Source organism: Limanda limanda, chromosome 9, assembly GCF_963576545.1.
Source record: "Limanda limanda chromosome 9, fLimLim1.1, whole genome shotgun sequence".
In the NCBI taxonomy this organism is placed as follows: domain Eukaryota; kingdom Metazoa; phylum Chordata; class Actinopteri; order Pleuronectiformes; family Pleuronectidae; genus Limanda; species Limanda limanda.
The window spans coordinates 25,051,629-25,112,576 of record NC_083644.1 but is presented as its reverse complement, the minus strand read 5'-3'; the positions used below and the strand labels follow the sequence as shown (position 1 = coordinate 25,112,576).

At 40.6% G+C, this 60,948-nt stretch overlaps 3 protein-coding genes across 3 annotated transcripts; 1 reads left to right on the top strand and 2 right to left on the bottom strand.

The window, feature by feature from the left end:
* Positions 1-15,140: 15,140 nt before the first annotated feature.
* hs2st1b (heparan sulfate 2-O-sulfotransferase 1b) lies at positions 15,141-31,304 on the bottom strand. The gene is made up of 7 exons (XM_061077830.1): positions 30,748-31,304; positions 28,334-28,572; positions 19,622-19,707; positions 19,107-19,245; positions 18,207-18,304; positions 16,559-16,716; positions 15,141-16,454 (listed from the first exon to the last, which is right to left on the bottom strand). The coding sequence occupies exons 1-7, from the start codon at positions 30,869-30,871 to the stop codon at positions 16,228-16,230; spliced, it is 1,071 nt and encodes a 356-aa protein (XP_060933813.1). The 5' UTR covers positions 30,872-31,304; the 3' UTR covers positions 15,141-16,227.
* A 7,568-nt stretch (positions 31,305-38,872) lies between these two features.
* LOC133011039 (gastrula zinc finger protein XlCGF8.2DB-like) lies at positions 38,873-40,028 on the top strand. Its single transcript, XM_061078720.1, has one exon. It carries the CDS (start codon positions 38,919-38,921, stop codon positions 39,993-39,995), a length of 1,077 nt encoding a protein of 358 aa, XP_060934703.1. The 5' UTR covers positions 38,873-38,918; the 3' UTR covers positions 39,996-40,028.
* A 4,959-nt stretch (positions 40,029-44,987) lies between these two features.
* LOC133011043 (claudin-18-like) lies at positions 44,988-48,435 on the bottom strand. Its single transcript, XM_061078723.1, has 5 exons — positions 48,216-48,435; positions 46,105-46,269; positions 45,870-46,005; positions 45,670-45,783; positions 44,988-45,129 (listed from the first exon to the last, which is right to left on the bottom strand). Exons 1-5 carry the CDS (start codon positions 48,433-48,435, stop codon positions 44,988-44,990), a joined length of 777 nt encoding a protein of 258 aa, XP_060934706.1.
* Between the last annotated feature and the right edge of the window lie 12,513 nt (positions 48,436-60,948).

Below are 60,948 nucleotides of genomic sequence, written 5' to 3'. Positions count from 1 at the left end.
AGCTTTCTACTACAGAACAGGCAGTATGTGCAGAAGGAGCCAACGTGATTGACTATGCTTGTAAAATCCATCAGGCAAATTGTTACTCTTAAGGCTATTTTTGTTAAGTAATAACTGCTCAAACCCAGGTTGCACTGAGTCAGTCATATTGTGTGCAGTAATAGCACAGTGGCCACTTTCACACCTTCCATTAAATGTGAAATTCTGTTTTCCAGATTGCACAGGTAGGGACCTTTAATGTCAGAATGATTTCTCACTCCATCTATGGAGATGTCACATGTTGAGTTTGCACTGATTGTTGTTCTGCTTTGTCTTCTTTGCACCTTGGGTGAAAGAAAAATTACAATTTCACCTGGACAAGCTCAATTCTGAACTGCAGCATCCTTTAGTCATGTAAGGACAGGTTAGCACTAGATCTGTGTAAGTGCATGACTTTATGTGTTGAGTCCTTCCTAAGATCTTAATTATTTTACTGAGCTAAAAAAGAGAGCAATCAATCATTTAATTTGGTCTTACAGTTATATTTAAAAAATATATATTACAAAAAAAAATACGTAAGAAATGTTTTGATAAGTAAAAACAAGTAATGCATGCCCTGGAAAAGCAACTAAACAGAAAGTCATTGCAGCATCTATATAACTGACAAAAACTCATATGCTAAGGCAGCCAAGCTATATATTAAACTGAAAAGCTGGTACAGACAAACCATACATTACAAAATGTGCACATAGGTATAGAAGTCCGACTCATTTGGTGGTATTTACATTATAAGTGTTGAATGAATCCAAATGCAATTATTCTTACATCATCCAACAGCTGTATGCAGTACTCTTTGCCTTGCTATTGCTTTCTACCTCTCTGTCACCCTGTCACACACACACACACTCACACGCATTGACCACCTGTCACTCTAGTCAGGCTTACTATCTGCAACACTAGGATAAATCCTGCTCAAGTTGGAGGTCTGTTAAAACATCCGTAATGTGTTTTGCTGTCTTCTGTAGGCAGGCAGGATTTAGCAGTAACGTGTTGGATAAAGCTGTCATTGTGACTAGTTATGTGATAAGCATAAAGTTCTCATCAGACGGACCTTGGCTTAACAGCGGCCCTGTTCTATGAGAGCGTAGGGTTAGGTGTGGTGTCCCTCCTGTTAGGTCAGAATACAGGAAACATACAGAAAGATACTGCTATGTGTGCTAAACTAAGCTATCTAGCTACTAGCTGTAGTTTAAAGAAAGCAAATAACCATGGGAATCTTCTATGATAAGTATGCTTGGCTATAAATCATTTTATTTGTGCCTCTAATTTCAGCACATGTTATAGGGTAGGCCTACATCATGCATTACAGATTTTACACCTCTAATGTAAGTATCAATGCAGTACCTTACTGCAGTACTTTATTGAAATAATTGTATTTTGTCTCAAACTTTATTCTGTCCCACTTGTAATGATATATTTCTGGGTAATCCAAGAGACTGACCTCTTCAGACTCTTCAGTCCTTCCAGCAGATTTTCTTGGCTCAGAAATAATTAGGGAAGATGTTGTGAGGATGACAAAAGACAACAGTAAAATTAAATAGGCGCTCTCACTGGCCCTTGGGTTCTTTGCAGAAATTCTAATTAAGTCCATCCAGAAACAGAGAAGCTGGATTGGGGCAGTTTCTCATCAGGGTCCCTCCATGAGCCTCTTTTGTCATGAACACACAGCCAATTACAAAGCTCAACAATAGAGTGGGTTGGTCTCATACCCTCCACAAAGACAGGAGACTATGGGGAGCATGGAGTGACTTTGCGAAAAACACTCTCACCTTCCTAGGAAGTAAAATAAAATATGCATTTTTGTGTGTGTGTGTGTGGGGGGGGGGGGGGTATAAGTCTCCCAGGTATACATGAGACTTACAGGTAAAACTCCATGTGATACACACTCCAAAGTCGTTTTTATGTTTCAGGCTTTACACTGCAGATCCAGTAACTGAGGGTTTTTCCAAATATGTGTGTCTCACTTATTAAAATGAAATAAATTCAGCTGTAAAATAAATCTGAACGACTCTCTCTTTATATCAAGACAAGCCATATATAACTCACTTGTTTGTCATCATTGCATATTGGTGTTGGCAAATAAAATGACTGGCTTTTTAATCTCTGAGTTTTCCCGAACATAGATTATTAGCTGTCTCTCAATTTATTCATTGTGCACAGAGGGTAATTACCCAGAGATAAGTGTTCCTCTATCAGGGTCCAGTCACAGCGATCCAAAAGCAATCTCCTCAGACACGGGTCTTGTCCCCGGCTATTTGGGCGACACATAGTGGGAAGTGGGTGCTGAAGGATGCGGGCTGAGTTTTGTGGTTACCTGCGTTTGGATGAGGCCTTTTGACAGTCACGGCCAGGTGGGCCAATCTTTCAGTCAGACACCCTATTTACCATCGCAAAGCTCTACTGCCCTGCCTCATTTATAGTCGCTTAGGTTGCTTGTGATGAAAAGCAGATAACAGTGTACATTCACCCTTCCACCTCTCTCCTCGGAGACGGGGGCATTCCTCCTGGGGTGCTTGGACTATTATTTTTTGTGTAAAATTAAAAGTGAATGCTCTGTCAAATTTGCGGCAAAAGCAGACGGCGTGTCAGAAAGTGCAATTAGTCATTGAGTGAGTATCTTGTTTTCTGTGTGATTTCTGATGGGAATAAGTCAGGTAGATTGATGCGTCTAAGGAAAATCAATGAGTGGGAGAAAAACATTGTCTTTTGTGCTGTGAATGTGCACCCGAGACGTTTGAGCTGGACGCCCGCACAGAGAAACAGATGTAAATCAGTGAAAGCATAACCCTTCCTCCACATAGCCGAATGGACAGACCTGCATAGATTGAAAAAACTCAAGTTAATGCTTGATTTTAAAGAAACAGCACATTCATTTGGATAAGGATTGCTCAACATAGCTGCCCCCCTAAAAAACAATATTTGTGTCGTGGTCTCTGAGGCATTTCTGAGTTATGTCTGAGCATGAAGCATTTATGTTAGATTTAAAGGCTCAATCAATAATATCTGGGACTTAGTAAATTCCAAGTAATTAAATCAATGATGAAAAAAAAGCATGTTTTGTTTGTTCTTGTAGTTATGCAGTTAATTTAAAAGTATGAAGTCACAGAAAATGTTAGAGAAAACACAAGTCAAGTACATGAAAGTTCGGTTAGATTATAACCTTGGTTCTCTGAGTGAAGAGACTATCCCTTCAACTCTGCACATGTACGGAATATGCAACGGATATGATAAAGAACGCTCGGTGACATTGTGACTTTGGTTTCTGAAGATAATTTCAGCCTCACTATGAATTCAGATTAATCTAAAACATAGTCCTGTGTGTTCATTGAGTCTAAAGCATGGCTAATTAATTCTCCATGAGCTGAGTTATCTCCTCTGGAGGTGTTGAATGGACATGAGGAGACCTTATGTGGGCCACGTCACAGTCACAACGGGAATTATATCATGATCTCTTCATGACTGTTTTTAATTATAGAAAATAAACATCTTGCCTCCAGGCATCAATTGGAGTCTCGCCACAGATCAGCCCTCCCTCATATTTGTCCCTTAAAATAAAAATAAAAAATTCTCGTGGCCATCATCTAGTGTCATGCAAACACCTGGTTTGATATGTTGCTCACTGACTGAAAATAATTTCAATCTGTGGTTGAAATTGGTGCACAGTTGCCACATAGTGCCCTTGGCTACCTGACCTACTCAAGGTTCCTGAAGCTACCAACGTTATAGCTAGCAGCCATAACTTCCTGATATAAGTATGAGAAGTATTTTGGCTAATGTGGGAAATTCTGCAAACATTGTTAATTCAAGTGTGTATTTTCACAGACCAAATTCCTGGTTTAACTTTGATCCTTCCTCTTCTTCTGTTGTAATTTTAGTGGTATGTCTCTGAGATGTGACACACAAATGACGTCATCAGTCTTAAGTGTAGAATCTTTACATATCACAGAGTATATATGATTTTATCTATCTTCTATCAAAACACACTGACCCAAACTGGAACAGAAGCTGTTGAACTTGATCACATTAGTTCTCACATCCAGGTGCAATGTGTATTCCTGTTGAAAGTCCAGGTTATCATAAGTGACAAACCAAATTGAATGGTGACCTACTTAGTACTGTCAGAGGACACAACAGTGACTTAGCCTGTATATGCTCTTAAAGTTAGGGTTGGTAATCCAGGAAAAGTTAGCAAGAGCAGGCTACACTTGAAGCCTATACAATTGGTCATGTTTATTATTTATTTTCACCAAAGCTATTTATTGATGGCTATCAGAACATTAACTGAGTTTCAACAAATAGGTTAAAAGTGTTTCTGAAAAAAATCAATAACCTTCCCTTTACTCACTCACACTTGGATGTTTTCTTTGAATTACATGTAGGAAGGGCCATTGGGAAGTTTTAGCCCCTAACAGCTCACACTGGTATATGTGGTAATTTATGTATACAGTAATAATAACCCAAAACCTATATTTTTACATTACAATAATAACAGTTTAGATGTTTCCACCAAGTTGCTGTGTGATGTTTAACAGTTTGGTAAATCGATTCGATCAATGCAATCATCTTATAAACTGACACATACAGTATTGCATAAATGTATGAATATATAAAGTTTGATAGTCAGGTGCCAAAGATAGTTTTTATAGCAGCATCAACACATAGCCAGTCGACGATGTAAACATTCCGTCCATACTCCGGTCTTTCTACTTCCTTCGTACGTCTGCAGGCCCCAAACAATCCCAGTGAAAGTTATTGTCACTCAGACACACAGGGAAAGCAGAGGCGACTGGTGTCCCTGTGGCTGTGGATTTTTGTAACTTTATTTATCATGGGAAAGATTTTGCTGAGCATGCAATTTCTTGTTTTTCTCTTTCTCTTTTTCGCCCTTGCAACGGCAGACGTCTGCTTCTGGCCTTTGAGCAGCATTAGCAGAACAAATGAGAGCAAAGTGGTTGTTCTTGGAGGCAAAAGTGATATTCATTCCTTTGCAGCACCAAGGTTTTCCCAGCTGGGGTGGAGAATTCAGCAGATACAAACCTAACAGCCTCCTCTGTAAAACTTTGCTTTACTCGTCCAGAAAAAAAAAAACATAAGTAAGATAATACCATTATTATTATCGACATTGCATCTTTAGTGAATTCTCCAAACATGTTGCTTTCCTTTCCCTGCTGATCCCATGCTGTCTAACTAGATTTCTGAATAGCATCATCACTCATCCCCCTTGCCAAAAAAAGTACACTCCTTCTCCCAGACAAGAGAGTAACAGCACCAAACCATTTCCTGGTGTCACATGTTTCAACTCTGCGAAGCTGAAACAACTCTTTCTTTCATTATAATGAAACATGAGAGGCCAGATAATCTCATAAATATGTGTTGTATTTCTTCTTCGGCACTCACGCCGGCCGGGAGAGAGAGGCAGACCTTTGTTTTGGGGGCTTCCTGGCTCACAGGAAGTGATTGCACAGGGACAGTGAGGGACACTCATCTCTTGGAAAGGGGGAATTGTGGAAGACGTATCCCTTTTTGATCAAGGCTTGCTGACGGATCGGCCGGAGAAAGGCAAATGGGGATCATACCAGGGCTTGATGACAAGAGGCCAATTTTGATGTCCCTTTTCTCTCATTGCGGTGCTTCTCTTTCAAGCCAGAATCTGTTTGAGCAGCCTGGGAAAATGGCCTTTTACCCACCTTTCTCGTCACAGAGCTGACAGCACAAATGAGAGCTGAATGGAATTGAGATTAACGTCCAGACTAAATAAACTTGTGTCTTAACTCTGCTCGCTTGTGAATAGGATCCTGATTGCTTCATAGATATATTTCTCATCTGGTTGTACCGGATAAAACCTTCATCAGGGGTCCTTTGCTGCTCCCTTTCTTTCATCTTTATCACTGGATTTGATTAAAGTTCTTTTCATCCACAAATGGTCACAAAAAGCAAAAGCAAAATTGTCCTGAAATCGCAGCAGAAGTGGACCGAAATAAAACCTTTTCAGCGAGGAAAAGCCAGGGCGCCGCTCTGTTTCATCCCAGATTGTTTAATTCAAAAATGTTGACCCATGTGAGAAACATTATATCCGAGCAACATCGGGCTTCATATTCAGTGTAACTATAACCTCAAAGGCCACATGCTCTCACAGTGTTTATAATGCATTAGTGGAACAAACTCGACACTGTACTCTCTTTACAAATCCCACCTGGCCATGTATTACTTGCAGATGTGGCTCTCTAATTCATAATGAACTAATAATGGTTTTGTTAGTGCAAGATTGTTTTCCTTTCCTCCCTCGCACACACATCGATGGAGTTAATCTGCACTGGAGGTGTGGCGGCGCAGGAGGAGATATTGCACCCTGTATGAAACATAGACTTTGGAATGTGTTGTTGCAAGATAGCAGCCTTTGAATCGCCTTAATATGACTCACTCATCATGAATGGATCTGTATGATTAAATAACAGCTTTTTTTTTTCCTCCAGGGAGCCACCTCTTTACATGTATCAAGATTGTAAAGACTTATTATCTGGAAAAAGACAAAAATCCAAGTATGGGCCCTGCAACACACCACAGAGAAACTGCATAAGTTCAGCACTTTGTTTTACTGACAGTCTGTGCCTGTATTTGCAGCAGCAAATGAAACCACATGACACGCATCTGCAAATTAATGACTCCGTATTTTGATGGTGCGCTGATATAAAGGAGAGCTCAAGGACTAGACATATGAGATAAAGTAGAACAAAAGGCGGAGATCTAAAGGCATCAATTAACAGCCTGATCCAGCTTTTATGTCAAAGAGACTGCAGCGTGAAACAAAAAACTTCTCGGAGGCATTTTGCAGATGCATTAACACAGTCTGACTGTCTACATTAATGCATCTATTGATAGGACGCACTAATTAAAACCACAGAGGTTATGATTCTTATAACAATCATGCTGTTGATAAACTGGAGATAGAGACGGAATTTGAGGATGGGAGCTAACTGACGTGTTAGGCATACGTATTCAGATGACAGGTTCGTATTGGAGGACAGTAAAAGTACTGTAAAGTGTAGATTTCCAGGCTAGAGTCCTGCACGGTTACATTTTTGCAAACTCGCACCGGCAAAGCACCGTACCAGGCCCAACCGGTTTCCTGCTATTACCCCCTTCGACCTGTCAACATACGATCCGTGGCCCGACCTGTGACCCATGATTAAACACACATGGTAGACACACACAGTTACTCAATGACATCAAATAGGTTATGGCCTCCTTGTTCTCCTATTAAGGTGATTGAATTGTGTTCTTGGAAAAGTATTTGAATTGTTTCAGCACCGATACTCTTCTGCAGCTGTGTCTCTTCAGCAGCAAACAGCTTGTGGCTATAAAAAGCTAATATTCTCAGGCACTGAAAACGTTTTCACCACTGGCCATTTTGCTGTACTAGCTACTTCTGTGTTGGCAGTGACAGTTATCTGAGCGGAAGTGGTCAAATGTGGTGTAATGGGAAGAAGAAGAAGAAGCAGAAGAAGAAGAAGCTTAAACAAAAGTACAAAATATATAGCCTTATATAGCGAATACTTCCCAAAAACAACATACATCTGTGTTAATCAATGGTTTACCCGTGGCCATACCAGTGAATTTATGTAAATATGTATCTGTACATTTTAAATGCTGGTAATCCTCCTGCTATATTACCATACTCACCAACTGGACATGTGGAGAAACCCAAAACCTGTCTTACTTATAGCTCTGGTTCCTAAGCTATCTAGTGAATGGTCACCTGATGCCAGTTTCAGGCTGAGCTATCAACATGGAAATCCCTTCTACTGTCCATGCCAAAACTTAAGATCGGCCTATAACTAAAAAATCTGCTTATGATTTGAAAATACCACAGACGATGCCAAACACATAAAGTATTATGTATCGAGCAGCTTATTTTTATGATTTATCTGGATTGGATTTGGCCAATCGCCTCTGCTCAAATCAAGCTCTAAAGGAAAATGGAGGAAAGGGAGAAAGAAAAAAAACTGTTTTAAATGTATATGTTGCGTGTTGACACAGAATGAGCTCTTGTGTAATAGAGCCTTGTGCTCAGGAATAGAGCCCACATCTACTGTGGAGGCAATTCTTGGCTCTGTGTACCTTAGAAACCTCTCGAATTATTTTCTCTGTTGACTGGTCCTGAAAGCACACAAACGCACACAGAATACATACATTTTACACAGACAGACCATGTTGCATTGAGGACAATGTCATCCTGCCTCAGTTTATCAAAGGTGCAAAGCTTTTTGATGACGTGCAAAGAGCAAAGCCATAACACGTGCAGGCGTGAAGCATTAAATTAAAACGTCTTCCTGTTATTCCACTCGTGGATCTCACCTCGGCACTTTGAAGTCTGACCTGTGCCGAGGAAGTGAAGGAACCTGCATGCTCTGTGTTATTGCAGCGTGTCTGCAAAGTAGAGTCTCATTAGGGAATTTTAGCCCGGCGAAAGATTTCGCAATAGGGAAAACAAGGATGATAAAGAAAATGAAAGGAGGAGATAAAGCAGGAGGAAATCCAGGGGAAAGACGGACTGGAGATATTGTAATTAGTTGCACCTGTTTCCTTTAACCCAGCTCCAGTTTCCCTCTACAAACGCATGCAGATTACCCATCAAAGCCCGGCGTCGCTGCCTCTGCTCAATGGCTCCTTTGTTGCCAGTTGTCAGGGAGGCGGCCCACAAAAGTATGTAACACAAGCAGGCCACATTGCTGTGGAACTTACAGTACATGCAAGCCTCCACCAGCCGCAGCGAGGATAATAGGGAGTGCTTGTAGACATGGAGTCTGCATCACAGACACTGGTGGCACTTCTTTTTTTCAGGATGTGACCACAACAGTTCCATCATCTGCCAACACACACTATTAGCTGTTGTACGGAAGAGGAGCAAGTGCTGCCACACAGGCCTGAGAGCAACGGGGGAATTTGCTTGTTTGACGGTACACAAACATGCATATACGCAAAATATATTATAGGGACAGATGTGTACTACTACTTGTTCTGCTCCTACTACTATAGGGCTTCTACTAATCTTAATTATAATACATGCATACATACCATATTCTCCAACAGTTGCATGATTTTCCACAACTCTTAAGTTACTTTTTGTAACTAGAGTGCCCATTGGGAAAGGGGGTCTCAGACTGTGAATAGTGTTTGCATTTTTCTACTGTCAACACATCAAAAGCCCAAAACCAACAGCTCATTAATCCTGGTACCAGTGTGCGTGTATATCAAAGCCTGATGTATCATGTGTCTCTTTGCCCTTGGCTCTCACTGTCGTCCAAAAACTAAAAACACGTCCATGAGCCACACTGTTGCACTGAATGATGCTTTTCTTTCATTGCCATGAATGTGGCCGCTGCAGTTTATTCAGAGTCAACCCCACATGCAGTACATTCCATCCTGCTGCCATAAATGTTCTTGAGCTCACTAAATATATATAAATCCGCAGCTGAAAATAGTCCCCAACAAGTGCAGTATTAACCTGTTTGTATGTTCAAATTCTAAAATTGACATAGCTGTTTTGGGAAGGATGCTTATTCTTTATTCAAAAATGAAAGTATATATTTGTGAAGGTAAGGTAAGTATTATGATTAGGCATTGTTGATTTTGACCTTTTTGTCTGTTGTGTCTTTCTTTCAAGGCGAATACGACCCAAACAACATTCAATATAACAATTCAAAAAGCTGTTATATGTTTGTTTAAATATTTCTCTCTGTGCAAACATCACGTAGCTGTAGCTGCCTGACCCGCTTTGTACCCAACTTATACATCTTATGTGAGACAGTCAGGCAGCATTGAATAAGATGATTTTTCCAACCTTGAAGGTATTTGGAAATAAAAGAGTAAAACCAGTACAGAGCCCAGAAACTTACAAAAGGGAGAAGGTTTTCAGATTAGTCAAAATCTATGAAACTTCCATTCATCCGTGCTCATGATATGAAGTAATTGTGTGTCTCACCTTCACAGTATGTCGGTTTTCTGCCAACTTCTTGCCGCTATGAGGCTTTAATTCTCCTTTCTGAGATTGCTAAAGTTTATCTTATCTTCAGGAACCATCAGTGAACTCGTGGTAAAGACGCTGACAGGCGCTGCCGCAGCACGAGTGCGGTGCATCACATTCAGATCTCAGTCAGCGTATATTGACCCCGGTCCATGGCCTACATAATCAGTATCATATATGGATTGCCCATGTTTCAATTTGCAGATGAACTGGATCCAGCAGTTTTCTTATTTCCTCCGAACAGTCAGCCTGTAATTGAAAACACTTAGAGGGGGTGACATGTCGGTCACACTGCTACAGACTCCAGATCAGCCAGTCCTCTGCACAGCTGCTGCAGTCTAATAACATCCATTTGGAGGAACTGTCCTTGATTAGGTTATTATTAAGATCATTAAATGTTTCAATGAGAGAAGTACGGGGAGGAGTGACGCGACGTGGTGGTAGAGTGGTATTCTCTGTCGCTGAATTGGACGCTGATAGGTTCACATGCTCACCTCATGGAATGTATCTGACAATGAACGCCGCGGCAGAGACAGGGGGTAAAGGGGGAGAGACCATTCTGCATTCAAGCGCTAATTAGAAAAATTAGATCTATGAAAGGCAGCGAGTGATCTAGGCCTTCAACCTACGTCTGTGTACCGCTGTAGCAGCACAAAGAGGAGGCAACAATGAGCATTGAGGAGGAGGGAGGGGGGATAAATAATTTAATCCATTATCTACTCTGCAAAGCTCATCAGCACTGCTACACAATGGCCACGATTGAATTGCTGATTGCATTTCTCTCCTACCCTCCAGGAGAAAATGCCCATGCTCCACTATATGCTCTCAGCCTGCCAGCGCAACTAAGAGCAAGAGAAAGACGGAGAGTGAGGGAGGGAGAGACCGAGCAGTGTAGAGTGTCTTCCACCAAGGTCAAACTACAATGCAGCAATCTAATTAAGAGTATCAGAGAGTTTCCTGTATGGGGTCAACCTCCCTGTTGTGCTCACTGGCTCATATTGTCCATTTTGTGATACATCATGTACTCCTACATGTAAATGATGGATGTGATGCTGATTAAATCTTTTTAATTTCATCCCTCCTTCCATACTCTTTTTAATTGATGAGAATATTTTAATAGAGTTGTAGCACTGTTGTTTTACTTTGATAGTTTGACCAGCAACATACATGAATGGACAAAGGTAAGATGTTGTCTCCCATGATGGTGGCAGGATTAAAACGGTCATGTCTGTAGTTTAGGGATTAACTGCTGATTCTTTTTTCAGACTTTGATGAATCATTCTTTACCTTTCATCAAATTTCCCCTGCTCACATGTTTTATCCAATGACATCAACGTATTAACATCTATGGAATGGATTGGCATGGTCTCCAGAGGATGAACCCTTCTGACTTTCATCTGCTTCCCCTGCCTTTTCATCAGCTGTCACCTGCTCACATGTTTGCCTTTTCCAGAGATAACATCACAACATCAATGTAATGGATTTGCAGAGAATGTTGAACATTCACGGTCTCCAGAGGTTGAACTCTACTAAAGTTGACAATCCTCTGACTTTTTCTCTGATGTAGTTAGCATGTTACAATGCTAATACGCTTGAATTGAGAAAATAAACACAAAAATACAGATTGGATTTGTATCAGCACAGCGATAAATCAGTTGGGCTCTAATTAGAAGAACATTTGAGTTACAGCCACAGCTTCCCTTTTCTCTAAAAGATAAACGCATACTGTCGTAGTTAAGATATTTCTAGGCTCCTCAAAGACTATGTGGATGTACGCTACACAATAAAAAAGATTTTTCACCAGCTTCCCAAGTTCCAAGTCTTTGTCCTTTTCACATTACCCACTGGCTACTGTCTATGTTTGGCTTGTTTTCTTGTTTCTTATTGTGCAATGGTAAGAATATTTTTTTTTCAGCCAGATGGTTACGAGATTGTTTGAGGAGTCTGAAAATGGCTTTCACAGCAACATTGAGTGCTGTTAAATGACTGTCTGGGGTTTTCAAACACTATTTATCTTGTAGAGAAACAGATGCTTCTTTGAGTGTAAGTGTAAAGCTTTGTAAATTAATGGCCGGCTCTGGGGTTAGACTGGACCTATAGCCTCAGAGAGATGCTCCCATGGCTGCAGACACTTAGTCCTGTGTCACTGTCCTCTTCACAGCAAATGTCAGTGTGTAACAGGCTAAAAGGCAAGAAACCATTAATGGATGAATCTGGCAATGCTTTATGGCTTCCCCCCCATCAACTGCAATCTATCATCTGCACTAGGCTCCAGTAATATCAGGAACACTTGAGGTTTTCTTGGCCCAGTGCCTCTGACATGCTGGCTTAATTTTATTTTCCATTTCACATTTACATAAAACACAGCGAAATGTAGTACACATAATAGTCCCCTTTGGCCAAGCGCTTTAAGGTCCTGTCCACAGTCCCAGTGAGGGGCAGTCAAGCTGCCTCTGCTCTGCTCTGTTTGTTTTATAGAGCAGTAGTTAGAACACTTTGAGGTCAGCTAGTTGCACAAAACCTGTGCTGGGTCTCCCATGGTCTGCTGAGAAAAGGGTCCAAAACCAGTCCAGAGAGCCATTTCTAGAAGCCCAGTCAACTTTCATTGACAAAAAGAGGTCATCAGTCTGTGCACAGCCTCAGCAATAACAGGAGTAAACGCTCTCGATGGGTCGTAATGGAGACATTTGACTTATGTTAGAGCTGCTGCCCCTGCGGATCAATTCCTCTTGCAAAGCTGCTGCTGCAAGAAGAGGAGCTTCATTTGAAAAAAACAACCAAAATGTCCCCCTTTCAAAACACGCAGCCACATGGGTACTCCATTCGCACACCCAGAATTAATTTGAGAGCTGTCATTATGCAAGTACAGCACAAATTGCCCAAGACCAAGTGAATCTATTTATAGCGATCACAAGGCCTGCGAGCCAAGTGTGCCTAATGGTGTAATTTGTATTGTTAATGGTAATGCACTATTAGTTTGTTCCATTTGGCTTTGCACAGGTGCATTTATGGGCTCTGGTGAACCGTTGCAGTCAGTCCAAGCCCACATGCTGCTCCTCCTGCTCTTTCAGCAGGACCACGGCGCCCTCTAGTGGCGGAGAGCACAATGACAAGTTAAGGGAAACAAAGCCGATGATTCAAACACAGGCTGGAGCCAAGGTTGGGAGAGAAGGAGGATTTTTTGGGTCTTTCTCTTTTTTTTTGCTGAAACAAAAGCTGAATCCTTTGTTCAACTCCAAAAGTCAATAAGTTGTATTGTGACAGGCAGACCTGCAGAGTCCTTAAAGTGCACAGAAGCTCAAAGTCATTAAAAAACAGCAGCTCCCACAACTGTCTGACAACAACAACAAAGCAGGATAGACTTTTGAAATATTGTGTTCCTAATTAACCTTCAAGCTCATCAGCCACAATCAATATAGACCGCAGCCTTTTTTTTTTCTCTAATTGAGATGAAGTAATTATCACACTGTATTCATCTCGTTAATGAAACAATGTTCCAATATGCCTGCAGCAAAACTGTTAATTGAGTTCTATTTTCTGAGACGAGCAGCCTCTCCTTGTGTCCATGGCCACAAAGCGTCAAATATGGGTTGGGGCCTTTGTGCTTGTCTCTGTGTCGACACAAGAACAGGCTGTGGACTGGTGGAGCATGCTGCCGCTCTCTCTCCCCGCAGACACTCGCCCTCCCTCCTGTCTCCTCTCCCATCAGAGAGGAGGCAAGAGTTGGTAATACCGCTGACTTCAGCAGATCATCCCATCCCAGTCTGTTATTTCACGGTTGCAGTGGTTAAGTACTCCCTGTTGAGTAAGATATAGCGAGGCAATTATTCTGTAATTATGGAGCCAAAAGACGAGAAATGGAGTCAAGAGTTACTGAGCTCATGCAAATCACTGTAAGAGAGTGAAAAAAACAGGCCACACACACGAGAGTATGTTTCAGCTCCTCATTTTCTGCTTGTGATACAAACAAAAGGCTGAGAAACATGTGAGCCAATGGTGGTGAACCAAATAAATCAATTTCATCAATCACCTATTCAGCAATAATGACAAATCTTCATAGATATAATGATTATTAGCCTTTTATTTTAAATCTTTAGGTTTTAGACTATTGGTATCCTCAGCCCCTGATTTTAATTGACATCGTGACCGGCCACCACCACCTTCGCATTTGTGGTTTGAGTGAAATGTTTGAGCAACTGCTGGATGAATTGCCATAAAATATTCAGCGCACATATTGTAATGACTTCTGTCTCCTGTCTTTTCCTCCCGTGCCATCATCTAATTCTGTCAAACACATTGTGTTTACAACCAAACACCTGCAACACTAATCTCATCCCATCAGCTCCAGCTACACTTTGAGTTTTGTCCTAATTAGGCAAGGTTAGGATGCTAACGAGTCATGTTTTTTTGTTAACATATTTAATATTATATCTGCTAATACCTAGCATGGTAGTGACTGGAACACGTTTGCACGCTGACTTTAGCAATTACCTCAAAGCTTTGCTTCAGTGCAAACTTGGAGCTGCTATCGTAGCATCAATTATTCAGTATAACAATTACGATTAAACCAGCTATTATTTATACATTAATGAAATCCTACTTTACATACATGGTCAGTTTCAAATAATTTTTTAAGTGTGCTATTCCTCAGAAGTATTGAAAAAGGAGCATAGGATGATATATTCAATGTCAAACTCTTGTTGTCAGAATTGTCAGTTTAAACGGATTTTGTCTACTGTGCAACAACAATCTGTGAGTTTCAGCCTTAACTTCATGATGTTCAACATGTCAAACAAACATGTCACCATCAAAGCAATCTAACAAACAATGCCATTAATATATGCACTGAATAATTGAGGAACCAGGTATTTTAGACCTTGGGACAAAGTCAGGTGGGTCAATGCTGCTACAATTTCAGCAAGTTTGTGTCTGATTGTGTCTGATTAAAAAAAAGATGCTTGTTCAAGATCGAGTAGTGCCTTTAAGAGTGCAGTGATAACTAAAGTGTCCTTCTGCTCATCAGTGCCAAAAAGCATTTCACAAACACACACATTAGACACAATAAAAAACAAAAATAGAAAGACCGGAGATATGAAAGTTTGTATTTAAGCTGTTAATGTAGTAAGTGCAAAACAGAGCAAAAACAGGAAATGAACTGAAGAATTAACTAAATACACAAATTAAGAGGAAACATGATTGTGAGATCACTGGAAAATGAAAAACAATAAAAGTGTGTTATACATTGCATTAAAGGCACTATCGCTTCCACCTCTCCCCTTGTTGCACACTGCAGGAAATAACCCTGTGAGCAGGACAAATATCCATTTAACCCTGTACAATCTTTTCACTGTTGATTAGTAACTTCCTCCAGCTCAATGTGCTCTTTCCACAGGTTAAAAAACAGCAGCAATCAGTTATATCAAAGATGCACGTCATCATATCTGTGACAAAATACTGACACCATGTGTAAAATGTCTCAGTGGGATAAAAAATGTACTATTCACACACCACAGGATGCAATGGTTCAATCTATGTTCTGTTGCTATCATTTGGTCCAAAAGCACAACACTGTGTTAATGCAGTGTGTATGACCGCAGCTTGTTCTTTATGTCACGTTTGTTACAGCTACATCTTTTGTCATTTGTAAACCGGTGCAACAAAGCTGAAAAAAAAAAACATACTAAAACAAATGAGTTTGTTTCAACTTGCGATGGAAAAAAACAACACATTTAAAGGTAATTTTAAACTTTAAACTCTGAACTAGTCGAGGTTTGAGTTGTTTTAATCGATCCAACCAAGAAACCAAGAAACCAAAACACATGACTTAACAATCATCCTGTGTTTGGCTCTTGTGATGCAGCACATTCAGCGTATGAGCAGTGATTCTGTCTCACAGCTCAGACTGACACTTTATCCATGTGAGGTTTCCTCGACAGCTGCACCGCAATAAGAGAAACTCAACACATTCCTCATAGAAATTCCACAGTACAGTACGTTTCTGTACTTTAATAGGGTCAAAATAAAAAAAACTGAAAAAGCTGAAGTACAGGAACTATAATTCCAGCATTAATGTGTCCCTTTTTGTCCCTTTGTGTCCCAGTGTATATGACTTGTAATAGTGTTTTTGTCCGCACAGCCCTTGTCACTATATTCTGGCTCCATATTCAGTTCACTTTGGGGTAGATCTTTTCATAGAAGAAGCTCTGACCCAGGACATTAAGTTCTCCATCCTTTTCCCTGACAGCGTGTGCACGAACAAACTGAAACTGCTCCAGTGCAAACTCGTAAAACTCATTTTCCATTTTCCAGATGTTGGACTGCTGCAGCTTGGCTTTGGTCTCTCTGGTGGGAGGCTTCTTCTCAGTAGTCTTTCGCAGGTGGGACTTCTTCCCTGGGGTAATGTAAGACAGTTTAATGAGTCTGCCGGTCAGGGCAACACTAATACTAATACTGAGTGGGAATGTGAGGTGGGACAATGTGCAGGGAGTTTGGTACCTGTCCTGTAGAGCTCGGTGGCGCCCTTGAAGAAGCGTGGCAGGGTTACTTCCAGGATCATGATGAAGTCCTCCAGCTCCTCAGTTACTCCAACCAGCAGATACTCATTCACCAGGTTGTATTTGGCCTGTTCCAGGGCCCATCTACTGCCTGCATTCCTGCACACAACATGTTGGACATAAATCACTGCAAGTAGACCTGAGATCAATCCAGTTGGTGTTTCCACTGTGTTTACCCTGATGTAAGTGCCGAACAAATTCAGTGATTGGCTCTGTTTGCCACATTTCTCTCTTTAGTTTGCTCTGCACTGTAGAGCTGTCATATGCATGATAATAATGCCAAAGTGCTGGTAACTGAAATCCCACAATGTTGTTGTGGTCAGTGTTGTGCAACTTCAGTTCACATTAATAGTTGAATTTTTTAAAGTTTGAACTAAGCTCAGTCCCAATAATGAATGCTCATATCTTCAATTGTTTTAACTTTTTTAAAGCCACAGTGTCACAGTAGGAAATTACAGACACAGATAAGGTAACATATGCAAAAATAGGTTTTGTCTAAATGGACATAATATGTCTCATTATAACAAAAATCTTACATGTCCACAAAGCCGGTATCGACAAACATGCTACTTGATGCTAACAATACAAGGTCACATCAAAGAGCACTATTGATCAGTTACGTCTTACCTCTGATGTTTCGTCAGATTATTTTGTTTTAATTCATAACTCTGATAAAGCCTCTAATCCAATGTCTCTGTGTTGCTTTGAAACAATTCCAAGGTGCATGGCGCCACCTACTGTTCTTTTTCTTCCCTCGGTTTACTGGCGGTCCCGACTAAAACCTCTAACTTATCGCTGCTTCTCTTTATTATAATAAAATGAGGCACAAATAGCATTCAGATTTTTTTGCTATGGATGACTAGAGGTTTTGGGGCAAATGATTTCACACGGGATTCTCCCTCTTTGTGATTGGTCAAAATTAAATCATTAATTTTACTGTACTGTATAACAAGTGTCACTCCCGAGAGAGTAAACAACACTTACATTGTGCTCTAGGAATGTATTGTTTTCTAGTTACTGCGTTCACAGAAAATCTGAACAAGATTGCTTAAAAGGTTAAAGGGATAGTTCACTCATTATCTACTCACCCCTATGCCTGTGTGGGGGTGGGGGGGGGGGTGTTTGGGTCCACAAAACACTTTAGGAGTCTCAGGGGTCAACGGTGTTGCAGTCAAATCCATTACGTCTGGAGAAGAGGTCGCGATAGACTTCAATTGTATTAGATTTGGCTGCAACACGGTGTAGTGGAAAAATAAGCATCTTTCCATACTAAGCTTCTGAGGCTTGGGTCTGAAGTTTATTAAGTTATTATTTTTGGTTAAGGAGGTAGGGAGGGTCGTCCACTAACCAGTGGGTCTGTGGTTCGATCCCTGGCTTCTCCATACTGGCTGAAGTCCTAGGGAAAGATACTGAGCCCCCAAACTGATGGATGTGCCAGCAGTGTGTTAGTGACGCATGCTGCACGAAGATGCACTGTATAAATGGGTGTGAATGGGTGAATAGTAAATGTACTGTAAAGCACTTTGAGTGTAATGTATATTAACTGTAAGTGTGTTGTGCTTGTGATGAGGAGAGTGCAGCCCACTCACCAACACTCTGAATGGTGGCCACAGAAGAAGGGGATCTGGAGCCAGAGCTTCTCAGGAGCACAGTCAGACCCCCCCGATGACACACACTCATCAAAGGTCTAAAAGACAAACACATAAAAACGAGCGCTCATAAATGAATGTGCAGACAAACTAGACTTACCGCACTGTAGTTGTATGCCTCTGCCAATCAGTGCAGTTTCTGTGTATATATTTCAAAATGCTTTTGTACCAGATTCATATAAATGTCACTGTAACCATTACCTTGAACAATTGAAACTGAATCACTTTATCTTTGATTCCAAATGACAACTGATATAAAAGGAGAAGAAATTCCCTCGAGCAATCTTGAGACGTTACATTTAAAAGGCCGCCATGGCCTTGACCTTTGACACTGAAATCTAATCAATTTATCAGTGAGTCCAAGTAAATTGTGTCAGATGAAATCAAATTCTCTGTGGTCAGTCCTAATATGTCACATTCACAGTGACATGAGGCCACTGTGAACTTGATCTCTGACCTCCAGGAACCAAATCGAATCAGTTCATATTTGAGCCCAAATGAAGGTTTGTAAAAAAAAATGACATTCGCTTCAGCTGATCTTAAGATTTCATGTTCAAGAAAAACATACACATACTTTGTGACCTTGACCTTTAACCACCAAAATCTGATCAGTTCATCCTTTAGTCCGAGGGAATATTTATAACAAATTTAAGGAAATTCCCTCGAGGCATTCTTCAGATATCGCGTCGAGGGGAATGGGACGAGCGGACGGACAGGCAGATGGACAAACCGAAAACATAATGCCTCCGGCCACTAGCTGTCACAGGCGCGGAGGCATATTAAAAGGCCTGAGGGGGCCGTCAAACAACAAATCCCTGAGTAAGAACTGTAAATAAAAACCTTTTTGTCTCCTTGTTTTCTTCGGCGAAGGCCAGGTCTGTAGTCGTCTCCAAATCGCAGGAAGTAGTAATAGGACACCAGGCGCTCGATAGGGTCTCGCAGCACGTTTATGTACAGGGGCTTCCGCCTCACGCCATATCTACACAAAAAGACAAGGGTTGACAAATTGAGAGACCAAAAGACACATGACCCAGGCGGCCGTCACATTTCTACACCAAGTTTACAGTTTATTCCACTTGAGAATCAGTGTCCCCATCAGTGAAAGAGTATCAGCATCAGGGAGGACTGAGGCAGCGACTTAACAGGATCCCTCTCACTGAAAAACACTTAGACCATTAGGGTAATTACCTGTGATGACTAAGTGATAGTGTTGGAGGAGATAAGCACAACAATGTGATTAATCAACGCTGAAGCGCACGTTGAGCAGTCAATACATGACCTCCCTTTATCTGCTCTGCTAACTGTTTGTAACTAATGTGGAAATGAATGGTAGTACAGGAAATGAAGGGCCTTACTTTGAGAAGTCCAGATAAGCTACATGGCCGTGGAAGAAGCCCGGGTTCATCTCTCTCCACGAGGTGACATTCCTGACAAAGCGCACCTGTAACCAAAGATAACGGGAACGTTTAATGGAGAGGAGGGGAAACTGCGGGAGAAAGGAAAAAGGCCACAACAAAATACAGGGATACAAGATCGAGTGGCGGATTTGGTTGAAGATGGACCCTTTTTTTTTAAAAGCTTTTAAGTCTTTGCTCTTATTTTCAAGCATGTTAAAAGGCTGAGCTCAGGTTTGTGGACACAGAGTTTTGAGAGAGTCTATTGCATTTAAATCAAATTGGTTTAAGAAAACCTTGCTGCATCTCATAAGTTCATCAGCTGACTGAGTGGCTCACAGACTTCCGTTGACAATATTAGAGTCGAAGGAAGTTAATGAAGTTAGAAAACCTGCAACTAAAAAAATGGAATTAAAATTGTGAATACTAAGTCTGTCACATTCGCATATGTACATGATATAAGAATAGGACGAATAATGATCAGTGGAAAAATCCACTGATCAGCCGTTTTCAGAATTGGAGAATTGGGTCCTGACCTTCTCCGGAGTTTGGCTCTCACACATGAACAGCGCAGCAGGAGATTCTCTGCTAAGACGTCACTACCGCACAAATCTCTGGGCTGCTCAGGTGAGGGGGGGGTGCAGTAGGCAGAGACAGGACGGTTTGTATTATTGAGACCTGCAGAGATCTTGTGATCTTTCAACCCAGAAGTCTTATCACCAAACCATCTTTGTCAGTGGGTTCTATTTTATGGCTCCACTACTTTTTTATGTAGTGAGTGATAGTTTGGGGGTTTTAGTTTTTCTCCCATTTTAGCATTGCATGTTTGAAACGCCTGGCTTGTGGTGAATCCTGCAGAGGATCTCCAGTTGTGTTCTTATATTGGCTCCTCCAGACTTTCTGCAGACTTTTGCCTCCACACAAACAGCCCCTCCGTAGAAAGTCTGAAGGATCTCTCCAGTTCATTACATGTCTGAGAGTAGCTGTATTTACTTTATTATTCCGCAATATCAATTAGTTTTAACATGAGTAAGGCTCAGAATGATTAACTATCATGGTTCATATACAGATAGGTGTGTTGAAAAGTCTGTGCAGTGTGTTTCGACTGATGGAGGGCTCAAGGTGTCAGACTTTGAAAAGCCCTTAATAGCAAGCTTGAAAGAAAAGAAAGATCTCATTTACAAAAGTCGAAGTAGGAACAGCCTCTTTGCTCCATATTGTGTTCAGGTGCATCCTCTTTGATTTAAAGAGTCCATCTGTGTACAATTTGAATTGCCTAGATGTGGTTAGAAAATACATATGTTTATATTAAGTCCCAGAGTTCTCATTACAAGTCAGGACAAAAACAAAGCTTTGAAGTCTCTGTGGAGGTATTGGAATCCATTTTGTGTCAAAGATCAGGGTAAGATAAAAAGAGGTTTGGATACCCGGCCTCTTCGTAGAGATGGCTGTCCAGACAAACTGAGCCTCCGGGTAAGAAGCCTCAGCAGAGACATGGAGACTGGTTAGTCTGGAGAGAAGAATGAAAGCAGCTAAAACAGAGTTTCTTTAATAGAACCAGCTCCAGTGCTCACAAGACCTGGCTGAGACCTTGGTGACAGTTCTCCTCTTCAGTTCAACAGAGAACTGAAGCACCCAGACAAGACAACACTGTGTGCGACTTCAGGACAAGTCCCTGACTGTCCCTCCTAAGTGGTCCAGTCAAGGCCTGGACTTAAACCCCATATAGCATCTGTGGACTGACCTGAGGATAACAGTTTACAGATGCTTCCCATCAAATGTGACAGAGCCTGAAAGGATCAGCCAGAGAGGATAAACTGCCTAAACCCAGGTGTGCACAGACTTAGCCAAGAACACAGAGCGCTGGAGCTGGAGCTGCCAAAAGGCTTCTACAAAGAAACTGCTCCAATGTTTTGGAAATGAGAGACTTCAGTTTTTGAGTTTTCATACATTTCTAAAATGTTACTCTTCATTGATAAGTGTGGATTGATGGATTCTCCTTTTCAATAAAACAATTAATTAAACTCTCCAAAATGTAGTAGCTTTAACCCTGAACGTATATAAACGAGGGAATAATTAATGCAAATCCTAGGGCTATATAGGGATACACACCTGCTGCTGTTACGAGTGGTAAATGATTGGCGGCAACTCAAACGGGTGAGTCAACACATCTCCGATCTGGATTTTAGTAGCAGAACAGTTTAAGCAAACATTTAGAAAGTAAATCAAACTGAAACTATCTCAGGTTTTGAAAAGGGAGGAAGCCCCAACAGAAATGTCGCCCTGTGTCAATAGTATTAAAAACCTTTCCCAAAATAACTATTCTATAATATGGTTTTATGTATTTTTTCAACAGCAGTTTATATCTCATATAAAGCTATTTTCGGACATGAGCTCACTTTGTCTTTTCCATATGAAGAACACGGCAGGTTTTTGTCCAGGTCAGAGGTCACACGTGTTCACAACAACAGAGATCACATGATCTGTGTACAGCGTCAGCCCTCAAATCTCATTGTCTGTCCGAGTTGACATCTTCATCTTCTATGTATATGCTATTTCATCCTGAGATATATGTATCCTTGCAGTTTGGCGTGTGACTTTATTCCTGCTGTATTCACACACAGACTCACCTGGACATTTGCAGGCATTTTGTTAGGGGTCTGGCAGGAAAATCTCCAGAAAACATCTGGAGCAACTGACTCAGGCATATACGTCATCCACACATAACATCTTGTAAATTAAAGGAAAATGTCCACACTTGAGTGCGGGTCTGAAAGCAGCTTAAGATAACAAAGTCAGGAAAAAATCTAAGAGATGCCCTTTTAACTGTGAATAGCAGCAAACCACCTCCATTCTTTTCAGTTATCTTTCAAACCAACTCTGTGGTCTGGGAGAGAAAAAAATATGACGAAGTGAAACAGACTCCCCAGTGTTGATCAAGCTAAATGCTATTCCAGGAAACAAGCGTAATTGTTCCTGCAGTGAAATGAGTTGCACTGTGATGTATCAGCAGACTGATTTTCTCCCCTCGTCTGTGAGGAAGTAGTGTTTGTGAGATGGCAGACAGGATATTACCTTGGCACTCGCAGCCAAAAATAACATGAGCATAACTTCAGGGCATTTCCACTATGTGTCCTAAGCTGCACTGACAGCAGTACAAACGCAGCCGGTGTAACAGGCAGTAGGGCTGCAACTAACGACTATTCTGATAGTCGATTAGTCACCGATTATTGAAACGATTAATCGACTAATCGGATTATGAATGACACAAATTCTCAATTGCTATTATTTAGCAAGCAGCTTTTAAATTTAGCTTGAGGTTGTTCAAGGCATGTGATGACTGAAAATAAAGACAATAAAGATTGATACTTCATTAACAAAAATGTCTTTTAATAAACTTTGCTGCATATAAGGGTACTGTTGACACAAAAGCAAAGAAAAATCAAGTTTTTGTCCATTTAAAACCAAGGACAGGCAAAGTGCTAATAAAAAATATTAATTTAAATTTAAGTTTCCCTTTTTACTGTGAACCAAGAACAGGCCAAGTGCTGGTACTAAAACTAAATTAAAATTCAAGTATCCATTTTTCGTGTTAACAAAAAAGGACAGGGAAAATAACATTAATAAAAACATCAACAAACGAAACTACAGTCTTCTTCAGACTAAATCATTTTGATTAAAACAAGACGTTTGTCAGGCAATAGGATAATATTTCGCTTTTAAACTCGTTAATAAAAAGTTTAAACCATATTTTTGTAATGGATGCTAGAATCGTGCGCACAGGTATATACGTGTATATATAACATCTGACAGAGGCGAGTCCGCATCGTCTCCGTTACGAAGTCACACGTGCCTCCTCCTCAAATGTGCGTGTCCTGCTTCCATGGAGAACAGGTCCTCTGTACACATACTGCAGGTAGTTTTTTCTCAGGCCATGTTAAGAGTGAAGTTCTCCCGAACTTTTTACTTCCTGGTGCGCGACTGCGCGCGGCAGCGGACGCCGACATTGGTCCATGTTTTGACGCTATTGCACATGCGCGACTTTCAGAGATAGGAAGGGAGCGAGATAGCTCACTCCTCAGCTACTTCCATCAGCACCTCCGGTAAAACGCCGTTTAGTTCCGCTGTGCGGAACGAGAAACACGCGCTATGACGTCACCAACGAATCATCGACTAGTAAATTCGTCGGCGACTATTTTGGTCATCGATTTTTGTCGACGACGTCGACTAATCGTTGCACCCCTAACTAGGGATGGGTATCGTTTGGTTTTTATCCGATACCGGTTCCTAACCGATACTTTTAAAACGATACCGGTTCCTAAACGGTGCCTGAACCGATACTTTTTTCAAAAAAGTGCACAAAACGATACTTGACTAAGAAAGGCTTTTTTTATTGCCAAATATATTAACTGTTAAGTAGATTATAAATATAAATAAATACAAAACCCTTTTTAACTTAAAACTATGAATAATATACGAACTGTTAACAAAAGTTTACACTATACTTAAATAAATAAAAATAAATACAAAACACACACACTCTGACTCTGACTTCGGTGCCTGAGCCAAATGAAGACTGAGGGTCGCTTTTCCATCACTCGGAGACCCCCCCCCCCCCCGTCTCCGCGGCTGGGGCTGTCGCAGGCAGGCTTCGGCCCCCCGCCTTCGTGCCCCTAACATGCGGTCGCTTTTATGAAACATTTCTCGGCGTGGTCTTCGTTCCTCCCGCCCCCGAGCCTTTCCAAGCCGACCCGGAGCAGGTCGCGACGCAACGCCAGGGAGGAAATGCGCCCGGCGGGGGGGGGGGGAAGCCAGCGCCGGGGAGAGGTCTCACGAGGAGATCCCCCCCCACCTGCACGGAAGCCCTGACGCACGCGGGGCGCGGGCAGCGCGGAGACAAGAGTCTGTCCACCGGGGGTCCGCGGGGGCCTCCGGGGGCCCGGCGGGAGCCGCCACTTCCCGTGAAGGAAGGAGCGGAAGTGTGAGGAGGTGGGACGAGCGGAGACCTCAGGCTTCGATTAGCTTAGGCACCGAAATGAGGCACCGAAATCTCCGTTGCATTTCGGTTCGGGTAGGTACCGGTTGTACCGGAGGTACCCAAACCTACCCCTAACAGGCAGTAATGTCTGCTGATGCCACACATATTCTCTGGAGTTTTGAAAAACATACACAGAGTCTGTATATTATTTGCCCCAAGAATAACACCATTTAATTGGTAACCAAAACGTCAATGTTTCAAGATTTCAAGAACTTTGTTGTCATTTTGAAACGCAAAGAAATTACGAAAGTTATGCTCAAATAAAATGATGCCTGTTATAAAGAATAACAAAGTAACTTTTTAAATATGTATAGAAATTCAAAGATGACCGAGAGAAATTTAAAAAAAACATCTGGGGGGGTGGCATTCTTGCCTGGCTTCAATGTTCATGGCGACACTGATGGCGTTTAATTCTGTGTATTAACTTGTTTTTTTGTAGCCTATGATTCAGGAGTTCTTATCCTTGTACACTCTTCATACATTAAACCTGATGTCACAACATGTTAAGGCTCTTATATACTTCTACGTATCCGTTTCTCGGAGAGGTCTCAGCGGGAGACAAAGTGTCTTTTAGATTTTTACTTCTCCGACGACTATCCGTCTAAAAACAATTCCCCGCCAAACCCATAGGTGGCGCAACGGAAGACGAGCTCAGAGAAGCCTACCCCATTTGGGAAGAAGAAGTCCACGTGTCTCTGTTGACATGTTAGCTTGCGTCCCACACACTGAACCATGGCAACTAACAGATCTAAATAAAGTGACACCCAGCGTGTCAAGATGCTGATGTAATCGTTTCTTAGCGCAGCGGTTCCCCGGTCTTGTTTCCGAACTGTGTTGCTGATTCCACAGCTTGAATCTGCTTGAGGCTACATGTAGCTAGAAGCTACACGGACCTAGCTCCCCCCAGCTTCCACACACAGTCAGCAGGGACTCCCGGCACTAACTACTACCCAGTGTTTGCTTCTAACCTGACGGTATTATAGAAACAGTGTCATGATAGAAGTGGAATTAAAGTCGTGACGGCGGGTTCTTGCACTGTTACCACCGCAGTTAGCATGGTGGCTAGCCTAGCCCGCTAGCCTAGCCTGCTAGCGCTGTTTTGAAAGCTCGTTATAACCGTATGTGACCGTGCACACATGCCCTCAGTGCTCTAACGAGCCACCGTCAGCCGGACAACTCCGCTTGCTTAACACACACATCACATTAATCGTAGAATCATAGTTGTGTTCGTGTTTGTTGCTACAAGTAAACAGAAAGTTTGAGGTCCGGAAATACGGAAATGACGTCATACGGAAATGATGTCGTTCGCGGACCAATCACAGCCAAGAGCGGTCCGTCGGGTCTCCAAAATGAAGACGGATAGTTAGAAAAATCAGACGTGTACGAAAAGCTGTCGGAGGCGCTCGGAGAGGACGTTTCGCGACGGATAGGGCGGTCTTATCTGTCCGTAATAGAAATAACGGAGAGGCATAAATTGGCCTTTAGATCCACATGACACAGTGTGGCTTGTAATAATTTTGAAAGATTCCTGAAATATCACAGTCGGCAGACGCCTTACCACACAACTGATTAACTTGTTTTAAGAACTACATTTTTTTCTTTCCTCTCTGAACAGTGAAACGAAAATAATTTTAGGGAGGCTTTAAGGAAGGCTGAGGCTGTGCATTTCAACAAAGATGCTGTGAACATCCCTGTATTAATGGTTAGTGAGTAGAGCTGCAACGAATAGTCGACAAAATCGACGACGTCGATTGTGAAAAATCGTCGACGTGGATTTTTATTGTCGACGCGTCATATATTATAAAACGATTCAGCGCTGCCGGTAATTTTCATCCGGCATTGTAATGCCCTTCCGGAAGTGCTGGGGGCAGTATCGCTTCCGTTGCCTATATGCACCAAGACGTAGAAGAAGAACGTTTCTGAATCATGGCGGAACAGAGTGTGGGAGAGCCGGAACATGCTCGACCGAGACTTTCAAAAGTCTGGGAATATTTTACCACCAAACCAAATAAAATAGTACAATGTAGCATCTGCAAAACGGAATTAGCATTTCATAGCAGCACCACGGCAATGCATGAACATTTGAAACGGAAGCATCCTGGAGCCACCAAGTCTTCTCCTCCTGATGGGTAAGTTTAAATTAACCTCCTGAGTAACGTTAGCCTTGTTAACTTATCGTAAGGTTTACGCTTACATGTTGAAAAACAGAATGTTTCATGGAGGATTTTTACTAACGCTATTTGATTATGTTAAGTGCAATGTAGTAAATCAGTGAATTATCAGAGTAGCCTGTCTCTTCGTTCGTTCTGAATAGGGAACGAACGCAAAATTCCGGGAATATTCAAAGTCAGATTCATGAACAGCTGGAACCAAAGTGTTCTTAGCTGTGCACTGATTCTTAAAATCACGTCTACAGCCGTATGCCTAGTGCATTCTGGGTAATGCAGTTCACTTAATCTGCACATAACACACTGTGTTTTTCCGCCCCTTTGCAACCCTAGTTCTGAAAAGTTAACCTCCTCCACTTAGCATTCTTCAAACAAAAGATTGTGGAAAAAAATAATTTTATATCAACACAATTAAGAGAGATCTGCTCTAGCATAATACAAAACTATGATACTGTAGCCTACAACGTGATAATTAAAGCTTTGTGTTTTTTTCTCTTTTTCTTTTAGTTCTAAGCAAAGGCTTGTGGACGAGTTTGCCCTGAAGAGAGGCTCATGCACCCCTCAGATGGCATAATGGGAAATAATCCATAGCAACTTTGCACTTTAATTTGTATTACACTTTTGTTTGTTTATTATGATGCTTAAATGTTTACACAACTTGTTCCTGAAATACATTTGAAGTTCAAATTCCGACATTTTGAGTCATTATTTTAATGGGAAATAATCCATAGCAATTTTGCACTTTAATTTGTATTACACTTTTGTTTGTTTATCATGATGCTTAAATGTTTGCACAACTTGTTCCTGAAATACATTTGAAGTTCAAATTCCAACATTTTGAGTCATTATTTTAATTTTCTATGGGAAATAATCGTTAGATTAGTCGATTAATCGAAAAAATATTCGATAGATTAATCGATTACCAAAATAATCGTTAGTTGCAGCCCTATTTCTGAGACAAATGGGCCACAATTATCTCCTGTAACAGCTCCTGTAATATTCTTCACTGACATTAAGAGTTACAGCAGCAGATCTATGGAATCAAGAATGAGTCCAGCAGTGTGTTTGCTATAATGATGGTTTTATCATTAACAGTCTGTAAAGATCTGTAAAGCAGGCTCCTTCCTGCTGAGGACAGAAGGTAGAAAATCGTTTTGATAACAAAGGTTTGAACATTATGAAGGTGGTCTCCCTTCATAACTGGTTAGAGATTAAATATCTATTTATTTACGTCTCTTGAGATACATTCTCACTTTCACAGGAGAGACCTGACCAAAATGATAATGTAAAAGAAGTCTCAAGTAGTTGATCTAGTGAGCTGTGGGTTTTTTTGTAACACAAATAAAAACATGATTCAAATGTGTTGTGTATTGACATTTAATGTTTTTCATGGGATCCTCACGTCTCAATTGGCTTGCTCTACTTTGCACCGCTGCTTGTAGATGCAGCAATGGCCCGTGTTCTTACCTGGTCTTGTAAAGACATCACAGGGTTGTTCTTGGTCGTGTTGATGTGCAGGACGTGGAAGTGATTTTTCCCACACAGGTCGTAGGCGATGTTAGTGAAGGATGTGCTCGCAGTCTTGGGCACTCGGTTGTAGATGACGACCATGTCATCATTTTCTGACAGCGGCGAGATTTCCCGCCCGGTACTTTCGCTGTGACGCTGCTCCACTTCAGCTAACTCATGTCTGGCAATGGCAAGTTCTGAGGAGGCAAACGTGATTGTATTTACCATTAATGATCAGACACATGTATACCTTTGAAAAGACATTTGATTATAGCAAAATCCGATTTCTTGGTTGTCAGTTGCCAGTATTTCTAAATTAAATCAAGATAATCTTCGATTTATATGATTATGAACTGGCTGCTTTTATCTGCTTTCTGGATTTAAATGAGAGAATAACATGAAGCCTATTGTTATTCTCACTCAGCAGCGCACACAGCAGGTGTGAGACCAAAGACAAAGGTACATCCTTTGTATAAATGAACAAGTGGTTTTAAAATTAGGGCCAGCGAGGAGCGTAAGCACTCCTTAATTAAGGAAATCAACATAGTCCTTCAAAAGACAATAACATCAAAACATGTAATTAAGCTTTTGACGATAGTGTTGACAGGAGACATAATTAAAATATCAAAGTGTTTTCTCTCACTTCTCTTCTCCACAGCAGTGTTAATTAAAGCTAATTACAGCGACAGTCTTATGAGTGTCTCTTAGGCCAATGTAAGATCTATACACATCATCCCACTCAACAGTCCGCTTTAATGGACTGCAGAATGGAAAATGTCGCAATAGATATGAACATGGAGACTTCATTTACGTTTTGGTTTCTTCCAACAAATACTACTGTACTGTGAACCAAAATAAGATGATTAAAACCCAAGTTGACTACGTTGCTGCTGATGTGTGCAATAATTGATTGACATTTGAATGTAAGTTAATGAAGGGGTCAGTTCCAATGCTCTCATTCCTAGATTAGACAAGTTTTTATCAGCTTTCTTGGTTCACTCTATTAAATCTGCTCATATGACAGAATATGAGTGGATTGGCTGTCTCTTAGGCGACACCCCAGCCAGTAGTCTACCCATGAGATGAATTTGAAGACAAGGGCCAAACCTACCACTCGTCTGAAAGTATATAAAATATATCGTAGCCCACCGTGAGCTATTAACAGGGTACAGTATATAATAAATATTACAGATCTGATTTACAGTTGACATTAGATCCAAGATTTTAAAAGAAGAATAGGTACAGAATAAGTTTAGAAAGTTTCAAGAAATTTATTTGGTTTGAAAACATAATGCTCTCACTGCAATAATACAGTGGGGATGATGATCCTGTTTGGACTGACACAATATTTATTGGATGCATATAATGCCATATTCTGAAATTTTAAAAAAGGCATTGAAAAGTTGAACTCAGTGTTTGAAAGCTTGAAATGTAATAATATATTATATATATTTTTTCCATGATTGAATCTAAGTTTTGAAACTTTAAATGTTTAAAATCTCTGAAAAACTTTTTTTCCACTGGTTGAAAACCTTGTGAAACAGTGAACTGGTGCATTTACGATGGAAAACAGTTCTGATACATTGAAACTTGAGCTTTGAAATAGCATATCCTTATTTGAAAACTTTGCTGACGTACACCTGCAAGTCTGTTATATCAGAGTGGAGTTTAAGTTACCCACTTTTCAGAGATGAGCCCACATTTGCAAACTTGGGAATCACTTGAGTTTAGGTCGCTCTGTCCCACAACTCGTGTTGGGAAAGTTGGGACCCTGATGCACTGGGAGAGCAGTGAGAAGTTTGAATGTCTGAAAAGGTCTTAGGCAGAAACTCTAAACCCCTGCAGTTTTGAAGAGGGAGAACTCAAATAAAATGCAAAATATGTATTGTAATATGTATTAGACTTCAAGCCTTTAAACACAGAGTTTCAACATTGGTGAATTCCAACGGCTTTAGTATTAAAAAAACACTTGTTAAGGTACATTGATTATATAAACACTGGTCCCATTCAGGATATATTGTGACAGCTGAGATTGAGGATGAGGGTGCATTAAGAGGACAACCGGAGTTACTCAAGCTCGTAATAGAAAGTGCTTTTGAACTCTCCATAAATCAGAATCTGCTGATTTCTTGTGATGCAGTCATTTGGATCCATTTGAACAATCCATATGTCTCCATAGTAAGTGACTGTTGTTTAATAAAACCTGAGTATTTGTGTTAAACGTCCTGGCCCCTCTCTGATGTTAGAACTGTGATCAAACCCAGACACTGACTTCACTCCGACATGTTAAAGTCTCACACTTTGAATTAGCACAACAACTCAAAGCAACAAGCTGATGTTTACAAAGGACACCAGCTTTGTTTGGCTCTTACCGAGTTTGGCTCGTGACTCCTCCAGACTCTGGATCTGGTTCTCGATGTAGAGCATCGCCACTCCAAACGCCAAAACAGCCAGAAGCTGGATCTTCGACGGCACCATGATCCTCAGACACCCCATCGATCAGTTCTCCCGGTGAATCATCGGGGACACAGACAGTGAGAAGTCCAGTGCTAAAGGCTAACTCGACAGGTACCCGATTATACGAGTGACCGAGTTGAGTCACTTTAAACCTAACCGGATTGACGTTAGCTACTTATCGCCATTGGATGTTGCAGGGATCAACAGGCTGTGGGATTAACTTGCCTTGAGCCAAACAAACCACTAGCAGCCAGCTTCTCCGCTGGCATCATACAGCCACGTAAAGCGCGAAGCAGCGTCTTCCAAGGATGGACACCGCGGTCAGTGCGTGTGTGGAATCCCCGCAGACAGCTCACAGACTCCACGAAGCTCCGTCCACCAGAACACGGCTTGAAAGTGAGATAAAACCATCTCTAACAGAAGGTTCAAACTGCAGACGAGCTCCGCAGCGGCTCGTTAGCTGCTAGCATCACTGACACGTCGCTTCTTCGTGTTTAGCGGAGCGTGAGCAGACAGTGTGACAGGTGCAAGGCGCCACCTGCTGGACTGGAGGGTATGACACACACAGGACAACACATGCATAACACAGATAAGATGTTAAACATGAGTTTTACTGCACATTTAACCACTGACACAGGTCATTTTCCTTTCAGAGAGGGATGAAACAAACCAACACTTTAACCGTATGGTAAAAGTGATTGATGGCCAGCAGACAGGGAGATACAGGTCCATTACAGATGCAGAATGAGGTGATGTGAAAACTCTCACTTGCTCCACCACATTAAATGCTCTATAGCCTCTTGTCTGGGTTTCTAGTTGCACGTATTACAAATTGGTGAAGTCCATGAGGAAACATGCATATTGCTTATTTTATGATTTTGTTAATATTATAGCCATCAAAAATCATTCAATCCCTACTCTTCCCCATCTGCATGCCGAAGTGTCCTTGGCAAGATACTGAACCCCCTAAATGGCCCCTCATAAATGTTGAGTGTACTAAAAAGTAAGTCTTTGGAGAAAAGCGTCAGCTAAATGACATGTAATGTAATGTAAAAATAAACAATCTGCCTATGGTATCCCTTGACACACAATGTAGTCATTGTTAACAGTCAAGGCAATGTGTTTTCACATTTGATTGTTGTCTATAACATTTTAGAATTTATTTGTCCTTGAATAAACATATATACTTCTAAATTGCTACAATAAAGATAATCCAACTTATTTAACATAAAAAATAAATGTGTATCAGTAAGGATCATTGCCTTTGAATGTTGTTTTTCAAACCTTTCACAGAAACTGTTCTGTTAAAATTGCTGGAGGAACTAATGATGACTGTATAACAACATGGTGATGTGTTTCATCCTCTAATGGAGCTGACTACAGCTTCAAAGGTCCAACAGAATATCACAGTGTAGAGACTGCAGGTGTGGTGCAGTCTCATACGAGTTGGTTTCCTCATCCCCTGTGAAGAGGGAAGTGAATATGGATCATTTACCCGATTATCAGATAATGGGGATGTATATGGTAACAACAAGTTTTTTCTTCATTTTATTTCTGTGTTCAAAATCATGACAACATCTGTTTGGTACGTAGCTCGGGCACATCTACAGACCCTATTAAATCAAGCCATAACATTTTATTTTTTGTAAATCCATATTCAGAAATCACAATATGTCTCATAGGGAACTCTGTGTTATAATAAAGAGATGGGATTTTACTTATAGTGTGCACAGTGGGGATGTACCCTGTGCGAGATCTCGTGTGTGGTGACAGCTATTGAGAATCAGTAGTACTAGATCATTTTTATTCTGCTGGGAAGTAGGCCAGAGTGTATTGTTCCCCTATAACTGATTTTTGATTATGTTGATGAGTCTGGAAATGTCTGGAGTGGACTGTGATTGTAATTAGGGCCTGAGCACCGAACAGTGGGAGACAGTGGGAGGCCCCATTGAATTTGTAAGGATTTTTTTTTTTCAGGCAAATTAATTGGCTTTTTGAGGGCATTAACATGCTCAAATACTTACCAAAATTTGCAGAAAATCATAAAGTGATGAGTAATTTTCAATGGGCGTGGCAAAATGGCTCAATGCCCCCCCGAAACGTGTTTACATTGACCGATCTTCCTCAGGGTCAAAGCTCCACCTACTGATCAGTGTGAAAATGAAGTTGTTGTAACATTGTCCAATTAACACAAAATTGCTCACGCTACATCAGAGCCCCTACTTGAACAGATCTATTATAATACTGATGGTGCCACCTACTGGCAACAGGAAATAAGCTTTGTTTTAACACAATCATTCAATTTACATAAAGTTTTCACAGTGTGATGGGCAATATATAGTGTTGACCGTAATGATAAATTAGCAGGCAAGAATCGACAACACCTGACGGACGCAGGAAGGGAAGTGCTTATCCTTGCTGCAGTGTGCAAAACGCATGCAACACCTCAAAATGCATGTGGTCGGGCCCTTTCAGTGCTGCTTTTCAGTCCTAGAAATTGTCGTTTATATTTGGTTTTACTGTCGGAGTTTGTTAGTAGCCTACTTAACTTGTAATGGAATATTACTTTACTGTCACTGAACTTTTACCTCAGTGAATGATCCGAATTCTTCTTCCACCACTGGTTACGTTTATTTTGTTGCTTATACTTTAGTACTTGTTTAACAAGTACTTGTAACAGAGTATTTCTACTTTCTTTTCCTCTTCGTGTTCCAGTCCAACAGGGGTCGCTGCTGGCTCGGAGCTCGGAGTCTCTGGTTTCCTGCCGCTGGCTGTCTTTGTCCTCTCTGAGACTTGATGTGCTCAGAGAGGAGGAACATGGCCGCCATGCAGCTGCTGCGGGTGTCGGTTCATGAGCGGATCAGCTCTGCCGCTGAAGACTTCCTGCTGCAGGTGGAGAATGAAGGAGGAAAGGCTCGAGTCCCGGAGCTGAGAGCGATGCTCACCGAGCGGCTAGCGGCGGCGGGGGAGGAGATCCTCGCGGGGCTGGAGGAAGCCTTGTTAGAGTCCGAGGACCGAGTGGAGCGGTCCGAGCGGGAGATCTGCCGCCAGAGGAGGCTGCTCGATGCCGTGATGCAGCCCGTGGTCCGGCTGCACAGAGCAGGTCAGTCCCTAGAGCAGGGGGGTCAAACTCATTTTAGTTATGGGGCCACATACTGCCCACTTTGATCTCAAGTGGGCCAGACCAGTTAAATCAAAGCATAATAGCTTCGTACCCCGTTTTTTTTCACCGCCGCCGCCACGCACCTCCGCCCTGGACGACGTGCAGTCGCTCAGGGTGGGGGGGGGACGCACTCATCGAAAGTGAAGGCGCCCACTTAATTCAAATGTTCTATTTATTCTATATATTTATCTATTGGTTGTGTAGCCTTTGCTTTAAGCTCGATAAAGAAAAACGTTGTAATAAGAATAATAATTTCTAAATGTTCTTCTAAATATAAATAATACTTCACAATAACGATTATTATTTCCATAGCCGTGTTATAAACAGTGCGCATGGCTTGATTCATTGTCTCTGCGGGCACCTGACGCATAATGTCCGCCACAGTAGCACCAAAGCGTGTGAACGCATCCACTTCCTTGTTTTGGATCAGAGACAATCTCTGTTCCAGAGCCTCCATCGCCACCCTGTCCTGTTCCCTCTGCCTTGTTTTTGAGGCCGTGCGGCACAGAGGAGATGGCGGCATGATGGAGGCTGGAGGGGTGGACTCAGCCAGTAGACTGGGGTGCGGAGCATAGGTGCTGGGGTGGATGGCTCGGGGGAGACCTCAGGTGATGATGTGGATGGTGAAGTTGAGGGCTGTTGATAACAAAAGAACATATAGTTGGTCTGTTAGCAATATGGCTACAATGGTGAACGTAACATAACTGCATTCCTTACATCAGTGTGGGCACTTTAAGCATCTTATAATGCAGTAAAAAACAAAATGTAAACAAAGGCTCAAATATTTAAGTGCAAAACTGTAGGTTTAAACTAGCAACTCCGTGATAAAAATAAATAAAAAGAGGGCTTAAGTTAAATCAGCAGTGCAACTCAAAAAGATATCAAAGTTTATATTTAACCCCTTATAAAAATAAAAAAGTTAGGTCTGCATATTATACAAGTGCAAAACTGTAGGTTTAAACTAGCAACTAGCTACGTGATAAAAATAAATAAAAAAGAGGGCTTATAAGTCAGCAGTGCAACTCAAAAAGATATCAAAGTATCTATTTAACCCCTTACCAAAATAAAAAAGTTAGGTGTGCATATTAAACAAAGTGCAACATGTTTAGAATATAAGAAACAATGGTGTCCAGCTCAAAATCCGACTCAACAACACCCCCCCCCCCGCGGGTGCCTTCGAGCAGCCCTACCACCAGGCTTAGCAAGTTTTCTGGGGGAAACCCTGGATGAAGCATACTCCAACCATGTGAACTCTCCAACTCTGATTACACTGCTAGCTCGAACACACAGCGGCTGTTAAAAAACCCAGAACTTCATATTTACCTTGTCGTAGTTGGACGACGTCCCCCGGTGTTTTATATGTGGTCCCAACCACGAGAGGAATACATAGAATGCAGGGACTTTCTTCCCACCTGCATTGCCACTGCTGCTCCTCATCATTTTTTTTGGCGGACAAATTTGTCTCGGATTCTCCTCCACGCCTTCAGGCACTCATCGACGCACAACCCGACGTTCTCCGAGATCTCCTTCCATGAGTTAAGGGCCACCTGTGTGTCCTTGTATTCGGACAACGACGGGTTATATAAATGGTCATATTTGCGAACTTCTTCAGCCAAACGTTCCTCGAGTTGGTCCATCTTCAAAACGGCGCTGATATGCTCTGAAACCGGAAACTAGACTCCGGACGGGATGTAGTAAGCAGACCAATCACAAGCCTTGCGGGCTGAGTGAGGCTCACGTCGCTTTGTTGTATAGTTAGAAAAATTGGCTGACGCACGCAAGCCGCAAGAGGGGGCCCGCAAGTACGCGAGGGGTGTGTTGCGTCTCTCGCATGCGTGCGTGCGTAAAAGGCGAGTATAAATCGGCCTTGAGGTGGGATTCCAGCCTGCTCCGTGCACACCACTGCGTACCTGAACCACTTTGCGTAACCCGTAGGGCAGGGGTCACCGACCTTTTTGAAACTGAGAGCTACTTCAAAGGTACTGAGTAGTACGAAGAACTACTTGTTTCATACAAACTTCCTGAATAACAAAGTTGCAAAGATCACCTTTTTAATAATGATAATAATTAGTGCTGTCAAGCGATTAAAATATTTAATCGCGATCAATCGCATTTATCATAGTTAACTCAAAATTAATCGCAACTTTTTATCTATTCTAAATGTCCCTTCATTTATTTTTTTCCATAATTTTTTTCTCGTTTTAATGCTCTTATCAACATGGAAAAGTGGATTGGCTTGCTTTATGCAAATGTTTTATTTTATTGAAAAACAACATTGCCAAACAGGGCGGTACAAAATAAAATTATAAAGTGCACATTTCAGGTAAACATGCACTCAGCCTATAGTGCAGATAAACCATGGCTTAATATTTTCTTTTTTCAAGTTTGCTGTGAACATAGCAGTCAGGCCTCTTATTTTAGAAACAATGAACCGTAACAGTTAGGTTACCAATAAAAGGTAATAGGGCTGCTCAATTAATCGAAATTTAATCGTGATTACGATTATTGGGTCAAACGATCTCCAAACTACTATAATCGAGTTGAAACGATTATTTGGCATTTTTTTCGGAAGAGACGCGCATTCACAATTCAGTCCCTCCCCTGGAGCATTCAGCACGGCCCCGCTGACTGGCACTCACTCTCAAGCAGCTGTGAAGTGAAGGAGGCCAGTTGTGTGTGTGGGGACCGGCGGTGTTTAAAAAACAGCGCAAGTGGAAAATGGCCGTAATCGGTGTTTACCGGAACCGGAAGTGACTGGTACTTCCGGTTAGTCATTTAAAAAAAATAAGGGCACGTATTAATAATCGTTTGAATAATCGTGATTTCGTTTTTGTCCAAAATAATCGTGATTATGATTTTTTCCATAATCGAGCAGCCCTAAAAGGTAAGCCTACTACTTCTTTGCTTTCAGCCAGCTACTCAAACAGACAAGCAACAAAATAACAAACAAACAAAATACACAGGCAAGTGTCGGCCTACTTTGAAATAGATTAAACACAGAACTTTGAAATAAATAAAAACGTATAGCTGCAGCCTAATAGCTTAAAAATATATATTTTAGTTAGTGAAATATTAAAACCAAAAGCGAGAGCAGGTCAGACTGGAGGCGAACGCTCGGTAGAAACCAGCTGCAGCTTCTGCTCTGATCAAGAAGCTGAGGTGCTGATCTCTGAGCAGCTGAGACCAGAGTAACTCTGTGTTTTCACTGTTTCCATAGTTAAGAAGCAGCGGGTGAGTCAGTGAGCAGCTGCTTCACGTGAACGAGCTCTGATCTCACAGTGTCTCTCTGAGCGAGTGAGCGGGGGTGGGGGGCGGAGCCCTGGGATCGGTGCGCTATCTGGGAGCACACACACACACACACAGACGCACACACTCGCCCCTTTCCTGGTACTTCATGGCGGCCTGATACGATGATGTTTTAAAAAGTTATTATGACTTAGTCAACCACCAACATGCAAAAGCTTGTGTCACACGGCGAAAGCGTGAGATGGCAGCTCTGCATTAATCTCGCGCGGAAAAAATTTACGTCGTTAAAATGGGTTTGCCTTAACGTCGTTAATAACGAGTTTAACTGACAGCACTAATAATAATATATACGTGAAGAGATGTCTGATCACGTCAATGTTAATTATTTGTCAATACAATGTCAATGTCAATAACTATTAACAATGATTTCCACAACAATGATGGTAGGAACCAGATATATTAAAACATGCAACATTTATTTCTGTTAATCTGTTTCAACTTTGCTTAAATTCAACTTAATTTAAGTACTTTTGGTGACATTTATCAATACATTCCTCCCATCAGTCTGTACTTTTTAAAAATAGAGAAAAAATCTATTAAATTAAATTATTGTCACAACGATGATAAAGCTCAACCAAAAAGAACACATGCATGTGACTGGGGTGTAAAGTGTTTTCTTAATTTGTTGGGCCTCATACTGTCGGCTGCCAGAGCCTTCAGACCTAAAATACACACTAGTCTCTCCTCATGTCCTCCATCATTCACTGTGAACCCAACACCAAGACAAGACATTTTCCCCTCCCCGTCGCGGGCCCCACTTGTAATTCCTCTGCGCCCAACCAGTTTGAGAATCACTGGCATAGAGTGAGGTGGCAGTTTTACTTTTTAAAATTTTTTTTTATTTCAAAGAGCATGCCTTGCATCCGGCGGGCCGAGCTGGACTCCCTGGCCGTATCCGGCCCGCGGGCTTGTGTGTTTGACACCCCTGCCCTAGAGGAACCGTTCACATGCTAACGATAGCTAGCATCAGCTCGAGCAGCGGAGTTTATACGCCACTTCCTGTCTCTGTCTGCTGCACCCGGCTGCTCCACCTATCACCTGTTGTGAACGAGTCTGTGCGGAAAACCTGCTGCTATGTTGCTCATGTCTGAAACAGAAAGTCTGGACACATTTCTCTGAGTTTTACCCGCAGGTCTTGTCTGAAAGCAGCTTAATCGACTAACTAACTTCCCCTCGCCCTCTTCTCCTCTGTTAGTGACCTAATTGGTTTATTTGGCCTCAAAATGAAAAACTTTTTGTACCAGAAACCCTTTGTTTTACGCTGCTTCCGTTACGAGCGTCGTCGTAACACCAACTGTAAACGACCTCAACATCTCTACTTCCTGAATGTGATCGTTCAGATATCACAACAGTCGACATTAAACGACACAACACAATTTTTTCAAAACACTTCAGGAAACTCTGACATAATAAACGTGTGTATTTGTGTTTCAGTGTGTCCTGCAGACGTCCAGCAACTGATGGTGAATAAGGAAGAGGTTCACCCTGAGCAGCAGCAGTGGAGCCCCCTTGTGAACCAGGAGAACCCACAGCCCCCCCCACATTAAAGAGGAACAGGAGGAACCGTGGACCAATCAGAATGGACAGCAGCTTCAAGGACTGGAGGAGGCTGATATCATGTTCACATTGACTCCTGTCGCTGTGAAGAGTGAAGAAGATGAAGAGAAACTTATATCGTCAAAGCTTCATCCGAGTGAGACGAAGGAGAACAGAGCGGACTGTGGAGGACCAGAACCAGCCAGGAACTCAGGTCCTGATGGACGTTTACAACAAGGTACTGAGGACAAGACTGAAGACTCTTCTGAGACTCCAGACTCTTCTGAGACTGAAGTCAGTGAGGATGATCAGATGGAGACCATGGAACCTCAGAGTGGTTTAAATACAAGAAAAAACAAACAGCCTCTAAGTGATATGGGATGTAAGACAGAAAAAAAAAAGTTTAGTTGCTCTGAGTGTGGTCACAGATTTAACCAAAGAAGCAGTCTAAATAGACATATGAGGATTCATACAGAAGAGAAGCCGTTTAGTTGCTCTGAGTGTGGTCACAGATTTAACCGAAGAAGCAGTCTAAATGCACATATGAGGATTCATACAGGAGAGAAACCGTTTAGTTGCTCTGAGTGTGGTAAAATAATTGACCAAAAAAGCAGTCTAAATGCAAATATGAGGAGTCATACAGGAGATACACCGTTTAGTTGCACTGAGTGTGGTCACAGATTTAACCAAAAAACCCATCTAAATACACACATGAGGATTCATACAGGAGAGAAACCGTTTCGTTGCTCTGAGTGTGGTTACAGATGTAACCAAAAAAGCAGTCTAAATAGACACATGAGGAGTCATACAGGAGAGAAACCGTTTAGTTGCTCTGAGTGTGGTAAAAGATTCGGCCGAAGAAGCAGTCTAAATGCACATATGATGAGTCATACAGGAGAGAAACCGTTTAGTTGCACTGAGTGTGGTCACAGATTTAACCAAAAAACCCATCTAAATACACACATGAGGAGTCATACAGGAGAGAAACCGTTTAGTTGCACTGAGTGTGGTCACAGATTTAACCAAAAAACCCATCTAAATACACACATGAGGAGTCATACAGGAGAGAAACCCTTTTGTTGCACTGAGTGTGGTCACAGATTTAGCGATAAGAGCAATCTAAATAAACATATGAGGAGTCATACAAGAAAGAAGTGATTCAGTTGCAACAAAAGATTTATTATGATTTATCAGCGGATATTCATATTTTACATGTTCATAGTTCACTGTTTTAAATAGACTATTAACAGTTTTTATCTATTTTTCATAATGTCCTTCATGTCATTTTAAGGTTAAAGTGTGTTCCTTGCACAGTATGAATGTGTTTTTAACTAGTTCATATGAGTAAATATGTTTGTTTTAAAACAATGGTCTCTTGGTTCGTGAGATTAAATGACAGTGTGTGTTCTCCTTTATGTATCGAATGTGTTTCCAAGAATAAAGTAATAAAAAGATAATGGCGTTGTTGCCCTCCTCTTTGTTTCTCTACGAACGGAGGCTCCACTGGATACAGTTGAATTATCTCATCACGAGACAAATAAATCAGCTTCTCACAGTCAGACATTTTTGTTTAACGTGAAGTCGGAACTGGGCAATTTCAGGTCAGAATATCTGATATACGAGTCGTCTGGAACAAAGCATTACACTCACACACGGACAGTGAAGCAGTGATGACGGAGGAGCCCCCTGTGACATGAATGACTGTAAATGTCAAACAGCAGGATGTTTAAATTCAGAGACAGCTGTGATGTCCCCAGTCTATAAAACTTTAGATAATTCTTTTTATATGCTTGTGTTTGTACTGGGATTGTTTGGTTCTGTCGGTCAATCTGTGTGATACTGGAACTCGTAGATCACAGATCTATGTAAAACAGTGATTCAAAACAAACAGACAAGGCTCAACATCACGTGACGGACACAGGAAGTGAAGCGTTTATCCTTGCCGCAGTGCCCAAAACTCATGCCACTCTTCATAATGCATGTGCTCGGGCCCGTTCAGTGCTGCTTTGCAGTCCTAGAAATTGTAATTTTAATGTTTAATTGTTTTTGTTTTCATCTCAATTTGAAGTTGACCTGGTACAAGCACCTCAAAGTAAAAATGTGGAATATGTCCAAAATGGCCACTAAATGCAAAATGGCGGGCTTCTTGCTGTGTTTTTCATGATGCTCCTTGAGATGTTTTTGTTTTTCTGGTTTTTCATTTTATTCCATTATAGTTGAAAATTTGTCTCTGGCTCGTACACGTCCACAAATCCCAAAACGCACAACATAATAACAATAACCTTTAATATTTGTTAATACAAAACATGGTACCATATTCTGATATATATTGCATTTTGATAACACATCGATCAAACTTAGAAACTTGAAGAAACAATAATGTGACATTTAGTATATTAATATTATTTATTGTGTTTAATTTTCATTTGTCCATTTTCCCCTTTAAATCAACTAGATTCAGTGTGTGTGCTGGCTATATAGGAATTAGTGTGGTCATTCCGGAGGATGTCGTAAATATACTGTATATAAATGATATGAAAGATCTACTAAATATTAGCAAGGTTGAATTTGGGTAATCTGGGAAAATGTGTAATGTGGGACAGTCTGTTTATCTACAGGACTTTATGTCAGCATGGATATCATGTTGTGGTTTGACTGTTTGTGTACCAACTTTATACCATCACCTTTGTTAAAACAATACAATAAATAACTTTTAGCCTGCCCTATAAAATTCTCTGTTCATATAGAATATTACAAATCTAAAACATCATTGTTCCCCCAGGTTGAATGGGATTTGGCATGAGATGCTCAACTGTAAAGATTTTCCTCACAAAAGTTTTCCTCACACTCACAGGCACATACATAACATCTCTGACCGGTCAAGAGGAAGTTCTGCACAGGCCCAAGTCTCTTGTCTTGTGATCACAAAGACTTAAACATAAATGTGATGATATTGTAGTTCTTCTCCCCCGTTGCTTTTCAACATGTACATTGTTACTGATGCCATTAATGTGGCTTAGCTTGATGTGGCGTGTCCCAGCCTCCACCCACATCTGCCCAGCTCCTTTGTTTCACTGCTTGCCTTCGGGGTTCGTGCTGCCTCAGCTCGAACACAGCTGTTGTCTGAGCTGGAGCCATTTTCCATTGACAGCAACAACTGTGACTGGAACTCCATTTTATCCTGTGTCACTAGAATTCGTAGGTTGCTGCTGAGAGCTGATTCTTTGCTATCAGAGATAATGTAGGACCTGAGGGATATAGAGGAAATGGTTCCAAACAACTGCAGTCTACAGCTCAGCCTCCTTGAATTCAAGATAAACAGGCAGATTTGCAAAACTAAGAAATGGGAAATCTGCTTTTTATAATTATATATTAACATAAATAGTTTTTATATTATTTGATATCAAAGTCAATTCTGGCATTCATATCTATCTAGATCTTTTGGGTGCCACCAGTGAGGAGCTCCTTACAGTTTGAGTCCAGTCAATTCAGATTTTCACATTTTCTCCAAAACTATTTCTATTTAAAACTTTTAATTTGTTTCCATGATGATCAGACGGTCAATACGCTATATTTAAAATTTTTCATGTTTCACCAGTTTAATGGATGTTTTTGCACATTGAAAGCTGCTGAAATTTGATGTGTACAACCTATAAAATTGTGACATTTTGGCTTGATATTGTTAACAAAGTAAAACAAATATAAATAAAGGTGTGGAGATATTTTGCACAAATATCTGTTATTTTATGTATGTTCCTACCAACATTTTATACACATCATCATTTGTTAACTACTTTGCTCCTAGTATTACTTGGCCTGTGTGTGAGCAATTTGCCAATGATTAGTTGGGATTCATGTAGAGGGTGGTGCTGATTGTCAAGTCCCCAAGAGTTTAAGACCAAGGTCTCAGCATCTGGGAAAAAGACAGAGAAAAGATAAAGCAGGACCCCTGAGATCTAAGACATGTCGATCAGATCAACATTAAATGCGTGGCCTGAACAGAGCAGTGACGTCTCAGAGCCAGTAGGTGGTGCCAGACATCCAAGGTTGAAACAATATTAGTTGGATTTTCATCAGCTAGCTTCAGCAAAACTTAAGTAACGTTGAACCAAAAGTTGGAAAACTCAAGTTGACTTCTGAGCAGAAACAGACCTTGGTAATGAACAGGGTGGATCATTCAGGCTGACAAACTATCTGCAATTGTACTCATAATTGAGCAAATGAAACAAACTAATTACCCCCTACACATTATTATGAATCTTTAACTACAGTTATCATGAATTTAGTCAAATTAAAACAGCTTACAGTGGTTGCTTGATTGTTACACAACGCAGCGTAATACTAAAGATACTTTTAGGGCAGTAAAAATATTTATACACATAAATGATGTGATATTAAATCAGATTTGACTTATTATTTACAGTAAACATTTGTGTACAAAAGTGTTCAAGAAGTTTGCTCTCAGCTCAGGAGTTAAGCAGGTGATATTAGTGTGTTCACATCTCCTCCATCATGGAAGAGACTCTTCACTGGAGCTTAAAAAAGGTTAATCACATTTTCTTAATGCAGAGACATTCATTTGCTACTATATTCATCTGCTACTATATGCATGCACTATATGCTCTTGTTGAGCGTGATTAAAAGTTGTCTACTTATTACTTTGATCCCATGTTCTATCAATAAATGTAATTTCATGAGGATCAAACCTGTTTCTGTATGTTCTCCTGGGACATAAGGACACATCCCTGAAGAGCGACAGAAACAGTGATTCCCTGGGATCCAGTCCAGTAACTGTTTCTGTATCTGAGCATCTGACCAATGAACCAGGGTTACATCAAACATGCAGTGTCTATCTGATGGAAAACATTTGTATCATTCAGTTACTGGGAAACATTTTGATGATTATTATATTTATCATATTGGTGCTGGAGGGCTGGAGATAACAGGTAACTACCACGGACAAACTGATGACCACTGCATTTGTTCTTGATAACACTAATTGGATAAACAAAAACACAATCATCAACAGGGTTTTTTGTTGCATGTGGACTGATTTGTGCAGTGGGATATGAAAAACTAAAGATGTGATTCATTTTGATTTTTTTTGGTGAGCACTGGATGGAATTACATTATCGTCCATGTACAGATCACATCATATTAAATGTTTTAATTACATTATGAAGTAGACCATTGAAAACACATGGTAATCTAATTAAACCTGTCAATTGTAATAGAAATAAAGTGTAGTTTTGTTACAACATCTCTAAAGTGACAATATAAGTGTAATCACACTTGTAAAACATAAGGCAATATCTTGGCTAGCAACGACTAGTAAAGCGTTGTTACATGTAAATCTGTGGCTAACCTCCCATTCAAGGAAAAACACCTGTAGTATTTCAAGATGCAGCATAATCTGCCAAAAATAGCAGGTGTTAAAGGCCCTGAGGTATTTTTAACTAATCAGATAATCCTTGTTAATGAAGTCATGATTTGTTTTATTCATATGTACATACATGAGAGAAAAATTCTAATATGCGGGAAGCTAAGCTTTCAAACACAAATTCAGTTATTCATGCTCACAATATTAACGTAATGTTTTCAAATTGAGATACAAAAAGTTAAAGATTGTAAAACGTATTTTCAAACAGTTTACATTCTTACTAAATAAAAAATTTGACCAGCATATCACCACATTCCCCCTCCAATTCAAACGTGTCAATTACTTTCAATAAGAACTATTAACTACATAAGAATGTTTGTGAGGTGTTTTTAACTCAGTGATCTAACATTACTGGCTCCGTACTTACAAACAGCTAATGCCACCAGCCTCAGGTTCTGTCAATATCCTCATTTTTTGTTACTGTGGATTTATTGTGGATGTATATTTGAATTTAAAAAAATAAGAATCATTGTTGTTTTTATTTTAAAAAAAAGAGAAAATACCACAAATCAAAAAAACAGCATTTTCTGTTGAAAAGAATTTAAAAAAAAATAATACACCAAAAATGTTTAGCAATTTTGTTAGAACAGAGAAATACAAAACATCCACTCTCCCTATGAATGCAGGCAAATAAAAAAACAAGACAATACTCATTCATCATCACAGAGCTGTAGGATATAAAAAGAGGTATCAGCGAGGGTGAAACGATTCTACACATAATCAAATCTCTGGTTCGACATCCTTCCATCCACACTCTGAACCTTGTAGGAATCATTGTGAGCCGGACGGGGTCTAGTGTCCGACTTGTACATGGTGTGTTGTGAAGCAGCTTTGTAGGCCATCCCGTCGTACCTGAGGGATGTCAGAAAGTAATCAATTTTAAAATAAAAGACAGGAAAGAGCAGAGATAAAGAATCTAGTTGGAAGACCTTTTCAGCCCCTGCAGTGAATCATCATCTGTGTGACCAGGAGAGGAATACAAGTATCTGTGTGTATTGTTTTGCAAGCAGCCTTGTAAGCATTTGCAGCTCCGCATTATATATATATGCAGAGGAAAAAACACATACAGACACCAAAAGACTTAATTTGCATTTTGCTGAGTATGTGCCTTAAAATGTTAAAGGAACCTAGATTTTTACTACCACATATAATGACAAAATCCATGGGTTTTATATGATGTTCCAGCTTTGTCAGATTTCTGTCTTTCAGTGCTGTCTTTTCTGCTTACTACACACTTCTGTTGGGACCATTGCTCTATTTAAGAGCTTCCACCTTTATGTTATTTTATTATACAGAAAAGGAGTTCTGCTGTCAAAAGTTGCTGCATTTGCTACCAGTCCTTTTAAAGGTCACAAGAAGCCATAGATTGATTCTGTCTGTGACTGAACGTACCGTTGCTTCCCATCTGAAGACATTCCACGACAAGCCAGACACATCATGATGCCTCCAATGACCAATACAGCACCACCGATCCAGCCCACAAAAAGAGCCGGGCCAAACGTGTACCTGAAAGAAGATGATGATTATGGTAAAAACCTACTGAAAGTGATGTAGAGATAAAACATAATAGACTCATTTTAATTGATGTTGACCTTGGAGTCAGAGATCCTGAAAGTCCACCAATACCTCCTCCATACGAGCCGAACCCACTTTCAGAAAACTCTGTGAACCGAAAACTCTGCACAATCAAATTAGCAAAGGCTGAGACCCCTGCAATGCCACAGATGCCTAAAAATTGAACAAAAGATACATGACGGAATTAGGACAAAAAATGTCTAACTGCAATGACAGAACTAGACATTGCGAACAAAGAAATAAAAAAAACACCTGCAAGAAGAATCATGATCCCAGCGGTCAGAGTCATTGTGGCTTTGATGTTGTCGTCCATGTTCCCCATTTTCAAGCACTTCAGTGCAAAGATGGCAATCAGACAGCCAATGGCTCCAAGAACGATGCCAACAATCATCAAGGCTCGGACGGCTTGGAGCAAAGCTGAAAGTCAAAGTTGCACAATTCAGAAAATTTATCACAACATGATTTTCCCATAAAATTGATTTGAAACCTATCAACGTCGTGTGGTGGATAGAAACACGAGTAGATTTTCTTAAGTATTGTAAAAGTTTTAGGTTTTACAGATTTACACAAAAAGTCCAGTGTGTATTAAAGTTACAATTTTACACCAACAAATTGGATCCAGCTATACCAGCTGCTTGTTACACATTAACGCATTGATATTGATAACCTCTTATATAATATACTTTACATTCAGTAACAACATAGCATTTACATTAACACAAAAAGAAAACATGGCAGCTCAATTCATATTTAAATATTCAATGAAATTAATATTTTTAAACTTCTGAGAAACATGAGATTATTTGTTGTATTGCAAAAAACGTGTTTAACTCACCAATCACTTCTAATATGAAAGCAAAACACATTACTGAGTTCTTGCTTTCAATAAGCGAAAATTCATGTTCTCGTTTTAATTAGAAAATGAATACACATTAATAAATTCTGACACTAATAGTGTAAATATATATATATATATATATATATATATATATATATATACAGATGCAACAATGCAAATAGGAAATTACTTAATAGGTTAGAGCTAACAGGTATTTTTAGGTCATGCATTAAGAAAACAACTTTGTACTGTTGGTTAAGAATCTCTTTACCCACAGATCAATAACAGTTTTATCGATGATTAATCAGAATATACTTTGAGGAGCTCAACACACGTGGTATTCTCCTTCAATTAGAGTAAAGAAAGCGAATAAAGAAAAAAGGTTGACTGCAATTATATATTTCCCTCCAGCAGTGAGTTATAAATTCATAAATGAAGGCACCATGTAATAACACACATTGACCTAAATGCCATCCCTCCATGGCCGTAGATATTGTACCTGTATTATTCAAGACTTAAGCCTTTAAAACCGTATATACAATGTGCTCTACACTACATTCAGCTGTTAAGTACAGAGTGTGGAAATGTACTTTACATTGTGTGACACTCTGGTAAAGCTTGTGCTTGCTCAGCTAAGCTTTGGATGTTTCATCAATTTCCATCTGATTCCGGAGAGACACCATCGTTTCTGCAGTCGACTGCACTTTTGTGCAGCAGGGGAAATGGAGAAAATCTGCCCTAAAACCTTCCAAATATGCTAAAGCACCTTCCAGGGTCCTTTGGAAAATGTTCTCCTAATCCAACCTGCTGGAGAAATATTCAAGATAAACTTTTCTTTTTTTTTTCTTGTGTAAGTGTAATTCTCTTACCTGGCAGTCCCAATATGGTAAAATAAGGCCTGCACTGTGATGTTCCATATGCTGTCCCTACACAGGACTTCCACAGCCCAGAATAGGTGTACACGTTTGTTATGACGGTAAAAGATCGGTCCTGTAAGCTCCACATGTCCATTGCTGTTGCTGCCGATATTAAAAATTGCCCCAGTGCAGACAACATGAATCCTATTAACTGAATCATTGAGGCAGCCATTTTAGATGTCCCGCTCAAACAGAGTTACCGCCAATGTCACAGCGTCGTGAAATGGCAGCATCGGTGCTGCCGCTTATCATTATGTACGCCTCAACAAGGAACAGCTCTTATCAGATGTTTACCTAAAGTCTTTGTCCTAGTTTCGGGAAACACTGCTGATGAGACTCCACCCCTTGGTAACAAAGGGTGTGGTCTGACATTGACAAATTTTGTTTCAATCATTACACGGAAACAGACACAAAATGGTTTCATATCACGCCATTACTTTTTGGCCAGTGAGAATATAAGAAAAACAATTCATCTCGAATTAACCTATATCCTGTATTTCCGTTTATAAATTTCATTCTTTTGTTTGCTTCTGTGATTTTTATTCTATTCAGCCAACAAAAAATGTAAACTTTTACACATCTGTGAATCAATGTCTTCCACTATTTACCTGGCAGTCCCAGAATGGTGAAATAAGGCCGGCACTCTGTGAAGCCGGAGCTCTGCCGGACACATGAATTCCACAGGCCCGAGTAGGAGTACACGGCGGTCACAGGATTGTCGAAGAGGTCCTCCGTCGACCACTGGTCCATCCCCGTTGCTGCGATTATTGCCGCTGTCCCTAACAAACCGAACATGAAGCCCATCACCTGACAGAGAGTGGCGGCCATGGTGCTGCTCCTTCTACCAAAAACTGAACCGTAGATTCGAAGAGTAACGGCCTCTCCTCAGAGCTGCGACTGTGTGTTTGAGTACGATATCAGCAGTAGCAAAGTCAAGACTTCACTAGTGACCCTGTTTATTTGCACACAGCCCAGCCATGTACACAAGGAGTTGGGTGGAGCGTAACAGTATCAGTAAATTATGATTAATGTTGCTGAACTTGATGTGGTACTATGACTGATCATCATTTATTCACTTATTGAAAACTTCAGATGGTAAAAAAATGTAAATTAGGTCAGATGCTCATAATCAATGGTCAAGCTGCTTCAGTTGTTTGCGCCCCCCCCCCCCCCCCCCCCCAATAATGATTGACTGGTAATGACTGCTTGACAGAGGCCTGGCATCATGAGGAAACCAACCATCAACATTTTACTATAATGATAATGTCAATTTCCAACTGGTGCTCAGAGCTTTTCTAGACAGACTGGGTCTTCCTTTAACAAATGAAAACTGATAAGCAGTAGCTTTGCACCAGCCAGTAAGTATAAGGCTCACAGTTTTGATACGTTAGCTCACATTAGAGTAGGTCAGATACAAACAAGCACTTAACGAATACTACAAAGTCAGTTCAGTGACTTGGTGATATCACAGATTGTGTTCATGTTAATGTCTTGGCATTTACCATGATCTTTGTTAATGGCCACGGTGACTGGCCAATGTGACTCAATAACATTTAAGTTCTGCTGCCTCTAAAACTGGATTCACGTTTGTTGTAATAATAATGTAGCAGTAAATAAATAAAATGTCATCTTAACAATATGACTGAGAGATGTAAATATTCTCTCTGACTTCCTGCTGATTATTGCTGTCCGCCAAAATTCACAGAAAACCGTCTTGTCAGTATACGCTCTGGATTTAAAAAACACAAAAAACAAAGAATCATGCTCATACTGCTATGATCTCTAACACAAGAGTCTTTGAAGTTATATAAGTATTCTGTTGAGTCATCATACAGCAAATGCATTCCTAATGTTATAAAACATTATTCCATTTTAGAGGCTTAACATTTACAGTTTAAATATTACTCTATGCTTGGGCCGGCTTCGTTAAACAAAACTAGATGACACTGTTGTTGAGGTGGGCGCTCGGTATCATTGCGGCACCATCAGCCAGTCATGTAAAAGTAAATACTGATATGATTGTGATGAACTGAAACGAATTTGCCTATGGGTGATACTGTATGTGGAGGAGAACATGTGAGACACCAGGACGGAAGCGAAACTGGGCTGTGGCTTTGTGTGCACAACAAAACTTGGGTAGGGGAATATTATAATTGTACCATTGCTTAACTTAACAATGAATGTCAAGTGACTCAAGACCTGTATAAAAGCTGTGTTGTGGTTTCAGATATTTTTCCCATTTTCATGTAGCCCTCTATTAATAGTAATTTCAATGTTAATAATGAAAAAATATGTCAGACAATATTTCAGACAGAAGACACATTGCCAGCCATAAATTATATTTTTTACATATTATTGATTTACTGTCTTTACCCTAAAAGTTAAAATTTCTACACATTTAACAAATCACCAGAATCTCCGCAATCAAGTGCAAGAACAGAATAATAATAAATAATAAATCATGCTGCCGAGAGGAAAAACTACAGAAGCTTAAGTCAAGTGGCAAACAAGGTTAAATACATGTATTTACATAGTAAAGTATCGTGAGAGCAGTTCAAATAACCCGCCCACACTCATACAGGCGACCTGATTCAATCACAGCCAGAAGGAATAACATTGTCTGTTACATGCAGTGCTAATGGTTATTTCTGTCTGCAGGTCAAACCCATTTGTGCTGCAGCAGAATGAACCTTGAGCAAACAACTTTTCCAGCATCTGCAGGAGCCACTGTTTACTTTTCATGAGCTGCCCATTGAAAATGCACATTAGAAGAAAAGAAGGTAAAAGGGTTTGCAAATGGGCTACAATCACACCAGTTATAAGTTGTCAAGCTGCTTTTTAGTTTTAAATGAGTACAAATTCTTAGATTCCTACCTAAAGTTGTTCAATGAGACAATGAATGTTAAGATGAATTATAAAAATCTAACTGAGTTGGAATTTTTTGAAGATGATCCAGTGAAGGGCCGAAAGAAGCTAACAAACGGAATATGTGAGAGTTAGAGATTATGATGAAGAATTTTGAATATTCTTTCTCTTTTTGATTTTGATAAAGATGAACGACATTAGCTCCGTAAAGTGAAGCCAAAGCGTCTCAATCACCCCCTGGTGGCTGGCTGCAATATAGGTCATATATCATGCCTCCGATCCTCCATGTTAATGTATGAGATAAGAACCAAACTAAAAAGTTAATACACGTCAAATAAGTTTTTCTCAAAGATGGTTTCAGTCATTTTAGGCAGTTCAGGTTTCTTATAAGTTTTTTTACTTAGTTATTTGGTGCTATATATATCATCATATCATGGTCACTTACAGGGGTGGACTGGGACAAAAATTCAGCCCTGGCATTGTCTGTCCAGACCAGCCCACTACATTATCAGCGGACACCACATAGAAGTCCACAAATCTCGGGGCGTCTTCTCTCATGCATACTACTGTTACCACCTAGCTCAAAGATGGCAACAAGAAGGGAGGCCACACACAAACCTCTCAAGCCAAAAGTAAATTTATTTAACTCCAAATCAAGATAGCTCTAACTACGTAGTGGGATGTGTAAAATATGTTACGTGTCAGTGGTGTTAACAGTGTTTGGATGTGTGAAAATAAGGTGTGATGTATGTTGTAAGGTAAAGAAGCAAAGAAAAACAAAGGCTGAGGGCCCCATGCCCCTGGAAGCAGCCTTTAGATCTGCAGCTGAAGCCCAGCCCAAAAGGGCAGGCCCAGGGTGACGCCCCTGCCAGCTCTACCTGTGTCTGGAAAACAACTCCTCAGGCTCTCACATGTCAAGTGGTCAACCTGAGAAGGACATGGATACATTATAATGTCTCTAATCATCACAAATTAAGTATGATTTCATAAAACATAAAAAATGATTAACTCACCAGACTAGAGGAGACTCAACAGACAAACTTTGGTAAAGTGAAGGCAGAGAGTGGAGGCAGACAGAGAGCAAGTCCCCGAACATGGACAGAGGGGGAACAACTCCTCAGGCTCTCACATGTCAAGTGGTCAACCTGAGAAGGACATGGATACATTATAATGTCTGAAAAATAAAGAAAATGTTATCCTCTGTCCTGCACCTAGAGTTGAGAACTTTTTGGATGTGTGTTTCTTTTAAAACCTTTTGAAAATTATTATAATTATGAAGTATGAATTTATACATTAAAAAATACATGATAAACTTACCAAATTCTAACAGTGGTCCCAAATGTCCACATATAAAACAGAGGGAGAACGACTCCTCAAATATATCACAACAACCTGTAATGGAGAATAATTGATCATTTAGTGTACATGATCACACCATTAAGGATCAACACATAAGCACAATAAAACTTCTGAAAAGAATTATTAAAATGACAAATTTTGAATTACTACATCCATAATGATTATAAATGATTAACAATGACAATGTGTGATAATATTAAATATTTTTCACCTTATCAGTGGAGCAGCTTTTTAAGCAGCTCACTCTTCTCTGCAAGTCTGTCTATCACCAAGTCAGAGTCCAAGGCCATGAGAATGTCTTTCTCTGTGGCCATCAACATAAATGCCTCCAATTTGTCAGGTGAGAGGTTGCTTCTGAGCAGTGGTGTACAAAGTTCTTGAAAGCCATACTTGAGTAAAAGTACAGATATCTTACCTGAAAGTGACTTTGGTAAAAGTAAAAGAAAGTCACCCGTCAGAAAATGACTTGAGTAAAAGTCTTAAAGTAGCTCATATTAAAAGTGCTTAAGTATCAAAAGTATCTGGTGTTGAAATGTACTTAAGTATCAAAAGTACAAGAACTAAAATTAAAAATGCAAAGTGCTTTTTATAGTAGGTATATACAGACACAAAACAACCCAAAATGTTTCTCCTCAAGATTTATCTCAACTGACTGAAAAATTACAACAACAATATGCATATAATGTATAATTTAACCAATTTTGAACCCTAGATGCTGAGGTTCAAATAGTAATGGACCAGTGCATCTGAACTTCTAATTAACTATAAACAAGTGCCTCTTGTGTCTGCCCAAGAACATTAATAAACCACAGTATAACCACTATACTATAGGCACACAAAATAAGACACTATCTCTTATCCTATTCTAGAGGAAGTAAAAGTCGTAACAAGATTTCTGAAGGTGAACCTGCTGAGGGATAGACCAACCTCTCGCGCTGCACCCCCCCCCCCCCCCCCCCCCCCAACGGCAAAGAGAGAGAGAGAGAGAGAGAGAGAGAGAGAGAGGGGGGGGGGGGGGGTGCGCCGTGGGTAGAGGCGTGCGACGCCAACCTCCGCTGCTCAAGTAACGAGCCAGTTTGGAGAATGTATTGAAAATTGAAAATGCGCGCTCACATGTCTGCCTCCACTCGCTCATCATTGTCGAGTCCTCCTCGCTCGTCTCCCGGCGCACCTGCTGCTGCTGGGCTGGTGAACCCGGCACCACATAGGTCCGTCAGTTTGGCACATTTAGCAGCCTCCACCTCCAGAGACTTCAGCTTTTTTTCCCGATGCTTCTCAGCGCCACCCGGGCGTTTTTTTACTCTTATTATCCATTAAGTTAAGTTTCTGTCTCAGCAGCAGCCCGTCCCGCGACTCCCCCCGCCAATGCCATGAGGTCCCGCCCCCCCCGCCCCCGGTTTGTGTTGTGATTGACAGCACTGTCAGGGCTCTCTGAGCCTGTCAGCCCATGATTGATTGACAATGACAAACAATAGACCAATAATATGTGTCGATGCTGGCAACACACTGCTAGCCCTCTGTAGCCAATTGACCGGCCCAATTGGAGGGAATTTAGAGAGGAAGAAGAGAAAAAAAAAAACAACAACAACATAGCGGACCAGACCGGCCCACATTGGGTCAACGGCCCACCGGGTTATGCCCGGTATGCCAGATGGCCAGTCCACCCCTGGTCACTTATAATGGTTAGATTGCAATATTTATATTTCCATTATGCTATCTTGTAGTATTATTTATATTATGGTCACTTACTTTTTAATTATTTTCTGTATCATGGTCACTACTGTTGGAATATTACTTAATTTTTGTTTTCATTACAATAACACTCACATCAGGTTGTTTTTGTTTTTGTTTTTGTTTCTGTACTCTCATTATGTAGTTTAGTAGTGTACATATTGTAGAGTGCCAGGCCAGTGTAGATCATACATAGTACAGTAAATTTGCTTTTGTTAATGAATTACTGATTTATAATTTTTTGGCCTAGGTTGACTGATGAACCCTGGTACACCCCCACCCTTGAAAGCATGCTTTGCCTCTCCACCACCCTCATTTTATTGTGAACTCCTCTAATCCTCGCTGCCTTGCAGATGATTAGTCTGTCATTTTACCCTGCATGTCACTGTGCTTTTGATCTACCTTCCAGGGTTGGTAGTTACAGGTAAACTGACGAATTGTAATATCCTGTAAGTGTCATTAAGTACCTTGTTTTGCATGAGAGGATCAAGCACATTTCCTTATTCTGTGAATTTCCCCGTTGTGTGGATAAATAAAGAAATCTAATCTAATCTAATATAATATATCATCATGATTGACAGCTGAGATTGACCTGTGATGGGACAACAAAGGCATCGGTTGGACTTCGCTTCAGTGTCTACATCCCCAACAGGTTTAGTGGTCTATACAGTATGTGGTACAGTATAAATATGTTTTCACACAGATGGTGAAGAGAACTTCCAGCCGCATCAATCATGATAATGTGAACACTGGATTATTTGTGTTTGCTTGCCCCAAACATCTGTGACGTTTTAACTGTATGTGAGCTATAAGCTAGAAACAGATGCACCAAACATGTGTGTATGTGTGTGTTTATGTTTGCATGTAGTTGTCTTTAGTTTTCCAATAGATGCAGTTAGGCTCATGTTCTGTCTCCACACACTGTAAATAATCTAATTAGAAATGAATCAATGGATATATTTCGGGTTGAAACTTTTAGTAAAATGACAGTGACACAGAGCTGTGTTTCATTTCTTTAACATTCTGAACAAAGCTTTTTGCTCAGTAACAACAAGAGAAACAAAAGACAGAAAGTACAATATAATTTATACGTCAAAATGTACATCCTATTGACTCTTGCAGAATCAGAGATGTGGAAACCATAAATTAGCCTTCAAAGTAGACAAGCTTTTAAAAAATAAAGTCTCTTTGTGTGCATGCAGTTTATTGCAACTCAAAGTTGGTAACCTCTAGTATTTATGATGGGAGCCAAGGAGGAAGGTAGGTGATAAAATAACAGGCTCCACATTGAGAGGAAGTCTGGGTGGATGGATGAGTTGACAAAATACAAGAGATTCATATGAGAGCCATCTGTTTGTTTTGATTGTGAAGCCAATACTCAGCAGTGTTTCTTTTGTCCATGACCTTTCCAAAAACCTTAACCATGGGTTAATTATTGTCACTAATAACTTGAGGAAGCACTTGTTTAATGCAAAACCAACTTAAGTGTGTGCAGGGCAGACAGAGACCCTTAAGGTTGTTGATGTGGCAGAACAAGTTGGAAAATTACTACTAATAAACTACAAAGTAAAACCTTAAGCTGTCTGTTTCGGTCATGTAACTCTTTTTTTTTGCAGGTCACATCTCTCTGTCAAAAGTCTCCCATGAGTATCTTGCACTTTTTCTGCTGAATGCTTCACTGTGTTCACCAGCACCAGTTTGAAAACAGCTGCCTGCTGGGCTGAGTCGGCCATTAATGAGAGCAGTAAGAGCGAAGCTTCAGGCAATAAAATCAACACAATGACTTAAAAGATGAAAACCCACAGTATACATAGTCACTATATACATTTTAAATATTACCACCTCATGCAAGCGGCTCCATGAGGCCAGATAAGACGGAGGTGAGCTGAATGTGTGCAGCTAATTTCATGGGCAAAAGTGGTGAAGCAAACAACTGACAGACAGAGCTGCACTTCCATCACTACACTCATGGCACCGGTAAGACTAAAAGTATTGATTAAAGCAGCTTTGCAGAGACTTCAGTGGAAAGAGAAGGGGTTACACTTCCCCTCTCTGGTGTAGTCCCACAGAGTGGCATACAGCAGGGCATGTAACATAATCTGCTGTCACTGTCACTGACTTTGCTGAGAGAGAAGAAGGAAAGTCTGGGTGACAGACCTTGAGAGAAAAACCTCCACACCAACTTCTTTTTTGAACTCCAGTCAAGAGCTCCATTACCACTCAGGCTACAATAAGAAAACACTAGAAAGAGATGTGCTGAAATGATGAAAGGCTGTCTCGGAAAATGGTGGAAAAATGCCCCATTTACTTTCGTCCACCTTTTGGGAGTCTGCACAGGTTTTTAATCCAGTACTCAGTGCAATGCTGGCTGGCGGACACTAGAGGGCAGAGTGAGTGCAGAGAAAAGGCAGCAGCTGTCGCAGCAGGGAGCAACATAGCTGGGAATGTGATGAGGAGGCCTTTCACAAATCAAGGCCTGGGGAGACTGTGCTGTTTCTCAGGAACTTTAAAAGAAATATATGAGCAGGTCAGGAGGAGGAGGATCAGCATTTCACAAGATATAACCCCATAAGAATAAGGTGCATCACCAGAATAAGAATAAGAATAAGCCAGAAATGAGTATAAATTAAAAGTGCTAGATTCGGTTGGTTAAAAAATAAAACTTAATGTGAGCCATACGGTGCAGTGAGGGATGTAGCTGTGATGGCTGCGTCTAGTGAGTTCCCCACTTCAAACAATGAATAGCCCCTGGGCAGCCAGGGAGTCCAACACAGCCCTCCACAAATCTGCTGCATTTGAAGAATGACAGAAAACTTCAAAAATCCCTGAGCAATTAACCAATCACAGTCCAGCAGGACAGTGTGACAGAGTGCACACATCATTGGTCGACAGGCTCGCATCCGTTATGCTTTCAGTGCGGCGAGATCTAAATTAGAGAGCCAATTAACTCTGCTAATAGCCCTCTCCTGTTTAATCTGGAAGACAATGGGGATTGAAGAAGAAGCTTTTACAATATCCTCTTTCTGCCACGATTCTGAGGGTCTGCGTTTGCCTCCTTGTTTTCACTTCAATTAGCCCAGTGCTTTCTATGATTAAGTACCTATAATTATTTTTCAATTAAGGCTTTGATCTGCTGTGTACTGTATACAGCTCCTTAGCGCTGCTGGAAGAATGAGGATGAAACAGTAAATTTGTTCCCTTCTGTGTTGTGTTGATGAGGGTGCAAGTGAGATTAGGCGAGCAGAGCTGCTCACTGAGCTGCTGCAGCCACAGAACTTGATCCAACAATGACTTTTGCTCTTTTTACCATTAAACTTTTTGTTATTTTCTTCGGCTCTTTCACGATAGTAGCGCACGCTCACATTAAATGCATCAGTGATGTTAATGAGCGAATGATGCTCTTCTTGTGATCGTATTTGCCGTCATGACCTCATTTTCATTATATCCATCACACTATTTTGAACACTATATTTCTAGTGTGCTCCCCTTTTTCATTAGAAACCACTGTCATTTGCCTGATGATGATTTCAGAAATTACTATGAAGGGACCAATCAGAAGCCGTGCCAGTTTCATATTACACACTTTAAAGTGTTGTGCGTTCACCCTAAAAAAGTAAAAAAATCTAAATAAATCAAGTTGTGTTGAATTAAACCGAACTGAACTTTGTGTGAACCGCACCAGTTCAACAACCCATGTTGTACAAACTGTGTACAGCTCATACAGTTTATAGTGAGGACACTGCATGTCGGCTGAACTGCCGTGGAAAGTGTTGGAGTCTGAACAGTACATCTCTACACACTGGATTAACTGACATTGCCTTTTTGTCTTAAAGCAGTGTTTAAATCATTGTGGGAAGATATTTCTTTTAGTTTGAGATTTAAGTTTATATTATGTTGTAATTAAGGCGCATATGGCATTAAATAGACAGTGTCAAAAATACCCTGAAATACCCCTGTTAATAATAAAAATCAAACTAGTGAGTAATAATGTTTAAATGTGTAAATAAACATTATGATGTATTGAGGCTGGTGATGCTACTAAAGTCCACTTTGCATCCTAGATAGTTTTATCTAATGGATCATACTTTACTATAAACAAATATAAGAACAATCTGCAACATAAATAAGAATTATAAATAAGAATAACTGTAGTTGTGTGTATACTTCATTTCAGTTTAAAATTTTGTGACAGTATAAAGTGGCATAAGAGTTAATTTATTAAATTAGTTTCCACTACTGATAATCAAGTTCAGTTTGTATTACATCCATTAAGATATTAATATAATTTTTTGGTGGTTTACTGATATTTTTCACATATTCTCATTTGTACTTTGCACTTTCCTAAAATGCACGGTACATTCTCAGGTGGATAAGCAAAGAAGAGGAAAAAATCTATCAGAAAAACAACAGAATAAGGAAATGTGCTTGATCCTCTCATGCAAAACAAGGTACTTAATGACACTTACAGGATATTACAATTCGTCAGTTTACCTGTAACTACCAGACCTGGAAGGTAGATCAAAAGCACAGTGACATGCAGGTTAAAATGACAGACTAATCATCTGCAAGGCAGCGAGGATTAGAGGAATTCACAATAAAATGAGGGTGGTGGAGAGGCAAAGCATGCTTTCAAGGGTGGGGGTGTACCAGGGTTCATCAGTCAACCAAGGCCAAAAAATTATAAATCAGTAATTCATTAACAAAAGCAAATTTACTGTACTATGTATGATCTACACTGGCCTGTAAATGACATTCACATTTAAGGAAGACTTCAAAATCCTATGCAACCATCTAAAGGAAAATCAAGTGACAGTAATACAGAAACCTAAACGTCCCAACTTCAAACCCTATTTAAAGTTTTCAACAAAAAAATTACATTTACAAGCGTCAGAGTTTGATTTCCATTATATTAAGGCCTCTACTTCCTGCATTTGAAACCAGCAGAGGGTGAGAAACAGAACTCCATTGAGAGGCCAGTAATTAACTCCTTTACTGTAATTAAAACACGGCAGTCTCTTAAGGGTATCGGGCTCCTAATGAGTTGTGACATTTTAGAGGCTCCACGTACCCAAAACTGTACTGTCACTGTGCGCCCTCACCTACACAGAGCCCGTTCTGCAGAGTGCGGGGGGAAGCGTTCTCAGCTGGGCTGGGAGGAAGGCAAAAATAAAAGGCAAGGAGAAGAAAGAGGAAGATGGGACGCTTTCATTGCCCTGGAAGGGTAGAAAGAGGACGAAATAATGAAATATCAGGGCTTTGTGAAAAATAGAAAAATAAAAATGGGAGGTGCAGGTAGCAGTGTGGCTGGGAGAAGGGGGGGCTGGTGTTAAGAATTGTGTCGGAAACATTTTGTATGACCTCCTCCCTCGCCCATCCATCAGGCAGGCTGGCTCATTATTCTAACTAGCCAGTTCTTTTCTTCTGTTGCGGGACGCCATCAGCTGCAATCTGCATGCCAATTATCGGCCAGACCCCCTGATACCCCTGTATGGAAAATGATCTGTCAAGAAAAAAAAAAAAAGAAAACGAAAAAAGCGAGGAGGCTCGTGCACTGTAGCCCCAATCTCTACACCCCACCCGCCCGCCCCCATCTCCCCCCCTCTCACACTCTATTCCTCTCTCTCAGCTTTCCTGTACAGCAGTGACAGGGCTTCCTAGAAAATTAATCTATGGAAAGAGAAGAAAAAAAATTATAAATGTAGCTATTCTCCCACTCCGGCCGCTCAGTTCTCTGGGCTCCGGAGGGCAGGGGAAGTGGAGTTTGTGATAATTGCCAGGGAGAGGGGGGTGATAACAAAGGGACACTCTTCCCCTGAATGTTACACTAAGGGCAAGAGGAGCGGTCATGAAGCAACCATCTTGCTTTTTAACGCTCCCAGGTATGCTCCCTTTTTTTCTTTTCATTCCCATCTATTTCAGCATCAAATTACAGATGAGATGAGCGGCCATTTCTGATCACTCTCTTGATCTCTTAACTGTGCTGAATAGACAGAATCGGGAATAAAGGAATTTGGTGTCAGTGGGCCATGTGGTAATCACTAAAACTGCATGAACTGTGCCGCATGATCATAAACAAAAGCCTGAATATATTTTAAAGTCACAAATGGCCCCTCACAAAACCCAGCCCACTTTTGATACTGTAGGCTACCTATCAGATTTCTGTTCTCGCACAGGCCTTCTGTGGTTGACATTGACAGTGGCAGAGTTGGCCTTGGATTTTAGACACAGCAAAAGCTATTTTATAATTCACAGTTGCATACATGTTGTGTCTGAAAATAAACCTATATGTGCTAGGTAAAAAAGACGGAATCCACTAGAGATGATCTAGGTTGATCCACAGAAAAAAAGGAAATCGTTTTTTTCTTGTGTTGCAGTGTTGAGCAAGCTAGATTTGACTAATTCAAGAAAAAGGCCCCAACCAACAGGAAATACATGATTGCTTCATCATCATTTTCATTTAAATGAATAAAGTTTTTCAGCATGTACCTTGCAGGTTGGTGTTGTTTACTGTAGAGATTTTTAAAACAGTAAGAAATGAGCAGTGCAAAGGGAGACTAATACTGCCTGAGATAGGTGTCCAATGATTGTTTTTTACTCTTCATTAATATGGCCAACACGCCTCCACTTCCTTCCACTATCCAGAAATGAAGCCAAATCCCAGATAAAGAACACTGCCTTTTTTCAACATCTGCATGGTGGAGATCAGGGAGCCGCGGTACCGGGGTCTTGCCAATACCGCTGATACTCGACCAATCATGAACTAATTTAAACCCAACTTAATAAACAATTTTGCTCTAGCACACACTTATTAGTGTGATGAGAACTACCTAAAATAACAGAAACTAAGGACTTTTTAAGTTTGGGCCATGTCTTATCCCCTAACAAGGAGGAGGCAAGTTTTAAATGTCTGACCAATACTGCAGCCAGCCACTGGGGGGAAATCAAGATACATACAGTATATGGTTTATACCCACAGTCTAAATCCAGTGGGTAAGACTGGTTTGAATCTAAAAAAAATTTTCCTGCTAATTTTCACTTCTAACATTACGAGAAAAGATGATTAGCATGAGGCCAACTCAAGGTGTTGGGTTATTGTGGTTGGGGTAGATGCTGTGTAAATAGCACTGCTAATGTTAGCCTAAATTCGGTTAGCATCCGTGATTGACTTTCTTACAGCCGAAAAATACTACAAAGTAAATGTGCTATTTGAAAATGTGTCTTTATTTTGACATAACTTGTAAACCTTCAAAATATTGATACTGTGCCTTTTAGCTTTGGAGGTAGTAAGCTAGTTAGCGTGACATGCTAATGGTTTCAGCTTACATTAGAACCAATAAACATGACATTGTGTTTTTGGTCCTGGGAAAGGCTAAAGTAAAAACAATT

Excerpts from the sequence above, each read along its gene's own strand:
- hs2st1b (XM_061077830.1), bottom strand. The coding sequence starts at position 30,871 with ATGGGGTGTCTGAGGATCATGGTGCCGTCGAAGATCCAGCTTCTGGCT. Across the intron at positions 28,573-30,747 it reads GGAGTCACGAGCCAAACTCG|AACTTGCCATTGCCAGACAT; the intron begins GTAAGAGCCAAA and ends TTGCCTCCTCAG. Across the intron at positions 19,708-28,333 it reads TGATGTCTTTACAAGACCAG|GTGCGCTTTGTCAGGAATGT; the intron begins GTAAGAACACGG and ends CTTTGGTTACAG.
- LOC133011043 (XM_061078723.1), bottom strand. The coding sequence starts at position 48,435 with ATGGCCGCCACTCTCTGTCAGGTGATGGGCTTCATGTTCGGTTTGTTA. Across the intron at positions 46,006-46,104 it reads GATCATGATTCTTCTTGCAG|GCATCTGTGGCATTGCAGGG; the intron begins GTGTTTTTTTTA and ends TTCAATTTTTAG. Across the intron at positions 45,130-45,669 it reads TCTTCAGATGGGAAGCAACG|GTACGACGGGATGGCCTACA; the intron begins GTACGTTCAGTC and ends GACATCCCTCAG.
- LOC133011039 (XM_061078720.1), top strand. The coding sequence starts at position 38,919 with ATGTTCACATTGACTCCTGTCGCTGTGAAGAGTGAAGAAGATGAAGAG.